Below are 72,089 nucleotides of genomic sequence, written 5' to 3' on the forward strand. Positions count from 1 at the left end.
TTATTTGAATATATGTCCATTCTTTAAAACAAGGAATGTTCTATTAAGAAATAGACATCTGTTGTTTCTGTTATTTTTTTCTTGCTCTAGGTCTAGAGACGGATTTATTAGGAAGCTTCCGAGCCTTTCAGTTGCATGGGTCCCTGAAAGTGCTGGGAGACTCTAGGAGTTACAGAGTGTTGCAGAAGGGGAGCAAAAGCCACGTAACAATCAAGAAGCATTTAAATATAAGCATTGCTGGGAAATTGCCTAAACAGACCTCAGCAGAAAAGAACTGAATCGCTCACATTTCAGTAATTTTTTGCAACTTATTTCCTCATTCTAAACAAAGTTCACTTTCAAAAATTTTTGTATTTTCAAAAATACAAAATTTTGTATTTCAAAATGTATTTTCAAAATTTTGTATTTCAAAATGTATTTTGCATTTCAAAAATACAAAAATTTTTGTGTTATTTTTATTGAGGAAAGACTGAAAATTTTGAAGTATCAGGCTCCACAAAACCTGAATCTGTCCCTGTCTGCTTCCATTGCTTTTCTACTGGTCACCACACCTTAATTTGTCTTTGTGGAAAGGCCGTACTAGTCATTCAGTGGTTATGCACAGATCCAGGCCTAGACAAAAAGAGAGGAAGTGATTTGTTTAGGAATAAGCATATGATCCAATTTGGGCCAATCAGAATTGAGCCCAGACTTTTTCTCTTTTGTTGGCTGCATCAGGTCTTTACTTTTGGCATGTGGGATCTAGTTCCCTGACCAGGGATCCACTCTGGGTCTCTGCATTGAGAGTATGAAGTCTTAGCCACTGGACCGCAAGCAAAGTCCCTTGCTAGATCTTTCTATCATGGTTGTTAAGTTGTGGAAATGAAAGTCTGACACTACATTTTGCTTCTACAAAATGAACTTGCCTGAGAATAAAATTAGTAGATAAAGGCAGAGCTGAGAAATTCAAAAGAAGTCAAGTCCTCATCAGGTCAGTTCAGTCACTCAGTCGTGTCTGACTCTTTGCAAGTCCATGGACTGTAGCACACCAGACTTCCCTGTCCATTAGCAACCCCCAGAGCTTGCTCAAACTCAGGTTCATTGAGTCAGTGATGCCATCCAACCATCTCATCCTCTGTCATCCCCTTCTCCTGCCTTCAGTCTTTCCCAGCATCAGGGTTTTTTCCAATGAATCAGTTCTTTGCATCAGGTGGCCAAAGTATTGGAGCTTTGGCTTCAGTATCAGTCTTTCTAATGAATATTCAGGACTGATTTCCTTTAGGATGGACTGGTTGGATCTCCTTGCAGTCCAAGGGACTCTCAAGAGTCTTCTTCAACACCACAGTTCAAAAGCATCAATTCTTTGGCGCTCAGCTTTCTTTATAGTCCAACTCTCACATCCATATCTGACTACTGGAAAAACCATAGCTTTAACTAGATGGACTTCGTTGGCAAAGTAATGTCTCTGCTTTTTAATATGCTGTCTCGGTTGGTCATAGCTTTTCTTCCAAAGAGCAAGCATCGTTTAGTTTCATGGCTGCAGTCACCATCTGCAGTGATTTTGGAGCCCCCAAAAATAAAGTCTCTCACTGTTTCCATTGTTTTCCCGTCTATTTGCCATGAAGTGATGGGACCAGATGCCATGATTTTAGTTGTCTGAATGTGGAGTTTTAAGCCAGCTTTTTCACTCTCCTCTTTCACTTTCATTAAGAGGCTCTTTAGTTCTTCTTCGCTTTTAGCCATAAGGGTGGTGTCATCTGTGTATCTGAGGTTATTGATATTTCTCCGGCAATCTTGATCCCAGCTTGTGCTTCATCCAGCCCGGCATTTCTGATGATGTACTCTGCATATAAGTTAAATAAGCAAGGTGATAATATACAACCTTGACATACTCCTTTCCCAATTTGGTTTTTCCCCTGAAACCAGCTATATTGAAACTAATATACATAACCTTGGGTTTTTCAGATAGACAAGTTAATTAAGCCCTCTTTTTTGCTTCAGCCAGTTAGAGCTGGGTTTCTGTCATTTGTATCTGAAAGAGTCTTGACTAATACAGGTCCCACTGTACTAGAAAAAAAAAACCACTAGTTCAGAAGATGGTTCATTACTGTATTTGCCTCTTTTCCCTTCCAGCTTTATTAAGATATAATTGACATATATCATTGGGTCACGATTTGATGCAAGTACCTCATGTGAAATGATTCCCACAATATGGTTAGTTACATTCACCACCTCAAATAATTACAATTTTTTTGTACTTGCCTCTTAATAGTTATAATAATAGATAATGCTTATTGATCATTCTTATTAAGGGCTTATGTATCCTTCTGAGGTAGGCACTATTCTTATCAAACCCATTTCACTAAAGAGGAATCCAAGGCACAGAGAAGTTAAGTGATTTGTCCAATTGGCCCACTATCATTAAAACAAATATCTCAGACTTCAAGCTATGTTGACCTAGTCCTTTCATTTTTTCAGCAAATATTTATTAAGGACCTGCTAGGCATGGGGATTTAGGGATGAGTATGACATGGTTCTTTCCTAAAGCCTTCAAAGTATTGGAAGGAGGTTGGATAGGAGACAAGGTCAACAATTCCCATGAATGAAGTGACGTGGAGTCACAGTTGAGGGAGGTGCCAACTCATGGAAGGGAGCAGGGAGGGTTGTTAATGAAGGATGGCAGATGAGGTGCAAGGAAAACAGGTCTTGAGGTGCCAGCAGGAATTACCAGGCAGAGAAGAGGATTCCAAGCAGTTGGAACAGCGTGTTCAAGGCTAGAAATGCAATAAAGGACATGATTTGTTTGGGAAATAGCAATAATTTTGTTGTGGCAGAAGACAGTTTTTGAGAGAGAGTGATGAGAGATGAATCTAAAAATTTAGAGGCCAACTCATGAAGTGTTATGAGGAGGAACGTTGGATTTATCCAGTATTCCTAGGGATCCACTGAAAGATCTCAAGCAGAGAGTGACATGATTACATTTATATTTCAGACAGATCACATTAGACAACAGTGTTACTGCCTTGTCGTCATCAGTCCCTTTTGTGCAGCCCTGCTTTTTGAATTTGAGGTTCTTCAGGTTAATCTAAATTTTAGCTTCCACGACCACTGCTGTTGTCATATTTCTCTTTCCTCAATGAGCAGTGTACCCTGAAGGTTCCTTCACCAATCAGCCAGGGTTACAGCATCCTTTCAGAGAAGCGATTCCCAGCCATCTATGGAGAGGTATATCACTTTCACTTGATGTGTTTTCTTAACACATACATATGTCTTTGTGATACACTGCCCTCTGGCCCTGAGATTCTGATAGACCTAAGATTTGGGAAGCTGCATGGGAGTTGATTGGAGAGACTATCATCTTGAAAAAGTTCATTCTTTTAAAGAGTGGGGGGGTGGGGGCACTTCCCTGATGGTCCAGTGATTTAGAATCCACCTTGCAATGCAGGGGATGTAAGTTCGATCCCTGATCGGAGAACTAAGATCCCACATGCTATGGAGCAACTAAGCCTGTGTGCTGCAAATACTGAACCCTTGTGCTCCAGGAACCACAACTAGACAGGCCATGAACCACAATGAAAGATTCCGCATGATGCTCCACAGCTCCCGTGTGGTGCTGCAACTAAGACCCGATACAGCCAAAAAAAAAAAAGAAGAATGGGGATCTGGCCATGGGAATACGTGTCTAATAAGCTCTCAGTTCTGTGGTTCTAATTAAAACATTACAAAATCTTCATGACTATATTAATAATGATAACCTCGGTAGATGGTTCAATGGCAGCCCCCCAAAACTTACGTCCATGTCCTTGAATCTGGCCCCCTGATTTGGAAAGAGTCTTTGAAGTTGTAATTAAGGATACTGAGATGAGATCAGCCTGAAGAATGTCCTCATAAGAGACAGAAGAGAAGAAGACAGGGACGAAGAAGAAGGAAGAGATTGAAGCAATATAGCACAAGCCAAAGAATGTCTGGAACCCCCAGAAGCTGAAAGAGGAAAGGAAGTCTTCTCCCCCAGAGCCTTCAGAAGAAGTGTGGCCCTGCCAACACCTTGATTTCAGACTTCCGGCCTCCAGAATGATGAGAAAATAAACAAGCTGGTGGTTGTTTTACCACCTGGTTCGTGATCATTTGTTACAGCGTGCTTAGGAAACTTGGACAGCTTCTTTCTAATAAGTTGTACATGAAAGTCACTTTTCAGAGGGAAGACAAATTTCAAAACTTCTACCATTCTATAAGTGGTAGAATGCAAATGAATTTGGGCAAGTTAACAATCTCTCTGAGCCAATTTTCTCCACCTAAAAGCATGGAAATAGTAATCATGTCATCACAGAGTGTTTAGATCAGCAGTCCCCAACCTTTCTGGCATCAGGAACCAGTTTCATGGAAGACAATTTTTCAATGGACCTAGGTGGGGGTAGGGAGATATTTTCAAGCTGATTCAAGTGCATTACATTTACTGTGTGTTTTATTTCTATGACTTATTACATCAGCTCCATTTCAGATCATCAGGCATTAGTTCCCAGAGGTTGGGGACCCCTGGTTTATATTATTAAATGAAATAAATGATACCCAGCAGACAATTAGCCAAAAAAAAAAAAAAAAAAACCACCACCACAGATGCTCAAAGATTTATCCATTTGAGAATAGGACCCAACACATACTACACAGACATCCTGGTGAAACAAGGGCTCTCAGGAGAGCCGAGATGGCTCGCATGCAGAGTCCTGGCCCATGTCAGGGTCACGTTTGCATGTAACCACTTAGACCCATCTGGTGTCAGCTCTTGCTCTCACCAGCTAACCACTGCCCTCTCCCTCAACCTTCTCTACTTCCTGTTTACGTAGATTGCTGCTTCCTGGCCAAGGGAACTGAACAGTTTCAGCCAGACTGCTTTTCCCCTGGACCTATGCCAAGACTACCTTCTCTGCTTTCCTTCGTTTCATTCTGCTTTCTTCTTGTTTTAGAAGCCGTCACATTAATGAGGACAGATGCTTGCGGCTCTGAGCAATCCACAGCAAAGCAGTTGCTCCTCTTCCTGGCTGTTGGACTGAATCAAATGGACATGAGAAAAAAACATAGCAGGAATTACGTAGCCATGAAGAAATTGGTCCAGCCCTGCTTGCCTCAGCCTCTTCAGGCTATTGATACTGAGGCTTTTTTCATTCAGCTGTGCTGGTCACAATGCCTCCACTCCCAGGCCTAGCCCTGACCTGTTTGTGTGAAGCTGTCCTGACCACAGTTGGCAGGACAGCAGTGAGTCGAACTTGACCAGAACACCAGGGTGGGAGGCTGCTGAGAGAATCTAATTTGCGATTCTCAATGTGAAATAAATGTCCAAATTATCTGAGAGGCTCTTTCAAAACAGAAAACAAACAAACATTTAAAACTGGAGGATAGGCATGGGTATTTTAGGGGGAAGAAAAAAAAAAGGCAGGTGAAAATGATTTTCCCCACAACTCCAGGTTATCATTCTTTTTAAAAAATTAGTTAATGTATTTATTTTTGGCTGCCCCGAGTTTTTGTCGTTGCGTGCAGGCTTCTCTAGCTGCAGTGCGCAGGGGCGACTTTCTTGTTGCCATGTAAGCTTCTCACTTCGGTGGCTTCTCCTGCTGCGGAGCATGGGCTCTAGGGGGCTCAGGCTTCAGTCTTTGCGGCACATTGGCTTAGTTGCCCGGTGGCATGTGGAATCTTCCTGAACCAGGAATCGAAACCATAATCCCCTGCATTAGCAGACAGATTCTTATCTACTGGACCATCAAGGAAGTCCCAGGTTTATAATTTTTAACACAGGAGATGAGAACATGGCCTCTCATCTGACTGGATTCAAATGTTAGCTTTGCCACCAATGAGCTGTGTGACATTGCACGTGTTACTTAACTTCCCTGTGCCTCAATTTCCTTTTCTGTAAAATAGTAATAATACCTCCCTTCACTCATAAAAAGGAATAAATGAGTTGACAAGTTAAAAGCACTTAGGCTGTATAAGTGTTTGCTAGTATTAGCATTACTTTTATGTTGCTTTTATTGATCTGCTTGAGAAAGAGGAAGTTGATAGAGTATGAAATGCTTTAATGAGTTATTTGAAGATGATGCAGATAGAGGAGATGGTGGAGTTCAGGGTATGACAGTGGAAGTGGAGGTAGTGGAAGCTGAACAGAAGACTGTCATTGGAAGGAGAAAGTTTGGAGGAGTAGTAAAGCAAGTACTGTCTGGAACTAGAGTGCCTGAGTTGAGATCTTGCTTTCTCTACTCAATAGCAGAACAACCACCAGCAGACCTGTTTCCTCATCTATAAAATGGAGATGGTAATAACAGTGGTCAATCTTGTAGGACTGTCATGGAATTCAATGAGTTAATACAGGATATGCTCATTTCTTAGACTAGTGATTGGCACAGAGCAAGTGTTAACTCTTATCCTTAACGTTTTAAGTGGAGATGAGAAGGTCAAAGAACTGAGGGACCAATTGTTAGCTGGACACTGGCATCATCTGAGATGATGGCAAGGTTTGAGGTAAACAAGAACACCGTGAGCCTGTTCACATGAATGAGTGTTCAATAATCAAGTGAGATGACTAGGAGGCTGGTAATAAATCTGTAAGGAGGAGGAGCATGACCAGAGCCAAATGCACTGGCCTCCAAGTGGCTGAGTCTTTCACAAGTGTGTGGAAACGCTTACAGGGAGCAAAGAGGACCCTAACATCATATCCTGGCCCTGAAATGAGCAAATAAATGAAGGCCAAGAGGTAGAGGGAGCTGTCAGAGAACGGGCTGAGACTATAGGAGAGTTTCCTGCCTAGGGACGGACAGTCCAGATGGAGTGAGAGGAGTCGGGAAGGTGGAGAAAGGAAGTGGGGGGGAATCACGTTTGCTATGCATCACAGTGAAAGTTCTATGGACCTTAAATGGTCTAGACCAGCACTGTTCACTAGAATGTCAAGCAGTCATGGAAATGTTCTGTATCCCCACTGTCTGATACAGTAGGCCTATGTGACTACTGAGCCCTTGAAATGAAGCCTGTGTAATCAGTGTTCTTCAACAATCACTGAAGGATTTGAAGATGCAGAATCCCAGGCCCCACTTTCATACACTGAATTAGAATCTCTGCACTTTGGCCCAAGGCTTTATCCCAGAGATCCCCAGGTATACAGCCAAGTTTAGAGAGTGCTGCAAGATCTAAGGAGGCTGGAAAAAATGGGAATCCTTGTGGGTTAAATAAAGGAATGGCTATCATATAAGGTCTGATTTGAGAAGTTTTAATCCTTTTATTCTGAGTGACTCTGATACTTTTTACTTTGAAACTGGCTTGGTTGATACAAGAAAATTTAAAACTAAAAGAGTATAACAGTAGAGAAAATCATGTTATGTTAAAGGTTAATACATACTAGTGTTCTTATTGACTGGCAGGTTCTTACCACTACCACCACCCTGGGCTGGGAAGTGCCACCCTGAAGGAGGGCATGGCAACCGCTCCAGTGTTCCTGCCTAGAGAATTCCATGGACAGAGGAGCCTGATAGGCTCCTGTCCACAGGGTCGCAAAGAGTCAGAGACAACTGAAGCGACATACGCATGCATGCACTAGGGTTTCTATTAGGGAAGAATTAACTGCTTGAGAATAAATATTTTGATAACTGCTAGAATCCAAAAGTGAGAGTGGAAATCCATTTGTGTAAAAGAGAAGGAGAATTTGAGATTTGGAGGGCCCCCTGGGATGGAAAAAATTAGGGAAGAGAAAGAAGAAGGGAAAGAAGTTATGCAAGATGGTGATAGGCTGAGCTCATATAATGTAACAGCACCTCCCCCCCCAACACACACACACTAAAAGAAGTCAAATATAGTTCCCCAAATTACAGATATTCATTGAGCATGTTATTTAACCTCTCTGTGCCTCAGTTTCATCCTCTGTAAAACAATGGTAATATTACTTACCACTTTGTAAAACTTACAGACTTTTTGGTTGGGGTTAACTGTTGAGCTTACAGCTCAACATTCAGAAAACTAAGATCATGGTCCCATCACTTCATGGGAAATAGATGGGGAAACAGTGGGAACAGTGGCTAACTTTATTTTTGGGGGCTCCAAAATCACTGCAGATGGTGATTGCAGCCATGAAATTAAAAGACGCTTACTCCTTGGAAGGAAAGCTATGACCAACCTGGAGAGCATATTCAAAAGCAGAGACATTACTTTGCCAACAAAGGTCTGTCTAGTCAAGGCTATGGTTTTTCCAGTGGTCACGTATGGATGTGAGAGTTGGACTGTGAAGAAAGCTGAGCGCTGAAAAATTAATGGTTTTGAACTGTGGTGTTGGAGAAGACTCTTGAGAGTCCCTTGGACTGCAAGGAGATCCAACCAGTCCATCCTAAAGGAGATCAGTCCTGGGTGTTCATTGGAAGGACTGATACTGAAGCTGAAACTCCAATATTTTGGCCACCTGATGCGAAGAGTTGACTCATTGGAAAAGACCCGGATGCTGGGAGGGATTGGGGGCAGGAGGAGAAGGGGACGACAGAGGATGAGATGGCTGGATGGCAACACCGACTCGATGCACACGAGTTTGGGTGAACTCTGGGAGTTGGTGATGGACAGGGAGGCCTGGCGTGCTGTGATTCATGGGGTCGCAAAGAGTCAGACACGACTGAGCGACTGAACTGAACTGACTGAACTGGTGAAAGCACTGTTTCCTAGCTCTTGGGAAAACAGGTTGGTAAATTAGAACCAGTATGATTAAATACAGAAACCTGGGGCAGAGTCAGGAGACTACTAGCTTCTGAAAATTCCCCCAAATCTGAGGAAAGTTGTGTGTTATCCCACAGTGTAGAATCAAGTGATTGAGGTGATTTCATTGGGCTCATTAATCAGGGAGGCCTCAGCTTTCATCTGGGTCACAGCAGGAAAGAAAGCAAAACATAAAATGGCCTGTGGCCCCTGCTAGTAGAATCCCCAGAACTTTAGGCTGGTTGCATGAGCCACTGTCCACTCACAGACCTCTCTGCTTACCTAGCGGTTATCTGGGGCTGGTCTGTTTTGTTTTTTTTTAATTAGAGTATAATTGCTTTACAATATTGTGTTAGTTTCTGCTGTACCACAAAGTGAATCAGCTACACGTATACGTAGATCCCCTCTCTCTTGAACCGCCCTCCCTCCCACCCCCCCAACCTATCCTCCAGGTCATCACAGTCTGCAGTCCTGTGTTTTCACCATCTTCTCTTCATCACCAGGATGGTCTGGTCACTTCTGACCTCGGATCTTATCATCCCCCAACAAGGGATGTCACAAGAAAGTATGTAGATAAGTGCTCTCATCCTAGAGTCTAAGAATTTAGGGAAGGGAGTCAGCAGTGTGGCCCCCGGTGGTTAGGTGTCTGATTTGCCCTTGAAGGAGGCCAGATTAGGCAGGCAGGGCCTTAGGCAAAAGTGGGGCCCAGGCAGGAGGAATAGTTTTGGGGAGCAGAGGTGTAGAGTTGCCCAGACAGTTGGAATATAACCAGGACAGAGGTGAAAAGCAAATGTATTCCAGGAATATATGTCAGAGATTGAACCTTAGAAGTCAAATCCACATTAAGTTCAAGGAATAAGGGATGGTCAAACATGGAAGAAGGGGCCCAATTTTAGAAGCAACTAAATACAGGAACATAGCAAAGACAGGGCCAAGGCAGAATGTCTGAAAGGAATGGGATTTCTAGCCATAGTGCTAGGCTACCTGTAGCTAAGTTAACCTCTCCTCAGTGAGGGATAAAGGTTGCCCTGCACATGGAAACATACCTTTTTATGTGCATGTGGTAAGATACACATAAGAGTTACTACTTTAACTATTTTTAGTGTGTTCAGTGGCATTGAGTTCATTCACAATTTAGTGCAATATTACCAGCCTCCATCCTCAGAGCTTTTGCATCATGCTTTATTGACTATACCAAAGGCTTTGACTGTGTGGATCACAATAAACTGTGGAAAATTCTGAAAGAGATGGAAATACCAGGCCACCTGGCCTGCCTCTTGAGAAATCTGTATGCAGGTCAGGAAGCAACAGTTAGAACTGGACATGGAACAACAGACTGATTCCAAATAGGAAAAGGAGTACGTCAAGGCTGTATATTGTCACCCTGCTTATTTAACTTATATGCAGAGTACATCATGAGAAACGCTGGGCTGGAAGAAGCACAAGCTGGAATCAAGATTGCCAGAGAAATATCAATAACCTAAGATATGCAGATGATACCACCCTTATGGCAGAAATTGAAGAAGAACTAAAGAGACTCTTGATGAAAGTGAAAGAGGAGAGTGAAAAAGTTGGCTTAAAGCTCAACATTCAGAAAACGAAGATCATGGCATCTGGTCCCATCACTTCATGGCAAACAGAAGGGGAAACAGTAGAAACAGTGGCTGACTTTATTTTGGGGGGCTCTAAAATCACTGCAGATGGTGACTGCAGCCATGAAATTAAAAGACACTTACTCCTTGGAGGGAAAGTTATGACCAACCTAGACAGCATATTAAAAAGCAGAGACATTACTTTGCCAACACAGGTGCATCTAGTCAAGGCTATGGTTTTTCCAGTGGTCATGTATGGACGTGAGAGTTGGACTATAAAGAAAGCTGAGTGCCAAAATATTGATGCTTTTGAACTGTGGTGTTGGAGAAGACTCTTGAGAGTCCCTTGGACTGCAAGGAGATCCAACCAGTCCATCCTAAAAGAGATCAGTCCTGAGTGTTCATTGGAAGGACTGATGTTGAAGCTGAAACTCCAATACTTTGGCCACCTGATGTGAAGAGCTAACTCATTTGGAAAGACCCTGATGCTGGGAAAGACTGAAGGCGAAAAGAGAAGGGGATGACAGAGGATGAGATGGCTGGATGGCATCACCGACTCAATGGATATGAGTTTGGGTGAACTCCAGGAGTTGGTGATGGACAGGGAGGCCTGGCGTGCTGCGGTCCACGGGATCACAAAGAGTCAGACAGGACTGAGCGACTGAACTGAACTGAAGTGAATCTGAAACTTCGTACGCATTAAACAACAACTCCCCATTTCCTGCTCCCTCCTGCCCCTTGTAGCCACTGTTCTACTTTCTGTTTCTATGAATTTCATGCATCTGTGCTACATGCTAGCTCGGTTCAGTCATGCCTGACTCTGTGCAACCCTATGGACTGTAGCCGCCAGGCTCCTCTGTCCATGGAGTTTTCCAGGCTAGAACACTGGAGTGAGTTGCTATGACCTCCTCCAGGGGATCTTCCCGACCCAGGGATTGAACCTGCATCTCTAATGTCTCTTGCATTGACAGGCGGGCTCTTTAACACTAGCACAACCTAGGGAGTGCCGCTCATCCGGTACTTCAAATAAGTGGAATGATACAATATTTTTCCTTTTATGCCTGGTTTATGATACATATTTTTAAAATATCCCCTCGAAGTTCCTAAGGAACATGTCATACATTCCCCAGGTCATGTCTCAACTAGATCTGCAAGTAAACCAGCCACCTGCCACTTATCCACCACTGGTTCTGATTTTCCCTTTGAGGGAGATGAGTGCAGTCAAGAGGAAGGCATCTACCTTCTCACTTTCCATTGTGTTTGCTGGTGCTGCCAATTTGCCTCCTCTGCCCTCCAACCTTGATCACTATTCCCAGTGTTAGCTCTGTTTAATCGCACCACAGCCCTCTTTAACCCCAAAGTGGAATGAAATTGCTGTTCTAAAGAGTGAAACATTTTTCAACAAACCTTAGGTAGTCTGGCATCTAAACACGTGTGTCTCACTTGTTTCTCACTCTGTGATACCATCTACCTCAGCCTCCCTCACCTGCCTGTGTGTGCCCACAGTGAGACGGATATCCCCTTCTGCTACCCACTACCACTCTGCTCTCGCCTACATCCTGCTCTGCTTTCCCAGCACCTCTGCCCTCCCCCTGGGATTAGGGCCTATTTCATCATTCCCTCTCTATTCAGAGTTATCATCCATCTGTCTAGAGTCTCAATCATTAGTTCCCATGGTCGTTATTATCCTTTATCCTGGAAGGTCTAAGAGTCTTCATGTAGGACTTGCGTGGTGGTCCAGTAGTTAAGAATACATCTGCCAATGCAAGGGACACAGGTTCAATCCTGGTTCAGGAAGATCCCACATGCCACTCAGGGCCACTAAGCCCGTGCCCCTCAACTACTGAGCTTGTGCTCTAAAACCCATGAGCTGCAACTGCTGAACCCAGTGCCACAACTACTGAAGTGCATACACCCTAGAGCCCGTGCTCCACAGAGAAGCCCAAGCACCACGACTAGAGAGTAGCCCCTGATCACCACAACTAGAGAAAGCCCGTGCACAGCCATGATGATCCAGCACAGTCAAAGGTAAATAAATACATAAATATAATAAATAAACTATAAAAATTTGTAAACAGCCCTCATGCAATCAGACCCCTGGTGGCAGCAGTGACCTCCCAGAACTCTCAGGGTGACATGCAGTTGAGCCTCACCATGACCCTTGGAACTCATGAATTTTTTTTTTTTTTTTTTTTTTTTTTTTTTTTTTTTTTAATTTTATTTTATTTTTAAACTTTACATAACTGTATTAGATTTGCCAAATATCAAAATGAATCCGCCACAGGTATACATGTGTTCCCCATCCTGAACCCTCCTCCCTCCTCCCTCCCCATTCCATCCCTCTGGGTCATCCCAGTGCACCAGCCCCAAGCATCCAGTATCGTGCATCGAACCTGGACTGGCAACTCATTTCATACATGATATTTACATGTTTCAATGCCATTCTCCCAAATCTTCCCACCCTCTCCCTCTCCCACAGAGTCCATAAGACTGTTCTATACATCAGTGTCTCTTTTGCTGTCTCGTACACAGGGTTATTGTTACCCTCTTTCTAAATTCCATATATATGCGTTAGTATACTGTATTGGTGTTTTTCTTTCTGGCTTACTTCACTCTGTATAATAGGCTCCAGTTTCATCCACCTCATTAGAACTGATTCAAATGTATTCTTTTTAATGGCTGAATAATACTCCATTGTGTATATGTACCACAGCTTTCTTATCCATTCATCTGCTGATGGACATCTAGGTTGCTTCCATGTCCTGGCTATTATAAACAGTGCTGCGATGAACATTGGGGTACTCGTGTCTCTTTCCCTTCTGGTTTTCTCAGTGTGTATGCCCAGCAGTGGGATTGCTGGATCATAAGGCATGTCTATTTCCAGTTTTTTAAGGAATCTCCACACTGTTCTCCATAGTGGCTGCACTAGTTTGCATTCCCACCAACAGTGTAAGAGGGTTCCCTTTTCTCCACACCCTCTCCAGCATTTATTACTTGTAGACTTTTGGATTGCAGCCATTCTGACTGGTGTGAAATGGTACCTCATAGTGGTTTTGATTTGCATTTCTCTGATAATGAGTGATGTTGAGCATCTTTTCATGTGTTTGTTAGCCATCTTTATGTCTTCTTTGGAGAAATGTCTATTTAGTTCTTTGGCCCATTTTTTGATTGGGTCATTTATTTTTCTGGAGTTGAGCTGTAGGAGTTGCTTGTATATTCTCGAGATTATTTGTTTGTCAGTTGCTTCATTTGCTATTATCTTCTCCCATTCTGAAGGCTGTCTTTTCACCTTGCTAATAGTTTCCTTTGATGTGCAGAAGCTTTTAAGGTTAATTAGGTCCCATTTGTTTATTTTTGCTTTTATTTCCAATATTCTGGGAGGTGGGTCATAGAGGATCCTGCTGTGATGTATGTCAGAGAGTGTTTTGCCTATGTTCTCCTCTAGGAGTTTTATAGTTTCTGGTCTTACGTTTAGATCTTTAATCCATTTTGAGTTTATTTTTGTGTATGGTGTTAGAAAGTGTTCTAGTTTCATTCTTTTACAAGTGGTTGACCAGAGTTCCCAGCACCACTTGTTAAAGAGATTGTCTTTAATCCATTGTATATTCTTGCCTCCTTTGTCGAAGATAAGGTGTCCATATGTGCGTGGATTTATCTCTGGGCTTTCTATTTTGTTCCATTGATCTATATTTCTGTCTTTGTGCCAGTACCATACTGTCTTGATAACTGTGGCTTTGTAGTAGAGCCTGAAGTCAGGTAGGTTGATTCCTCCAGTTCCATTCTTCTTTCTCAAGATCGCTTTGGCTATTCGAGGTTTTTTGTTTTTCCATACAAATTGTGAAATTATTTGTTCTAGCTCTGTGAAGAATGCTGTTGGTAGCTTGATAGGGATTGCATTGAATCTATAGATTGCTTTGGGTAGTATACTCATTTTCACTACATTGATTCTTCCAATCCATGAACATGGTATATTTCTCCATCTGTTAGTGTCCTCTTTGATTTCTTTCACCAGTGTTTTATAGTTTTCTATATATAGGTCTTTAGATTCTTTAGGTAGATATATTCCTAAGTATTTTATTCTTTCCGTTGCAATGGTGAATGGAATTGTTTCCTTAATTTCTCTTTCTGTTTTCTCATTATTAGTGTATAGGAATGCAAGGGATTTCTGGGTGTTGATTTTATATCCTGCAACTTTACTATAGTCATTGATTAGTTCTAGTAATTTTCTGGTGGAGTCTTTAGGGTTTTCTATGTAGAGGATCATGTCATCTGCAAACAGTGAGAGCTTTACTTCTTCTTTTCCAATTTGGATTCCTTTTATTTCTTTTTCTGCTCTGATTGCTGTGGCCAAAACTTCCAAAACTATGTTGAATAGTAATGGTGAAAGTGGGCACCCTTGTCTTGTTCCTGACTTTAGAGGAAATGCTTTCAATTTTTCACCATTGAGGATAATGTTTGCTGTGGGTTTGTCATATATAGCTTTGATTATGTTGAGGTAGGTTCCTTCTATTCCTGCTTTCTGGAGAGTTTTGATCATAAATGGATGTTGAATTTTGTCAAAGGCTTTCTCTGCATCTATTGAGATAATCATATGGTTTTTATTTTTCAATTTGTTAATGTGGTGTATTACATTGATTGATTTGCGGATATTGAAGAATCCTTGCATCCCTGGGATAAAGCCCACTTGGTCATGGTGTATGATCTTTTTAATGTGTTGTTGGATTCTGATTGCTAGAATTTTGTTAAGGATTTTTGCATCTATGTTCATCAGTGATATTGGCCTGTAGTTTTCTTTTTTTGTGGGATCTTTGTCAGGTTTTGGTATTAGGGTGATGGTGGCCTCATAGAATGAGTTTGGAAGTTTACCATCCTCTGCAATTTTCTGGAAGAGTTTGAGCAGGATAGGTGTTAGCTCTTCTCTAAATTTTTGGTAGAATTCAGCTGTGAAGCCGTCTGGACCTGGGCTTTTGTTTGCTGGAAGATTTTTGATTACAGTTTCAATTTCCGTGCTTGTGATGGGTCTGTTAAGATTTTCTATTTCTTCCTGATCGAGTTTTGGAAAGTTGTACTTTTCTAAGAATTTGTCCATTTCTTCCACGTTGTCCATTTTATTGGCATATAATTGTTGATAGTAGTCTCTTATGATCCTTTGTATTTCTGTGTTGTCTGTTGTGATCTCTCCATTTTCATTTCTAATTTTATTGATTTGATTTTTCTCCCTTTGTTTCTTGATGAGTCTGGCTAATGGTTTGTCAATTTTATTTATCCTTTCAAAGAACCAGCTTTTGGTTTTGTTGATTTTTGCTATGGTCTCTTTTGTTTCTTTTGCATTTATTTCTGCTCTAATTTTTAAGATTTCTTTCCTTCTGCTAACCCTGGGGTTCTTCATTTCTTCCTTTTCTAGTTGCTTTAGGTGTAGAGTTAGGTTATTTATTTGACTCTTTTCTTGTTTCTTGAGGTGTGCCTGTATTGCTATGAACTTTCCCCTTAGGACTGCTTTTACCGTGTCCCACAGGTTTTGGGTTGTTGTGTTTTCATTTTCATTCGTTTCTATGCAAATTTTGATTTCTTTTTTGATTTCTTCTGTGATTTGTTGGTTATTCAGCAGCGTGTTGTTCAGCCTCCATATGTTGGATTTTTTAATAGTTTTTCTCCTGTAATTGAGATCTAATCTTACTGCATTGTGGTCAGAAAAGATGCTTGGAATGATTTCTATTTTTTTGAATTTACCAAGGCTAGCTTTATGGCCCAGGATGTGATCTATCCTGGAGAAGGTTCCATGTGCGCTTGAGAAGAAGGTGAAATTCATTGTTTTGGGATGAAATGTCCTATAGATATCAATTAGGTCTAACTGGTCTATTGTATCATTTAAAGTTTGTGTTTCCTTGTTAATTTTCTGTTTAGTTGATCTATCCATAGGTGTGAGTGGGGTATTAAAGTCTCCCACTATTATTGTGTTATTGTTAATTTCTTCTTTCATACTTGTTAGCATTTGTCTTACATACTGCGGTGCTCCCGTGTTGGGTGCATATATATTTATAATTGTTATATCTTCTTCTTGGATTGATCCTTTGATCATTATGTAGTGACCATCTTTGTCTCTTTTCACAGTCTTTGTTTTAAAGTCTATTTTATCTGATATGAGTATTGCTACTCCTGCTTTCTTTTGGTCCCTATTCGCATGGAAAATCTTTTTCCAGCCCTTCACTTTCAGTCTGTATGTGTCCCCTGTTTTGAGGTGGGTCTCTTGTAGACAACATATGCAGGGGTCTTGTTTTTGTATCCATTCAGCCAGTCTTTGTCTTTTGGTTGGGGCATTCAACCCATTTACGTTTAAGGTAATTACTGATAAGTATGACCCCGTTGCCATTTACTTTATTGTTTTGGGTTCGAATTTATACACAATTTTTGTGTTTCCTGTCTAGAGAATATCCTTTAGTATTTGTTGGAGAGCTGGTTTGGTGGTGCAGAATTCTCTCAGCTTTTGCTTGTCTGAAAAGCTTTTGATTTCTCCTTCATACTTGAATGAGATCCTTGCTGGGTACAATAATCTGGGCTGTAGATTATTTTCTTTCATCCTTTTAAGTATGTCTTGCCATTCCCTCCTGGCTTGAAGAGTTTCTATTGAAAGATCAGCTGTTATCCTTATGGGAATTCCCTTGTGTGTTATTTGTTGTTTTTCCCTTGCTGCTTTTAATATTTGTTCTTTGTGTTTGATCTTTGTTAATTTGATTACTATGTGTCTTGGGGTGTTTCGCCTTGGGTTTATCCTATTTGGGACTCTCTGGGTTTCTTGGACTTGGGTGATTATTTCCTTCCCCATTTTAGGGAAGTTTTCAACTATTATCTCCTCAAGTATTTTCTCATGGTCTTTCTTTTTGTCTTCTTCTTCTGGGACCCCTATGATTCGAATGTTGTAGCGTTTAATATTGTCCTGGAGGTCTCTGAGATTGTCCTCATTTCTTTTAATTCGTTTTTCTTTTATCCTCTCTGATTCATTTATTTCTACCATTCTATCTTCTAATTCACTAATCCTATCTTCTGCCTCTGTTATTCTACTATTTGTTGCCTCCAGAGTGTTTTTAATTTCACTTATTGCATTATTCATTATATATTGACTCTTTTTTATTTCTTCTAAGTCCTTGTTAAACCTTTCTTGCATCTTCTCAATCCTTGCCTCCAGGCTATTTATCTGTGATTCCATTTTAATTTCAAGATTTTGGATCAATTTCACTATCATTATTCGGAATTCTTTATCAGGTAGATTCCCTATCTCTTCCTCTTTGGTTTGGTTTGGTGGGCATTTATCCTGTTCCTTTATCTGCTGGCTATTCCTCTGTCTCTTCATCTTGTTTAAATTGCTGAGTTTGGGGTGTCCTTTCTGTATTCTGGCAGTTTGTGGAGTTCTCTTTATTGTGGCGTTTCCTCGCTGTGTGTGGGTTTGTACAGGTGGCTTGTCAAGGTTTCCTGGTTAGGGAAGCTTGTGTCGATGTTCTGGTGGATGGAGCTGTATTTCTTCTCTCTGGAGTGTAATGAAATGTCCAGTAATGAGTTATGAGATGTCTATGGTTTTGGGGTGACCTTGGGCAGCCTGTATCTTGAAGCTCAGGGCTGTGTTCCTTTGTTGCTGGAGAATTTGCTTGTTATGTCTTTCCCTGGAACTTGTTGGCCCTTGTGTGGTGCTTGGTTTCAGTGTCGGTATGGAGGCGTTTGATGAGCTCCTGTCAATTAATGTTCCTTGGAGTCAGGAGTTCCCTGGAGTCAGGGATTGGACTTAAGCCTCCTACTTCCAGTTATCGGTCTTAATTTTACAGTAGTTTCAAAACTTCTCCTTCTATCCAGCACCACTGATAAAACATCTACGTTAAAGATGAAAAGTTTCTCTACTGTGAGGGTCACTCAGAGAGGTTCACAGCGTTACATGGAGAAGAGAAGAGGGAGGAGGGAGTTAGAGGTGACCCAAATGAGATGAGGTGGAATCAATAGTGGAGAGAGTGGGCTAGCCAGTAGTCACTTCCTTATGTGCACTCCACAACTGGACCACTCAGAGATGTTCACGGAGTTATACAGGGAAGAGAAGAAGGAGGCAGGAGACAGAGGTGGCCAGAAGGATAAAAGGGGGAAATGAAAAGGCGGGAGACAGATCCAGCCAGTAATCAGTTCCTTAAGTGTTCTCCACCGTCTGGAACACACAGAAATTCACAGAGTTGGGTAGAGTAGAGAGGGGTTAGGGAGGAGATACAGGTGACCTGGTGGAGAAAATGGAGAGTCCAAAGGGAGAGAGAGCAGTCAAGCCAGTAATCTCGTACACTAGTGAAAAATGGGTCCTGAAGATTGGGTTCTTAAAGGTACAAAATTGGTAACAAATACATAAAAACAAAAATTAGAAATTAGAGTAGAGTTTGGAATTTCAAAAATGTGATGTTAATGAAAAGGAGAAGGAAAAGAATGAGAGAAAAAACGAACAAAGAAAAACAAACAAGGTCGTGAAAGTAATAAAGAAACTACAGGTACAAAATTGATAACTAATACCAAACAGCAAAAATTAAAAATCCAGAGTAGAGTTTGGAATTTCAAAAATACAACGTTAAGAAAAAAAAAAAAAAAAAAAAAAGAAGAAGAAGAAAAATAAAGAGAGAAAACAAACAAACCAACAAAAACAATGTCGCAAAAATTATAAAGAAAATACAGGTACAAAATTGATATCAAATACCAAAAAGCATAAATTAAAAATCTTGAGTAGAGTTTGGAATTGCAGATATACGATGTTATATAAAAGAAGAAGAGAAAGAAACAGAGGAAAAAAAAAAAAAAAAAAGTCACAGCAATTATGAAAAAAACTATAGGTACAAAATTGATAACATATATCAAAAGGCTAAAATTAAAAATCTAGAGTAGAGTTTGGAATTTCAAAAATGCAATGTTAAAGAAAAGAAGAAAAAGAAAAAAGAAAAAAAAAAAAACCACGGTCAAAAAATTATAAAATATATATATGAAGTTTGCTGAAGAAGAAAAAAAAAAAAAAAAATAGGGTCTTTTTTTTTTTTTGCAAAGTAATAGTTATAAAAGTGAAAATTAAAGGACAATAGAGGACTTAAAAAAAATTTTTTTTTTTTTTTTTTAATTAAAAAAAAAAAGAAAGAAAGAAAGATTGATCGTAAAAATAGTAAAAATATATCTAGGTCTTTCTCTGGTTTTGTTGTGAGTATTGTGGGTTCAGTTCATTTTTGGCAGTTCCTTAGTCCGACTTATATTTCTCAAGATCTATAGGCCCCTTCCTATGTAATCCGTAGTAACCACAGGGTTTTAATCTATGGCCTGTAGCTTCCAAGGCGTTTCCCTCTGTTAGAGCTTCTTCTGTTTGCTGGTCTCTTCAGTGTCTGGTTCCCGCCCTGACACAAAGGGGACGGTGGAGGACCCTATTTTTTTTTTTTTTTTTTTAATTTAGGCTCACTTGTTCAGCCGCGCTGTGTGGAGGGAGGGAGGGATGCTGCAAACAGATAACACTGGCGTGCGCTCGAAGTGCCTCGGCCACACTGGGTCTGCCCCCGCTCACGGCGCGTGTAACCTCCCTGCCCACACTGCTTGGGCTCTAGGTTGTTCTGCCGGGAACAATCAGAGGCCGGCCCTGGACTGAGCTCCCAGGTCCAAGCCGCTCAGGTTCAGGCACTCGGGTAGTCCTCAGAGGCGCAGACTCGGTTGGGCCTGCGTTTTGTGTTCTTCCCAGGTCGAGCAGCTCAGGCGATGAGGTGCTTGGCGGGCGCCAATGCTGCGACTTATCGCCTCCCCGCCACTCGGTTATCTGGGTGTAAAACCGGCGCACCTTCTCAGGCAGATGTTGACCGTCCAGACCCCCAAGAAGTTTTAGTTAGCAAAGAAGCCTGCTTACAGTTTTATAGATAGTGTCTCTCTGGGGCTGCGATTGCCCCCTTCCGGCTCTGGTTGCCTGTCACCGGAGGGGGAGGTCTGCAGCCGGCTATCTCTGTTCAGTCCTTTGTTCTGTGCGCGGGCCTGGCGGTGTCTTAGGTTAGGGCTGGCTTTTCGCGTGGTAGATATCCCACAGTCTGGTTTGCTAGCCCAAATTATTTCGCTCAGATAGCGCTCAGGACATTCGGCCCGATTCTTACTCTAAGGGACACAGCCCGTGCCGCACTTCCCTGCCCAGCCCCCGCTTGCTAATGCCGTGTGCAGGCGTCTGCGCTGCTTCTCCGCTGGGGGAGTTCCCGTAGGGCTCACAATCCGCGATTTTTAATTGTTTATTTTTTTTTTTTTTTCCCCTCCCTTTTATGTTGCCCTCTGTGCTTCCAAAGCTCGGCACAGATTCGGCAGTGAGAGGGTTTCCTGGTGTTTGGAAACTTCTCTCTTTTTAAGACTCCCTTCCCGGGACGGAACTCCGTCCCTCCCTCTTTTGTCTCTTTTTTTGTCTTTTATATTTTTTCCTACCTCCTTTCGAAGAGTTGGGCTGCTTTTCTGGGTGCCTGATGTCCTCTGCCGGCATTCGGAAGTTGTTTTGTGGAATTTACTCGATGTTTAAATGCTCTTTTGATGAATTTGTGGGGGAGAAAGTGTTCTCCCCGTCCTACTCCTCCGCCATCTTGGCTCCTCCTCCGGAACTCATGAATTTTTGAAAGAGATAAAGGAGGGGCAAGTTGAAGAGTATGGTTCAATGACCAGACCCTGTCAGAGGGCTTTGCTGAAAGGCTATTGCCAACTATAGAGGGTCAAAAACTATCCTCAGGGTCTGAAAGTGAACACTGAACAGGAGGAAAGTATATTTTGCTTTGATAAAATCAGATCCTGACTGCTTCGTCTACTAGGTGGGTGACTTTCGAAAATGATTTAATCTGGATAACCCACAGTTTTCTTATTTGAAAAATTGAAAAATATAGTACATAGCATATAGGGTCTATCCTATATAGATTCATATTGGCTATAAGAAACAGAAATATAAACAGTTTCAACAATATTCTTTTGTTTTTCTTTCACACCAAAGTGTGTGTAGTTTCTGAAGTAGAAACTCCAGAGCTGTTCCACAGTGTCCTCAGGGACCCAGGGCCACTTCACTGCTCTCCATACCTTCTGTGTGGCCTCATGGTCCTCGATTGTGACTAGACTGGCAACCATTGCATCTGTCTTCCATGAAGCAGGCTGGACAAAGGGATGAAGAAAGGGTAAAGGGCATGCACCTTCTGTCTTTTGAAGAAAATTGCCAGAAGCTGCCATACAATATTTCTGCTTACATCTCATTGACAAGAATGTAGTCACACAATCACATCTAAGCTGGAAGGGAGGCTGGGAAATTCCAGGCAGCCTTGTGCACAGCTAAAAATCAGGAATCCTATGGCCATGAATGAGGAACAAGGTGGGTTTGGTAGGGGGGCAGCATTCTGAGGCTCTGTTACATGAGTTACTTATTGTAAAGATTAATGTATTCCATCAATAAATGTTGGCTATTTTTAATAGACTTCCTTGAGAGATTACTAAGGAGTAACTCAGGGAAGCAGAAATAAGAGTGTCCCCAAATGAAGGGGCTTCCCAGGTAGCTCAGATGGTAAAGTATCTGCCTGCAATGCAGGAGACCCGTGTTCGATCTCTGGGTCGGGAAGATCCCCACATAAAGAGAAGATGTACCTGTCATTTTACCCTTTGTTAAGATAATGACTCACCCAGACATTGTAGCCTATGAGGTGCTAACTTAAAATTTTCAAAGTTGTTATCTCCTTCATTTCACAGGGCTCTGCTCACTTTGAAAGTATCTTATTGACTCACTCTGAGCCAACCAGTGTCATGTCTAGGCAGACTCTCAGAAGTCTGCCTAGATGTATCAATATCAAAAGATCCGTGTAAAGACCCGGATCCAATTCCTGGTAGGGAAGATCCCCTGGCGAAGGAAATGCAACCCACTCCAGTAGTCTTGCCTGGTGAATCCCATGGACAGAGGCGCCTGCAGGCTATATGGCCTTGGGGTCACAAGAGTTGGACACGACTTAGCGACTAAACCACCACCACCACATTCCTCCCACAGCCTCTGACCACATTCAGTGGATGATCAAGGCCCTGGAAGAATTGACCGATTAGCTGGGCATAACTAGGACAGAATTCTGGAACTGTAGGGATGTGGAGGTCAGATTCCAGTCTCATAGCCTTTAAGAGTCTATGTTAGCAGAACTACTTCCCATCTTTTCCTGTTGAAATATTACATTGAATCCCAATATATAAAACTGGTAACAGTAGAGCTGGTCTGATTAAAGGTGGGGAGAGCCCAAAACCCAGTCCACCCTTCTTGCCTCTTACCAAACACCTTCAGTCCTTACATGTGGACTCCCTAGGTATCTCCAAGAAGCTCCAGGGCTCGTTCCACTAGCCTCAGTTTGAATGTCCTTATTCTGATCCATTCTCTTGCTTTAAGAGCTGGTCATGTGAAAGGGAAAGGAAAAAGTTTTAGAGTCAGACAGTCCAGGTGTCACACGTTGAGTTATTACTAGTTGTGTGACTATCGGGCCTCAATTTTCACATTTGTAAAATGGAGTTGATGAAAGCTGCTTTCCTGCGTTCTAATAAGATTTACAGTGAGTTCATGAATATAAAGTTCCTAGCACAATGCAGCTTCTCAATAAATGCTAGATCCGTTTCTTCTTTTCCCTCGCCTTAAGGTAGGATGATAGCTAGCACATCTTTAACATAGTTTAATATCTCTTCCCCACCACACTGAGCACTGTGCATGTAGATGAGTGTGCCTTTATGCATGTGTCTAGAAACATACAGGTCACCACTGGAGAGTTTTCAGTACTGGCAGCTAACGATTATTGTAGTCTGTGAAAACTGTCCTCAGGCATTAATTAAGTTAATGAAAGTGCTATCAGATAAGACTGGGATAGCATAGAATGAACCAATCGGCTTCTTACGTTTGTATTTTTTTTTCCCCACAACGTGTGGCATGTGGAATCTTAATTCCCCTGCAAGGGGCTGAACCTGTGGCCCCTTCAGTGGAAGCAGGGTCTGAACCACTGGATCACCCGTGGAGTCTTAACTACTGGGCTACCACTGGAAATCCCTGTTTGAAAATATTAATCAAAAAAATGGAATCTATTAATGTTAGCCTGGCTATCACAATAAAGAATATGAATGTTTTTGAAGAAATAAAGAATAATTTCTCCTACCCACCTATTTGCGCAGAGCACCCAGAGCACCCTCATGCTCAGTATAAGGCACTTTGGATCACTTTATATAAAAGTGAAGGGGAGGGACCAGTCAGGCTAGAGACCAGCACCTTACTATGGGGTTCATGAATCCCAGCACAAAGAGGATGGCTCAGGCCTGGCATCCGAGGGAGCTTACTCATTCTAGAATCAGAGAGCAGGGCACAGTGAGTAATGTTGAAAGCAGAATGATGGCCCCCAAAGACATCCACATGCTATCTCTGGAACCTATGGATATGTAATCTGACATGGCAAGTGGGAATTCTGGAATTAAGGCAAGGTTGCAAATGGAATTAAGGTTGCTAATTGGCTGACCTTAAAATAAGGAGATTATCCTGTATTACTCAGGTGGGCCCAATGCAATCATAGAGTCTTGAGTGTGGAAGAGGAAGAATCAGAAGAACATGTGTTGATGGAAGCAGAGGTTGGAACATAGCAGTGTGAAGACTCAACCTGCCATTGCTGGCTTTAAAGATGGAAGGAGGCCATAAACCAAGAACTGCAGGTGGTCTTTAGAAGCTGGAAAAGGTAAGGAAAGATTGCCCCCTCTAAGGCCTCTAGAAAGGAAGAAAACCCTGCTGACACCTTGATTTTAGCCCAGTGAGATCCATTTTGGTTTTCTAAACTGCAAAACTCTAAGGTAATGAATTTGTGTTGTTTAAGCACCAAGGTTGTAATAATTTGACACAGAAGCAGTTGGAAACTAATACAATGGGTGATGGGCAAATGCTGGGAGATTATACAAGGCAGTGGTAGGCAGGAGGCATCCATAAGCCCAGCTGTGGGAAACAAATGTCACAGAAGCTGGAGAGGTGAAGCCCAGCGTGTCGAGGCTTACAATAGCTTAATAGCCATCGCTCTGGGCCATTGGTTCATTTCTCGGGTAAGTTGGAGATGGCTACTCCTTACCCCTTCAAGCCTGCTGAAGTAGGGCAAGAGGAAATACGGGCACACTTTTCCAAAGTGAGCCTTCGGTGCCTTTTTTAATCAGTCACCAAATGATCTCAGGAATGAATGATCTCCAGAGGCCCCACTCTGGTCCCTGCTGGGCAATCCTGCGGGTGTCCTGACACTTCCACAGTCGGGATTGCTTCTCAGACCCAGGCTCACATGTCCCTGTGAGCACCTGTCTTGCTCTTACAGATTCTTCAAAATTCTGTATATTTTGCTTTCATTCTCAGAGCTGAGAAGAAAAGGAAATATCTCACCAGGTGTAAGAAAATACCACAAGATGATAGTATTATGAATAATAGCAATAGATAACATTTGAGTTTCCTAAGAACGCTTCACAAAAACACCACAGACCTCACTTCTTTGAATGATTGTGAGAATCATAATCCGATAGAGTGCATACCATTAATATCTGCATCTTACACATAAAAGAACTAAAATCCAGAGAGATTAAGGAGCCTGCCCCAAACCACAGACCTAGAACATGGTAACTCAGTTCAGTCTTATTCCAAAGCCCATGCCTTTAGGTACTTTATCACAGTCCCCCAAGGCCTTGAGTACCACACTGCTCCAGAACCCACTGCAGAGTGGGAAGCCCCAGCTTCCTGTGGTCCTCCCAATACCAGGGCAGAGATTTTGACTGAAAACCACTTCCAATAATAAAATAATAAACCTGGTTCAGATATCTAATGTTCTTTCAACTCTCCCATTCCACACCGGTGCACTGAGTGACTTTCCCTTCCTAGGCTCCCGGTCAAATATATCCATGTCTTCCCGGGCTAACTTCATTTTCCCTATTTCCTCACAAACCACATCTGCTATGACTTGTGTGTGAGAGAAAGGAAAAAGGAGCTGGGGAGAGGAAGATGAATTGGGCAGGTAGAGGGCTAAGAGTCCTGAGCCCTGTGTGAGAATGGGCAACACTGGTGCCCACAGACTAGAAGCTGAAGGCTGGAGTCCTTTCAGATCAGTTCAGTTCAGTCACTCAGTCATGTGCAACTCTTTGCAACCCCATGAATCACAGCACGCCAGGCCTCCCTGTCCATCACCAACTCCCGGAGTCCACTCAGACTCACGTCCATCGAGTCAGTGATGCCATCCAGCCATCTCATCCTCTGTCGTCCCCTTCTCCTCCTGCCCCCAATCCCTCCCAGCATCAGAGTCTTTTCCAATGAGTCAACTCTTTGCATGAGGTGGCCAAAGTCCTGGAGTTTCAGCTTTAGCATCATTCCTTCCAAAGAACACCCAGGACTGATCTCCTTTAGAATGGACTGGTTGGATCTCCTTGCAGTCCAAGGGACTCTCAACAGTCTTCTCCAACACTAGTTCAGAGTTAAGACGAGCTCCCAGGCAGCATACCCCATGCCTCCTCTTCCCTGTACGCCTTTACCCCATTCCTGCTTGGGTTTCCCAAATCCATCTTACCAGAGGTAAAGAGGTAATCCATAGGAGAGAACATGAAGAGAAATGAAGAAAAGAGGCAGAGAGATTCAGTCAAATGCTTCTCTATTCGGTTTCATGTACAGTTTCTTGACTGCTTACATCCAAAAGCTCCTCCTCAGCTGAAAACCTCCACCCCTGCAATACTGGCCCCTGCTTTGTGCCAGTAAGGATTCCATTCTGTCACTGGCCCATGTCAGAGCTTTCTCCCTAGGGAAAATAGATGGCAATCTAAGAGGCCAGGCATTCACTGAACAAAATCATGAGGAACATTTAGCCAAAAGTGTTCTAGGCACAGGTGATAGAAAGATGAACAAGAAGGCCATTCCCATCAAAATGAATCTTTCAGGAACAGTCTTAACTATGTAAAGGAATCCAGAAAGCCTTTCCAAAGCAGAGTCAGCCAGACACTCAGAGCTACCTTAAGGGTCTAGGTTTTGAAACAGACTGAAACTCAGTATAAACTCTAAAATTCCTTAAATTACAGTGTTGTTGGCTATGGGGTCAATGTTAATGAGTCAATAATACATGTTTAATAAGGTGCCTTTAAGCAGAAGCATGGGCTTCCCAAGGGCTTTCCATGTGCTAGTAGTAAAGAATCCACCTGCCAATGCAGGAGACACAGAAGACACAGGTGTGATCCCTGGGTTGTGAAGATCCCCTGGAGGAGGCCAAGGTAGCTCAGAGCTACCTTAAGGGTCTAGGTTTTGAAACAGACTGAAACTCAGTATAAACTCTAAAATTCCTTAAGCCTGGCAGCTTGGACCCTCCAAGTGTATGCCTTTTTTTTTTTTTTTTTTTTGAGTATAATTGCTTTAAATGGTGTGGTAGTTTATGTATACATAAATCCCCTCCCTCTTGAGCCTCCCTCCTATCCCCCTCATTCCACCCCTCTAGGTCATCACAGAACGGCAAGCTGAGCTCCCTGTGCTATACAGCAGCTTCCTACCAGCTATTCTACAGATGGTAGTGTGTATGTGTGTGTGTATATATATATATATATATATGTCAGTCTTACTCTGTCAACTCATCCCACCCTTCCCATCAAACCCCCATGTTCACAAATGTGTTCTCTATGTCTGCATCTCTATTCCTGCCCTGAAAACAGGTTGATCGATAACCATTTTCCAGACTCCATATATATGCATTAATATATGATATTTGTTTTTCTCTTTTGGACTTAACTCTGTATGATAGACTCTAGGTTCATTCACATCACTACAAGTGTATGCTTGATCTTATAAGAACACAGGTCATCATACAAGGAAGATAAAAGTTTCATCTTAGATGCCTACTCTGATGGACTGGTAGTGATTGCCTGGAGTCCTGTGTTAAAGATCAGGAAACTCCATTTGGGCTCCAGCAGGAAAACGGGTTGTGATAGAGCAGCCATGTCAGCCACATATATTTAAGGAGTGGTGATGGTAAATGTGCTGTGATTACAATCCCAGCCTAAGCTGGATGGTCTTATGTTTTTCACAGTTGTTTCATACCTCTTCATTTCCCACCTACGCAACAAGCTGTAGGGAAAGCAATGTCATCGAGTAGAAGGAGCACCAGAAGCTGAGCAGAAGAGCTTTTCTTTCTCTTCTGAAAGGGTGGGATGAAATGAGCACAGGTGTCTAGAATCAGAGAGGAAAGACTTTGCAGCTGGGCTCTCCACGCTCCTGTAAGTTGTCTGATCCTACACATATCACAGTTGATTCTTGTTTTTCATGGTAGTTATGTTCTATAAATCTCTGCAAACACTGAATTAGTAAATATGAAACTATTACTCATAAGGGAAATATAGGGTTAGGTTCTTGCAAGTCTCCAGTGAAACATTTTCACAACCAATCTATATATAACTATATAACTTTATTTTATGTACGCTTCTGCTTGTGTGTATGAGAGCTCAGTTGCTCAGTCGTGTCTGAGTCTTTGCAACCCCACAGACTGCAGCCCACCAAGCTCCTCTGTCGATGGAATTTTCCAGGCAAGAAAACTGGAGTGAGCTGCCATGGCCTCCTCCAGGGGATCTTCACAACCCAGGGATCACACCTGTGTCTTCTGTGTCTCCTGCATTGGCAGGTGGATTCTTTACTACTAGCACATGGAAAGCCCTTGGAAAGCCCTTGGGAAGCCCATGCTTCTGCTTAAAGGCACCTTATTAAACATGTATTATTGACTCATTAACATTGACCCCATAGCCAACAACACTGTAACTTGTGCCTGAACAAAGCTCATCTAAAACGTTTCCTCTGTAAAGCATATCACAGCTGCTTGTACTTACGAACACTAGGTAGCACTTTAACAATATGATTAGAGGCCATTTTAAACAGTAAAATCACAAATAAACAGCACAAAAAAGTGAAAAATATGGTGCTAACTAAATTACAAAAGGGAAACTTATTTACAGCATACGAGCTGACACAAGAAAGGAGAGTGTCGCCTTGCTTGCCTCAGCTGGGAATGTGCAAGTTGGAGAAATCAGTTTTTTCACTGCCCTGCACTGTCTGGGAATGACTAAAGTGCTGAGAGGATTGATTTGGGCTTACAAATAAATTTTAGTGAGTAAGAAAATTTGCAAATATGGAACCCACAAATAATGAAGACAGACTGTACTTATCCTCTGTGAACCTCAGTGATTGTACCTCCTTCACACTGCAGATTAAATAAGAGAAGGTACATAAAGTGCTTCACATGATTCCAATTAGCTCTTCTTTATTCAAAATAGTCGCATTCACCTTTTGTACCTTGTCTGCCATGCTCAATCTGCAGAGAATAGTAGATACTATGTGATTTCCTGACAATATGCCATCTTTATCCCTGGAGCATAAATAAAAAATTACTCGGTGTCCATCAACAAATGAATGATAAGAAGATGTGGAATATGTATATACAATGTAATATGTCAGTCATTAAAAAGAATGAAAAGTTGCCATTTGCAATAATGTAGATGGACCTAGCGGAGAAGGCAATGGTACCCCACTCCAGTACTCTTGCCTGGAAAATCCCATGGATAGAGGAGCCTGGAAGGCTGCAGTCCATGGGGTCGCTGAGGGTCAGACACGACTGAGCAACTTCACTTTCACTTTTCACTTTCATGAATTGGGGAAGGAAATGGCAACCCACTCCAGTGTTCTTGCCTGGAGAATCCCAGGGACGGGGGAGCCTAGTGGGCTGCCGTCTATGGGGTCGCACAGAGTCGGCCACGACTGAAGCGACTTAGCAGCAGCAGCAGCAGCAGCAGATGGACCTAGAGGGTACTATGCTTAGTGATACGTCAGACACATACTCTTTGTTGTCACTTATATGTAGAATCTAAAAAAAAATTAAAGAATGAATATAACAAAACAGAAACAAACTCACAGATATAGAAAATAAACTAGTGGTTACAAATGGGGAGGGGGGAGGGGGTTAAGACAACGGTATGTGGTTAAGAGACACAAACTACTGTGTATAAAATAGATAAATAAGGATATATTGTAGAGCACAAGGAATTACAGCCATTATTTTATAATAACTTTAAATGGAGTATAATGTATAAAAATACTGAATCACTAAGCTGTACACCTGTAACTAATGTAATATTGTAAATCAACTATACTTCAACTTAAAAAAAAAGAAAAAAGAAAAGAGGGTATTTTGAACACCTAAAGGATGTATTCTGGGGACACTAACATGCTGGGGTCAGCCTAGCCAGGACACCTGTGGATGGGACTGAAACAGGAAAATTACATATAGTCCCAGCTCGAACACAGTGGCACCATCTGCCATCATCTGCTCCTCTCTGATCGTCTGCTATACTTCTCAGCTTCTCTCAGCAGACAGGTTTCCTCTGCTTTTTCTGGCTTCCTTACACCTTCATAGTTTTGGCTCATGTGTGGTTCTGGCTCCCATGAGTCGGTTCCCGCCTGACTCCACGTGGCTGGTGCACACACCTGTAGTCTTTGCCTGTCTAGCACCGTCCTCCCACTTCTGGTAACAGAGTAGCTGACTGTACCTGAGGTTCCAGGATTCGCATGTGACCCAGGCCTGGTCATTGACTCTGTCTCTCCTGAAAATTTGGTGCTTCCTTGGTTATCGTCTATTACATCTGTCAGTAGTCTATGTATCTTTTGGCTGCCTCCTGGTTTTTGTTTGCTCAGAGCATTTGTTTATTCATGGTTTCTGCTTACTCATGAAGTCTGGATACTGCCTTCTCTCCATGTCTGCTCTCACTGAGGATGATGATAATGATGATTTTTGTCTCTCTAATTCTGATTCCTGGAAGAAAAAAATCACTGGCACAGTTAATTTCCATTTTTGGGGGCAAAACTTTCATGCCAGGACACCCTAAAGGCTAATGCCCAGCTTACTGCTCAGCTGCTCCCAGGTAAGGCGCCTGTAATTGTCCAACAAGCTGGACAGGACTGTAGAGGTAAGAAGGGTGTATATGGTATTAAAAGTGGTCATCTAAGTTTAAAAATTTATATCAAGCTGGTTATCCAGATACCTATCCTTTTCTGTCACCCCAAATCCAATCTATGAAGAAATTCTATTAGCTGTACTTTCAAAATATGTTTAGAATCTGAACCCTTCTCACCTTTCCCACTTCAATCACTTTGCTCCAAACTACACTGCCTCTCACTTGCATTGCTTCAGTAGTTACTTGCTTCTATACATAACCCATTCCCAACATAGTAGCCAGAGTGATTCTTCTTTTTTTTTTGGCTATGCTGGGCCTGAGTTGCAGCATGTGGGAGCTTTAGTTGTGGCACACAAACTCTTAGTTGCAGCATGAAGGATTGAGTTCCCTGATCAGGGATTGAACCTGGGCCCCCTGCATTGGGAACATGGAGTCTTAGCCACTGGACCACCAGGGAAGTTGCCCAGGGTGAATCTTTTAAACCTAAATCAGTTCATGTCATTCCTTTGCCTCATATACGGCAATGGCTCCCCATCTCACCAGAGCAAGAGCTAAAGACCTAGCCCTCATTATACGCTGACCTCATTGCTACCACTTTCCGCTTTGCTCATTCTGCTTCAGCCACACTTGCTTTTCCTCTTGCTTTTTTTTCTTTTTCCTTCTTGCTTTTCCTCTAATATTCCAGATATGCTCCCACCATAGGGCCTTTGCTCTAACTGCCCCATCTGTCTGAGGCACACTTCCTACATTTACTGACTTGACTAACCCCTTTCGGTCTTTACTCAAATCTCACTTTCTCCACAAGGCCTGTAAGACCAATCTATTCAATACTCTAACTATAGTATTAAATGCATTATAGTAAGTTCTGCAGTAGTAAATACTATGCGTGTTTGAGTGTGTGCTCAGTCACTTCAGTCGTGTTTGACTCTTTGCAACCCCATGGACCATAGCCCACCAGGCTCCTCTGTCCATGGGGATTCTCCAGGCAAGAATACTGCAGTGGGTTGCCATGCTCTCCTCCAGGGGATCTTCCTGATCCAGGGATGGAATATGGGTCTCCTGCATCTCCTGCATGGCAGGCAGATTCTTTACCACTGAGCCACTGGGGAAGCCTGTAGTAAATACTATATATGAAAGTGAAAGTTGTTCAGTCATGTCCGACTCTTTGCGACCCCATGGACTATACAGTATATGTGTATATACCATATATAGTTCCCCATGTATCCATTCCCTCTTACTCGTCTGTACTTTTTGTTCCTGCCCTTATCACTTTCTTAATGTGGGAGAACTGGGTTCGATCCCTGTGTTGGGAAGATACCCTGAAGAGGGGTAGGCTACTCACTCCAGTATTCTAGTCTGGAGAATCCCATGGACTCTATAGTCCATGGGGTCACAAAGAGTCGGGCACGACTGAGCGACTTTCACTTCACATATTAATTACACTCATTATTTATTACCTGTCTCCTCCTGCTAAAATGTAAGCTCCACAAAGACAGAACTCTTTGTCTATTTTGTTCCCTTATGTATACTAAGAATTTAGAACAGTGCCTGGCCCAAGCACTCCAAAAGTATTTGCTGAATTGAATTGAATTCCTGGGGAGGGAGCTATAAACATGGTAGGCACACTAAGGCTTTTCTATGCAATATAAAATATCTCCTTCAGTGAAATTTATATGTATATGTGTACATATCAGTAAAGAGAAAATGTCTGTGTTCAATAATCTAAGCTCCCATTCAAGAATCTAGAAAAAGTGCAAAATAAACCCGAAGCAAAAAAGAAGGGAATAACAAAGAGAAGAAATCAATGAATTTGAAAGAAATACTATGAACAGCTCTATGCACGTAACTTTGACAACTTAGATGAAATGAACCAGTTCCTTGAAAAACACAAACTAACACAACTCACCCCATATGAAGTAGGTCATTTGAATAGCACTATTCAAGAAAATAATACTATTAATGAAATTCACTACTTGCCTATCAGAATGGGTAAAATAAAAAGTAAGGATGCACAGAAACCAGACCACTCATACATCATGGGTGGGACTACAAAATGGAAAGGCCACTTTGGAAAACAGTTTTGAGAACTAAATATGCAACCACCTTACAATCAAGCAACTGCCCGCCTGGGTGTAAATGCCAGAGAAATTTTATATTCCCACAAAAATCTGTACATTAATGTTTATAGCAGCTTTATTTGAGTAGCCAAAAGCTGGAAACCCTGATGTACTTCAAGGGGTGAATGTTTAAACAAATTGGGTGTATCCATTCATGGAATATTCAATGATAACAAAAGAATGCATTATTGATACATGTAAAATCTGGATCAATCTCCAGAGAATTATGCTAAGTAAGAAAAGCAAAAAATACATAGTGTATGATTCCATTTGCAGAACATTCTTGAAATGATAGAATTATAGAGATGGAGAACAAACTGATGGCTGCCAGAGGTAATAGCCTGGGCTGGAGTGAGGAGAGTGACAGAAAGGTGAATATGGTTATAACAGGGCAACATAGAGATCCGCCTGGTGATGAAAATGTTCCATATCAATACAAATCTCCTAGTTGTGACACTGAACTATACTTTTGCATGATGTTAACAGTAGGAGAAAATGGGTGTTATTAGTCAGGGTTCTCTTGAAAAACAGAGCCAGTAAGATATATAGATATAGATTATAGATACAGATATAGAAATAGACACAGACATAGAAACAGACATAGACACAGACAAAGATATATAGATATATAAGAAGAGATTTATTGTAGGAACTGGTTCACACGGTTGTGGAAACTGAAAGTCCCATGATCTGCTGTCAGCAAGATAGAGAACCAGGAAACCCAGTGGTATAATTCAGTCCAAGTACTAAGGCCTGAGAACCAGGAAGGTCAATAGTGCAAGTACAAGTTCAAGGGCCTGAGAATCAGGACACCAATAGTGTAAGCCTCAATGTTAGTCGAAAGTCCCAAGAACCAGGAGCACCAAGGTCCGAGGGCAGGAGAAGACGGATGTCCCAGCTCAAGTAAACTAATTTATCCTTCCTCACCCTTCTTTCACCTTCTTTTTCTATTCAGGCTCTCAATGGATTGGATGATGCCCACCTGCATTGGTAAGGATGATCTTTTTTACTTAGTCAAATGATTCAAGTGCTAATTGCTTCTGGAAATATACTCCTAGACACACCTAGAAATAATACCTTACCAACTATCGGGCATCCCTTAGCCCCATCAAGTTGATATATAAAATTAACTACACACTGGGTAAAAGGGATCTTTCTGTATTATTTCTTACAGCTGCATGTGAATTTGTAATTATCTGAAATAAAAGGTGAAATTTAAAAATATATTTTAAGATACCATGGACTGCATTTAATAATAGCTATTTGCGGGGTAGGGGAGAAAGAGAAATACTTTATTAAATTTAATCACTTATTGTAAAATGGTATCTCATTTTAGAAATGTCATAATGTGGAAAAAGATACATCTTAGAAACTAGGAAATATATTAAGTGTGCATGTTTATTTGTATAATTAATTATACACTTCAGACATAGGAAACCACTAGGAAGTAAAATACCAAAATAACAGCAACCAACTGTAAATGGTAAGATTTTAGGCATTCTCTCTCTTTTTTAAAGCTTATCTGCATTGTCTCATTTTTCTACAATGAACATGTATTACTTGTATAATTTTCAAAGCACAGCATATTTTTTTCACAGCATATTTTTAGGACATGACTTAGCTCAGCCCTTAATCCATTGCTCAAAAACTTACAACCAATCCCCAAATAACTAGTTTTTCAGTCTATTCACATCATAAAAATCAGTATCTCCTAAAGCTGCCCAGACAACTGTAATTATTGGAAATGGGTGCTGTTGAAAGCAAAGGTCTGTACTGCCTGTGCCTTCAGAGGGCTTAGGGACATGGATTTGGTTCCAGTACAGATCAATTAACCTGGCTTATTCATAGAGGAGAACGTAAAGGTACACCACCCACATGATTCACAAGGGCCAGACACTACTCAAACATCATCCACAAGAGACACAAACATGTGAAAGCAAACAGGCGATGCAAATCCCTCTCTGCTAAGCAGCCCTTCTCACACTGGGCAATTCCTCATTTCCTCAAATGGTCAGCAGAAAACATAAGCAGATTTAAAAATAGTTGTCACAATCAACATCCAGAAACTAAGGTGTAAAACAGCAGTCACATTTGCAACCAAACACCAAATCCCCATTATTTACCTACAATACTCACACACACACACACCAAGAGCTGTAAAGAAAACTACACAACCCTAATAACACATTGAAAGAAAACCAGGCTAGATGGAGAGCTATTTCTGCTCATAATTGGAAAGACTAAACAAATGATATGGTCATACTTCCTATTCACAAATTTGATGCAATGCTAATTAATGAGGCATCTTCTGTGGTGGCTTAGTGGTAAAGAATCCACCTGCCAATTCAGGAGACGTGGGTTCAATCGCTGGGTTGGGAAGATCCCCTGGAGAAGGAAATGGCAACCCACTCCAGTATTCTTGCCTGGGAAATCCCATGGACAGAGAAACCTGGCAGGCTACAGTCCATGGGGTCACAAAGAGTTGGACACAATTGAGTGACTGAGCATGCAAATCACAAGTTGTTTCTCGCATGAGCAAGTATCCACCTCTGGTCCAAAAAACCATGTCCAGGGCATGGCTGTTATCAGCAGATGGTCTGTCACCCCAGACTTTCTGTTGCAGCTGAGACTAGAACAACTCAGAAGCTGGTGGGCAGTTTAGGGGTCGAGAGGATTGACAGTTGAGGAAGGACTACAAAGAGATTTGAGCAGAGTCAACCCAAACACACAAAAAGCAAGAGCTGAAATCAGAAGTCCAGAAAGAAATCAGTGACAGGTAGTCAGCCATGGGAACCAAAGGCACTGAAAGCCAAAGACAGTTGCAGTCACAGCGAGTAGATTCCAGAAACAGAACTGAGACAGACTGGGACAAAAGTGGGCGTTTCAGAAATGTCAAGGAGTAGCTATGCAGAGATGTGCTTACAAAGAGGGCCGAACACTGTTGTTATAGTCACATTAAAGGGCTTCCCAAGTGGTGCTAGTGGTAAAGGACCTGCCTGCCAATGCAGGAGATATAAAAGACTCGCGTTCGATTTCTGGGTCGGGAAGATCCTCTGGAGGAGGGCATGGCAACCCTCTCCAGTATTCTTGCCTGGAGAATCCCATGGACAGAGAAGCTGGGCAGGCTATGGTCTAAGAGTCGGACATGACTGAAGCAACTTAGCACACACAAAGGACTGAGAGCAGTCGTTTATCTGAGTTTGCCCCTAATCTGCTCCTTTTTATTTTCTTAATAATTATCTTTTATTTTATGGTTAATATTTTTCTTAATTTTATCTGCAGAGCTTCTCTTTTTTTTTTAAGCATTGAAGTGATGTGTCCTTTGTAATATAACATATATTAGAATTTATATATGGGCAAGATATATATGCCCTTTATATATATATAAAGGGCAAGAAAAATATAAAGCTCATCTGTAATTCAATCATCCAAGGCTAACCATCCAGACCTTTTTTTAATGCCTCTGTATTCATATGCACATATCTATGTTCATATGCACATTTTAAAATTTTAATTGGAGGATAATTGCTGTATAATGTTGTATTAATTTCTGCTGTACAACAATATGAATCGGGTCTATGTATACATATATCTCTTCCCTCTAAAGCCTCCCTCCCACCTACCCACCATATGCACATATTTTAAAGCCAAAATCACTTCAGTTCTTAAAGGGATGTAAGAGGGAAGAATCTGATAATACTATATTTTTTTAAAAAGTAGACCTATTGATAAAATTGGAAATTTCAGAAATTAATTTGAACCTACCTACACAGCAAGTTAAAACATGAAAAATATGGTGAAATAAGTGACAAATAAATGAATCTCTGTTAAACAATACAGGAGAAACTAGATAACATTTAAAAGACTCTAATTACACTCGATCTCAGCCAAAAGGCCAAAAAACAATGATCATAATTTCTATTATATGCCACAATAGATTTGGAGATATTAAATAACTTAACAGAAATCTATTGTCATTTGAAGATAAAAAGTTTACAGATTATGATAACATACCTTTCCTAACAGAAACAATATATCAATTTTAAAATATCAAAACATTTAAAGAAATTATTAATGGGTTTTGTGCTATAAACACAAAGCAAACTATTTAATTAAAAAGTGAATTCAAGATAAAGAGCAATGGAATGAGAAACTGCTGAAAATAAAGTCAAATAAAGTTTGCTGTCTATAATACATAAGGGACTGATAAAAATATGAAAGACCAGTCTCCTTTTTTAGAGAGATAAATAGCCAGAAGATATAAATAACAAAAAACACAAAAGGTAAAACACTTGGGAAAACTCTTTGCCTCACTAAATAATTAAGGAAACTGAATTTAAAACAATGATGAGGTAAAAATTCTTTCTACTACCAAAAGTAAGAAAAAACCAGTGTTAAGAGTTTAAGAATTGGTAAGCAAACACTTGAACATTGCTGCAGTATTGAAAATTAGGAAAATCTTTCTTAAAAGTAACCTTGGTAATAGAGCTTTTAATCCCATTATGGGAGTAAAAAAGGAAGATTTTTAAAGATATTTTTTATACTTGTAGTACTTATTATTGTGAAAAACCAGATATAAGTCATATGCTCCAAACAGAGACATTAACTCATTATAACATTGATAAATTAATATGGTAGAATATCGAATTACTAATAAAAATAATAAATCTATGAACAAACTGTATTAATGGAGATAAATATATATTTAAATAGAATGAAAATAACTTCTTTTTTTTTAATTTTATTTTATTTTTAAACTTTACAATATTGTATTAGTTTTGCCAAATATTGAAATGAATCCGCCACAGGTATACATGGGTTCCCCATCCTGAACCCTCCTCCCGAAAATAACTTCTTGATATGAATATGTAAACACTATGTCTATACAACAATGAAGGTTTTTAAAGTAATCAGAATTTTATAAATGGTGGATATTTTAGAATAAAGGCATTCTTTGTACTTTTTGTTGATCCATTTCAAATTTTTTTTGCTTGGATCAACTCAAAGTTTGGTTAGATATACATGAAATCACAATATATACACTTTTCAATGAATTTTCCCAGATAAGCAACTACAACATCTGGCAGATGATATATCACAATTTTCTGCCCTCCTCCAACCTATCCCCATTCTAGAACTCCTTGGAAAAGCTGAGATTTAGAATGGAAACGCCTACCAGTTAGTCAGTTATTTCTAGCTCTCTCCTCCGGGACTCAGATACTCATTCTCCTACCTGCTGTGAGAGTTCATTGACAGCTCTCAGGTGAATGTCTCTCCAAGTATTGCTCTCCCTCAACTGAAGAAAGCTACCTTGCCCAAGGTCATGCTCCTTTCTTTGGGTGCAGCCACGAATAATTACTGGCCAGTGATGGAGGGGTGGATATTTATTTGGCCACACTCACTTGCCTCACGGATCGGCACCCTATGGGCTCTTATGGAAGCCTTTGATGCAACTGTATCTCTCTTATTTCTCCCTCTGTTCAACCCATTACTAAGAGAGACCAACACCGAGTCCTCGATATGGCACCATTCTTCCAGGAGACCAACCAACAACTTGATGGCAAGTTGACTATACTGGAAGGGGCTGTGATTAATTTTGACTGGAATTAATATATATTTAGGGTATAGGTATGCCTTTCCCATCCTCAGGGCCTCAGTCAGCACCACTATTTGAAGGCATAGGGATGGAGTGCTTGATCCACCAACACAGAATCCTGTAACATTTTGATTGAACCCAGGAACCCATTTCAAACAGAGAAGGTGCAACATGACCCATGACCTTGGAATCCATTCTTTCTGTTTCATACCACACTATACAGAAGTTGTCAACTTGACAATGACAAAATGGCCTTTTAAAGATGCAGCTGCAGTACCACTTTGGAGGTGATACCTTCCAACGATGGAGTGATATCTTCCAAGATGCAGCATATACCATACATCAACAACTATTTTATTAATATCTGACTGTATTCTCAATACATATAATACATGGCTCTGAAATCCATGGGAAGGAAATAGGAGAGGTTCTGGCTTCTGCTTATCACTCACAGTGACTAATTGTGGCATTTACACTTCCTGTCCCAGCAACACTGGAGTCTGTGTTTGGAGGCCCTGGTGATTGACTGAGTAATTTTTTGCACAATTTTTATGGTAAATGGAGTAGCCACAGCCTGAGAAGGACATGGTAACCAGGGGCCCACCACATAAGACGCTTATTTGACAGTGCTGAAGATGAGGGAAATGAAAATGGTTTGTATAGCAGGGAAACAATGAGTATAAACTGCAACCTTCAGATGAGATCGCATGCATTCAGGGTGCTATGGCTGTAGACAAATTGCAACCTTCAGACCAGAAGCAGCACCAGGGGCTCTAGTTTATCCACTAACCTTCCTCTTGTAGATCTCCCCACGAACATAGACCAAGAAGAATCCTGGAGGAGCTGTTCCCAAAGCTTATCATAGTGAAAGTGAGTGGACACAGTGCAAACGGTTGGCTGTAATGGATGCTGTGGTATGTTACTCAGATCCTTCTTCCTGAATTGAGGCAATCATTCCCTCAGCTTCTGGTAATATTGGCAGCCGATGGCTCTCAGTTGGGTCTTTCTTCAGATACTGTCCTCAGTTGAAGAGAGTCACGTTGTCCAAGCTCATAGGCAGCCTACAACTAATGACTAGTCCATGCCCAAGTATGAATGCCAGTCCTCTTTGAGCCAAGGCAGGACAGAATTCCCCAAAGGATTGGCGGGCCGACCTTTGTGGTGACCACTCTGCCATCCTTCTATGCAGCCCTACTTCCTGCACTCCTTTGCTGGTATTGAATCCCTGGGAACTCTCCAGAAAGCTTCCTGCATTTGAATATCTACCTCAGAGTCAGTTTCTAGGGGACTCAGTGTGCAACAGTTCATTGTTTTTTTGTTTTGTTTTGTTTTAACAGAAAAGATTATCTATCCACAAGTCTTTGCGTGACCATCATATTGACATTAAGAATCCCTGGGTGATCTGTATCTGGAAAGTCCATTTTCCTCACCAGCAACACTGACACTATTTCCTCTCCTTTTGAGACTGTTTTCCTGGGGCTCCTTTGTATGTGCAGAATGCTAGAAGCAATCAGGAAAACTTACAGTTCCGCTTCTATCTAAAGGTCATTTCCTTTCTTCTGCTCTCTGGTTGAGTCAGTCTCTGAGCTTCTCTATCCCATCCTTCCAGGAAGCCACTGGTTCCACTATCTGGCACTTTCTCACTCCACTCACAGTCAAATAAGTTCTAGATGCTGACAGAGTTGTGGGAATCTCCACAGGGTCACCAGGAGGAGGGGAACTTAAGTTCTTCTAGCTGGCAGTCACCATCTTGATTTTCTGTTTCTTTCCTTTGCTCCCATAGCTTTTCTCTCTTGATCAGAGTTAAATCACTTACTTACTCCACTGTATCTTTTTTTTTTTAAGGAATGATGTTTTATTTATTCCTTTAGCCTCCCCGAGTAACATGTGGGATCTTAGTCCCTTGATCAGGGATCAAACCTTGCCCCCTGCATTGCAAGCACGGTCTAAACTACTGGACTGACAGGGAAGTCCCTTACTCCACTATATCTTCAAATCCCTCTGTCTGCTATGATTCAACACCTTTTTGTTGTAAATCTCTGCATCACACTTTAAAATTTTATTATTATTATTATTGTAGTATTACACCTTAAGGGCTTCCCCAGTGGCTCAGCAGGTAAAGAATCCACCTGCAATGCAGGAGACTCAACAGACATGGGTTCCATCCCTCAGTCAGGAAGATCCCCTGGAGTAGGAAATGGCAACCCATTCCAGTATTCTTGCCTGGGAAATCCCATGGACAGAAGAGCTTGGGGTTGCAAAGTTGGACACGACTGAGCCACACATATATATACATATTACACTTTAAAAGTTCTGAAAGACAAAGCTACAAATGAAAATGAAGCTTTTTACTTCTTCGTTCTTTCTTTCCTTCCTTCTTCCTTTCAGGATATTTCAGCTTGTGTACCAACTCTGAGTCATCTCTTAAGGGAAGCTAGGCTATATATATATATATATATATATATATATAACTTGAACTTACTTAATATTATTAATGTGACTGTAATCTAAAAAAAGATGCACAACATGAAAGTTGTGAATTATGTTTTATTTGGGGCAAAATGAGGACTGCTGCCTGGAAAATAGCACTTCAGATAGCTCTGAGTGCATGTGTGTGCATGCTAAATCACTTCAGTCATGTCCAATTCTTTGTGACCCCTGGACTATAGCCACCAGGTTCCTCTGTCCATGGGATTCTCCAGGTAAGATACTGGAGTGGGTTGCTATACCCTCCTCCAAGGGATCTTCCCAACCCAGGGATCAAACCCACATCTCCTAAGTCTCCTGCATTGGCTGGTGGGTTCTTTACCACTAGCACCACCTGGGAAGCCTGATGGCTCTGAGAGACTACTCCAAAGAGGTAGTAGAGGAAGGCCAATATGTAAGATTTTGGTGAAGAGGGGAGTTCAGTGCAATCAAGCACTTACTTTATCAGAGGTTTTCTGCTAGTCACAAAGAGCTGATGTCATCATGAAGGGATTTAGAGCTTTTCTAGATAGGGGGAGATGCAAAGACTGGGATCATGAACACAGTTCCTGAAACTATCTATCTAAAGACCTGTTCCATGAGTTTCCCTGGAACACAGAGTGCCTCAGTCTCCACCCTGAACTCCCTTGAGGGCATATCTAAGGTCAACAGCTGCAGTAGCACAGGGCTCAATCTCCACAGAGGCAGATGGCAAATGCCCTTGGCAAGTGCCAGTTTGTAGATGACACGACATTAGGGACACAACCATTTCTTCTTGAGATGGCCCTAGGAGCCAAACTTGGCAGCAAATTACATGTCTACCTATAGTACATCCCACTGGGGCAACAACCCAGAGCTCTTGCCCTGAGATGGAAAGTATATTAACAGCCTTCTCCTTGTGTAGGAAGGTTTCTAAGTTTTGTAAAGGCCCACTATATTTACTTTAGTAAAGTGAAATGTCCCTAACCAGTAGACTTCTATCAACCAATCAGTCCTCAAAGGACGACTGGACAGGGAAGCTGGAAATCATAACTCAGCCCCCTTCCCAGCGACTCCTTTAAGACATCAGGGTGCACTTCTAAATTAAGAGTCACATAAAATTGAAACTTCTCCATCCTCACATTGCTGTTGACCTTAGTCCTAAAGCCTGGACACACTTCTTAACTTTTCTACAACCTCCAGACCTCTGACCTTGAAATCATTCTTCATATATAGCCTTGACTCTCCCTCAGGACATAGCTTGGGATCAGCAGAGGGAACTACTGCTCCTCTTCATCACACTATTTCAAAACACTGTCTTTTTAAGTGGAGAAACACATAGAAAGTAGACAAAGATTGTGACTTTGGATATGATTATTCCTCTGGTTGCAGAGACTCTTTTGCTTTTGTTCATCTTTTGTATTCTACCATGGGCACCATTTCTCTGACTTTGCCTTCAAACTTTTGTTTTGGTCCTGAGTCAAAATTCAGGCTCCCTCATATGGGACAAATCAAATAAAGCTGAAAAAAGGAAGATAAATTGCACCACAGAACCCTGGAAACTTCTGAAATTGAAGGCACCAAGTGACTCTGAAGATGGGAATGTGGCATGTGAATGGAAAGAAAAGATTATTTGAATGTCTTTATAACCATTCGTTATATCCCTGAGTGAGTGAGTGAGTGAAGTCGCTCAGTCGTGTCCAACTCTTTGTGACCCCATGGACTGTAGCCCGCCAGGCTCCTCTGTCCTTGAGATCTTCCAGGCAAGGATACTGGAGTGGGTTGCCATTTCCTTCTCCAGGGGATCTATATGACTCAGGGATCAAACCCACACCTGCTGTGTCTTCTGCATTGCAGGCGGATTCTTCACCACTGGGCCACCAGGAAAGCCCTTACAAAGGTTACCTGGAAGAAGTCAGGCAGTTTCTCTTGAGAGGCTGGGTCAAAGATTCTTTGCCTGGTGCATGAGACCTCGCTGAAGACAGGGGGATTAGATGGAGGTCTCTGTAAGGAATGATGAGCTCCCTGCAGCCCCACCCTCCAGCCTTTTTCCCCTAATACTTTCTAGAAGCCACGTTCATAAACTCCCATGTAAAAAGATTTCTTTGACTGGCTGACTAACCAGCCTAAGAGAAAATATCTATAAATAAGGACATTTGAAGGTACCTTCCACTGCCCCACCCCCCAACGTGACACTACGGCAAAGCTCAACAGTCCAATACACTCTGCACATGCACAGAAGGGGCATTTAAGTGCCTCACTCTTAAATATGAATAGGCAGCCATTTATGAAAAATCGCAAATGTAAATACAAACAAAAAGAGTTCAGAGGGAGATGATAATGGTGGAAATAAAAGAAAATGTCAAGCACTAAAATGAGTGCCCTTAGAGAAGTATGGGAAAATGAAATAAGAACAGTATGCCATTTAAAAACAAAGCAAAACAAAAACAGGGACAGGAAGGAAGGGGCAATCAGGGAACTAGAAAGAGCTCTAGAAAGTAAAAATATGATGGGACTTCCCTGGCAACCCAGTGATTAAGGCCCCATGCTCCCATTCCAGGGGGTGCAGGTTCCATCCTTGGTTAGGAAACTAAGACCCCCTATGCTGTGTGGCATGCCACACACCCCTCCAATAAAAAAAGAAAAGAAAAAAATATGATAGCAGATTTATAAATTCAACTGAAGAGTTAGAAGACAAAGAAAATCTCCAAGGCGGGGGAAGAGGAAAGATAAGAAGAAAATCAGATCAGTTTAAGTGATTCAACAACTGAATCAAATGTTCTAGGGTGAACAGAAAAAAATGGAGGGGAGGAAATTCCTAAAATAAAAATATACATGATAATTTCTCAAAACTGAAGGAAACATATTTTCAGATCAAAAGGGCCCACGGTGTTAAAGTTCATTTTGTACAGTGGACAAGAAAAGACCCTAATCTAAGGTGGATCGTCATGGAATTACAGAATGTTAGGAAGAAAAGGAAGATCTCAAAACCTTCCAGAGAGGAGAAAAATAATCTTCCAGTCCCACAGGAGGTACCTAGTGTCAAACTCTCAATAGCAATATGGATAGCTAGAAGACAAAGAAGCAATGTATTTGAAATTCTGAGGGAAAATTATTTCCAACCTAGAATTCTATACCCAGACTATCCATTTAAATGTGCTGCTAAAATAAAAGCATTTCAAACATGTGGGTCCTAAAAAACAATTTACCTTTCATGAACTTTTTCTCAGGAATCTATTGCAGGATGTGTTCCACCAAACAAAGTGAGCAAAACCAAGAGGAAAATATGAGTTCCAGGAAACAAGAGACCCAGTGAAAGAGAGATGTAGAGAGAATTCTCAAAATGATGAAAAAGGGAAGTCACAGAATGACAACTGGGCAGCCAGCCTGGAGAGCAACAAGCCCAGACTGAAGCTGGACGATGAAAAGCTCCAGGATGACATCCAGAAGAGATGTCTGTGAGAAAACAAGCAAAATGGATAGAGTGAGAGATTTATAATTCTGTCAGAGGGCTTAGGCAGAAATTAGTGACTGCTCTGTGGAAACAGAAGTTAAAAAAAGACAATTATTAACCTAAGGGAAAACAAAATGACTATATAAGACACAACAGCAAGCAGTTCACCTGTGAGCAATATTTCCATAGGCATAATAATGTAAACACTGAAAATGGGTTTAATAAAAATTGTGATATTATTACAATGGAAGGATAGTTATAGGTGAAGGGTGTGTGTTACAGAGAGTACTGTAAGAAAACAAAATTCTACTCTCCATAATAAGTAATCAGGAAATAGTGCTTAAACTGAAAAGCCAAGTGAAAAAAACACACAAGCGCCAGATGAAAGAGCTAAAAGATGTGACCTTAGTTGGTCCACAGAGTGGGAATCAGAAGAGGGGAGGAGTGGGCAAAGGGACTGTCGTTTTGTTTTGTTGCTTTTGGTAAAAGCCTTGTGTTTGACTTTTTATGCTCTCTGATTTTTTTAAAAGACTAAAGCAAAAAGAAATAAGTCAGGGAGGAAATGAGGGAGAAGAGAAAATAAGGGTAGAAAAATAAGATGAAGTCAGAAGTACAACAACATTAGATCCAGTGCACATCACTGCTAAAGATAGGCTGAAAATTGGGTTCTGAGCTTTTTAGCAGCCAGCGCAAAGTGGGAAATGTAATCACTTATACAGTTTCACAATGTCCAGGAGATAAAAACAAACCACTTAGTCAGGAGAAATATATCTGTTCCTGGTACTGAGATCTGAGAGGCGGTTTTCCCATCTGTCCTCCTAAAGAGGACACCATGTGACGTAGTGAACCACATCCTCATAACTTGCCTACAGTAGATACAATAGGTTTATAGAGCTATTTCTTATCATATCTTTCAACATGGTTTCATGGTAAAATGCCAATGCAAAGTTCAGTAAAATCAACTCTGTGAGGAGATAAAGATTGGTTCACTTCAGAGAGACAATAAAGCACAGTGGCTAGTGTGTGGGCCTGGGTTCCAAATCCATCTCTTAAAAAAGTTACTCAACTACTCTGTCAGTTTTCTCATCTATAAAATGGGGCATAAATCATCTCCTAGGAGTTTGTGAGGTTTAAATAAGTGTATCCTTGTGAAGCACTTCAAGCAATGCCTGGCGTATATAAGCACAGAGAGAAAAAATTTAATGGATCTTACATGTTAACACTATAGTAAAAAAAAAAAAGGCAGTGTGGTATCGGTGAAGAGACAGATAGAGCTTTTGGAGTAGTACAGGGAAATAGACTCACATAAGCAAGGCCAAGTGATCTTCAACAAAGCTGCAAAACAACTCGATGGAGGAAAGATAGCCTTTTCAACAAATGGTACTAGAGCCATTGGACATTCACAGGCAAAGAAATGAACTTCAACTGAAGTTCACCTTATCCAAAAATAACTCAAAATGAATCATAGATTTAAATGTAAAATGTCAAACTACAATACTATTAGATGAAAACAAAGCAGAAAGTTTTTGGAACCTAGGACTAGGTGAAGAGCTCTTCGACATGACACTGAAAGCATAAGCCATAAGAGAAAATTTGATAAATTGGACTCATCAAACTTTAAAATGTTTTGCTCTGCAACACATCCTCCTAAGAGAATAAAAAGACAAGACACAGAATGGGAAAATGTGTTTGCAAGCCCAAAAGTATTACAAAAGTATTGCAAACCAAATATCTTCAAAGGACCATAAAGTGAAGTCTCTCAGTCATGTCCGACTCTGCGACCACACGGACTGTAGCCTGCCAGGCTCCTCCATCCTTAGGATTTTCCAGGCAAGAATGCTAGAGTGTGTTGCCATTTCCTTCTCCAAAGGACCATAAAGAACTCTCAAAAATCAATAGTAAGAAAAAACAATCCAATTAGAAAAAGGGCAAAAGAGAAGAGCTATTTCTATAAAGGTGATATATAGGTAGTAAATAAAAATGTGTTCAATATTATTATCCACTGCTGCTGCTGCTAAGTCGCTTCAGTCGTGTCCGACTCTGTGCGATCCCATAGACGGCAGCTCACCAGACTCCCCCGTCCCTGGGATTCTCCAGGCAAGAACACTGGAGTGGGTTGCCATTTCCTTCTCCAATGCATGAGAGTGAAAAGTGAAAGTGAAGTCGCTCAGTCGTGTCTGACTCTTAGCGATCCCATGGACTGCAGCCTACTAGGCTCCTCCATCCATGGGATTTTCCAGGCAAGAGTACTGGAGTGGGGTGCCATCGCCTTCTCCAATTAGCCACTAGGGAAATGCAAAACTAAAATCACGATGAAACATCTTCATATATCTATAAAAATGGCTAAAATGAAAATAGTGACAAAACCAAATGCTGACAGAACTGGTTCTATTATATATCGCTGGTAGTAAAGTTAAATGGTTTAGCTAATCTGCAAAATAGTTTGGCAATTTCTTGAAAAACTAAACATATACTTACCACATGATCCAGCAATCACTCCCCTGGGCATTTATACAGAGAAGTGAGAATTTAAGTCCACACAAAAACATACACAGAAATGTTTCCCATATGTTTATTTGTAATAGGCTAAAATTGGAAACAACCCAAATATCCTTCAGTGGGTGACTAATTAAGATAAATACCTCCAAATCATGGAATATTCCTCAGCAATAAGAAGAAACAAACTGTCGATACACACAACAACCTGGATGGATCTTGAAAGAATTATACTGAGTAAAAAGAAGCCAATCTCAAAAGGTTGCATACTGTATGATTCCATCTACATAGCATGCTAAAGATGATAAAATTATAGAGATGGAGGATAGATTAGTGGTTCTAGGAATTTGGATTGGGGGAGGGGAGGAGCATAGGAATGACAATAAAGGGGGTAGATGAGGGATCTTTGTGATGATAAAATAGTTCTATATCTTCATTGGTGATTGTGGTTACATTGATCTACTTTCTGAAATGTGGGGGGAAATATAGGGAGGACAAAATAACACTTACACTTTAGCAAATCACTCTGCCAAAACTACATTGAAAGAGAAAAGCCACTTAATTAATTTGCAATGAACAATGAATGTCACAACAACAGGTCACATCCATGTGGCTAGTCCTTTCTCCCCTCTTTAAAACAGACATTCAAGATTCTAATTAGACTGTTGTTTGGTGAACCTGGAAGCAGAACCAGAGGTATTAGAATAATTCAATGTTTAAAAGGGACATCCTGTCTTAGCCTGATGTAGCAATCCTACAACAGGGATACTCAGGTCATGCTAAGGGAGCTGGAAACACTGGAAATTCATTGGCTATAATTCCCTGGATGCATGTTCACTTTGAGAATGTTCTTGCCAGTAGAACTGCAATAATCAGAGGCATTTGGCTGGGACCTTCTCTCCCAGCAGAGCACTTGCATGAACACTGCCCCCATTTGTCCTAGAGACTGTCCTTTCTCTATGCTTCCACAACCTCTTGCATAAAATAACAAGTCAGTCCTCCTGGTGAATGACACATGTCTCCCCTGGATGATTTTGCATAGATTTGTTCCAATCAATTGTACGTATGTGTGTGCTTAGTTGCTCAGTCGTGTTCGACTCTTTGTGACCCCATGAATTGTAGTCCACCAGGCTCCTCTGTCCATGGGGATTCTCCAGGCAAGAATATTGGAGTGGGTTGACATGTCTTTCTCCAGGGATCTTGCCAATCCAGGGATGGAACCCAGGTGTCTCACATTGCAGGCAGATTTTTTACTGTCTAAGCCACCAAGGAAGCCCAAGAATATTAGAGTGGGTAGCCTATCCCTTCTCCAGGGGATCTTCCCAACCCAGGAATCGAACCGGGTCTTCTGCATGGCAGGTAGATTCTTTACCAGCTGAGCTATCAGGGAAGACCAATCAATTGCATAGGGGCTTTAAATTGAATTCTCAAAAAGTGTTGGTTGCTCAGTCGTGTCTGACTCTTTGTGACCCCATGGACTGTAGCCCGCTAGGCTCCTCTGTCCATGGGATTCTCCAGGCAAGAATACTGGAGTGGGTTGCCGTTCCCTTCTCCACGGGATCTTCCTGACCCAGGGATCTAACCTGGGTCTCCTGCACTGCAGGCAGATTCTTTGCTGTCTGAGCCACCCTCAGATGGTAATTTGAATTCTCAAAGAGTCATAAAATTTCTTTGTTCTTGGATTAACCTTCCTGTACCCATCACAGGAAGGTTCATCAGTGCCTGATGAACTATGGAATGAGGTTTGTGACATTGTACAGGAGACAGGGATCAAGACCATCCCCATAGAAAAGAAATGCAAAAAAGCAAAATGGCTGTCTGGGGAGGCCTTACAAATAGCTGTGAAAAGAAGAGAAGCGAAAAGCAAAGGAGAAAAAGAGAGATATAAGCATCTGAATGCAGAGTTCCAAAGAATAGCAAGAAGAGATAAGAAAGCCTTCTTCAGCGATCAATGCAAAGAAATAGAGGAAAACAACAGAATGGGAAAGACTAGAGATCTCTGCAAGAAAATTAGAGATACCAAGGGAACATTTCATGCAAAGATGGGCTCGATAAAGGACAGAAATGGTATGGACCTAATAGAAGCAGAAGATATTAAGAAGAGATGGCAAGAATACACAGAAGAACTGTACAAAAAAGATCTTCATGACCCAGATAATCACGATGGTGTGATCACTGACCTAGAGCCAGACATCCTGGAATGTGAAGTCAAGTGGGCATTAGAAAGCATCACTACAAACAAAGCTAGTGGAGGTGATGGAATTCCAGTTGAGCTGTTTCAAATCCTGAAGAATGATGCTGTGAAAGTGCTGCACTCAATATGCCAGCAAATTTGGAAAACTCAGCAGTGGCCACAGGACTGGAAAACGTCAGTCTTCATTCCAATCCCAAAGAAAGGCAATGCCAAAGAATGCTCAAACTACCGCACAATTGCACTCATCTCACACACTAGTAAAGTAATGCTCAAAATTCTCCAAGCCAGGCTTCAGCAATATGTGAACTGTGAACTTCCTGATGTTCAAGCTGGTTTTAGAAAAGGCAGAGGAACCAGAGATCAAATTGCCAACATCCACTGGATCATGGAAAAAACAAGAGAGTTCCAGAAAAACATCTATTTCTGCTTTATTGACTATGCCAAAGCCTTTGTGTGGATCACAATAAACTGTGGAAAATTCTGAAAGAGATGGGAATACCAGACCACCTGACCTGCCTCTTGAGAAATCTGTGTGCAGGTCAGGAAGCAACAGTTAGAACTGGACATGGAACAACAGACTGGTTCCAAATAGGAAAAGGAGTACGTCAAGACTGTATGTTGTCACCCTGCTTATTTAACTTATATGCAGAGTACATCATGAGAAACGCTGGACTGGAAGAAGCACAAGCTGGAATCAAGATTGCCAGGAGAAATATCAATAACCTCAGATATGCAGATGACACCACCCTTATGGCAGAAAGTGAAGAGGAACTAAAAAGCCTCTTGATGAAAGTGAAAGTGGAGAGTGAAAAAGTTGGCTTAAAGCTCAACATTCAGAAAATGAAGATCATGGCATCCGGTCCCATCACTTCATGGAAAATCAATGGGGAAACAGTGGAAACAGTGTCAGACTTTATTTTTTGGGGCTCCAAAATCACTGCAGATGATGACTGCAGCCATGAAATTAAAAGACGCTTACTCCTTGGAAGGAAAGTTATGACCAACCTAGATAGCATATTCAAAAGCAGAGACATTACTTTGCCAACAAAGGTCTGTCTAGTCCAGGCTATGGTTTTTCCTGTGGTCAGTATGGATGTGAGAGTTGGACTGTGAAGAAGGCTGAGTGCCGAAGAATTGATGCTTTAGAACTGCGGTGTTGGAGAGGACTCTTGAGAGTCCCTTGGACTGCAAGGAGATCCAACCAGTCCATTCTGAAGGAGATCAGCCCTGGGATTTCTCTGGAAGGAATGATGCTAAAGCTGAAACTCCGGTACTTTGGCCGCCTCATGTGAAGAGTTGACTCATTGGAAAAGACTCTGATGCTGGGAGGGATTGGGGGCAGGAGGAGAAGGGGACGACAGAGGATGAGATGGCTGGATGGCATCACTGACTCGATGGACATGAGTCTGGGTGAACTCTGGGAGTTGGTGATGGACAGGGAGGCCTGGCGTGCTGTGATTCATGGAGTCACAAAGAGTCAGACATGACTGAGCGACTGAACTGAACTGAACCCATCACATCCCGATAGTGATATATATAAAACTAATAAGACCTTCAATGTGAAATTCTAAATATCAGAAGCATCTAAGAACTTCCCTGGAAGTTTAGTGGTTAAGACTCTGCGCTTCCAATACAGGGGACACTGATTCAATACCTGGTCAGGGAATTAAGAACTCACAGGCTTTGGGTGTGGCAAAAAAAGTTAACATTGTATTTGATGAAAAAGAATTTAAAAAAGAGAAATATCAGAGGCATCTAAACAAAGGTATTATCTTAATGTAAAAATAATTATACATTTAAAATTACAAAATCATTGCAACTATTGAAGAATAGTTATTTGTTTCTCACAGCATGCTTGTTGATGGGTGAGATTTGCTGGATGCAAATGATCCAATAATAATGTCACCGAAATCAGATTTTTAAGGTTGAATGTACATTGTTCTGTATAGAGTGATCTCACTCTAAAAGTTCCTTGAGTATTTATGTTTTGGTGGGTAATAATATCTTTCTGGATTATTGTATGTGTGCTGTGTTGAGATATGTAATCCTCAACATATTGTAATGTAGTTTGGGTTTCCCAGGTGGCAGTAGGGGTAGAGAACCCACCTGCCAATGCAGGAGACATAAGAGACTCAAGTTTGATCCCTAGGTTGGGAAGATCCCCTGGAAGGAGAAATGTTAACTCACTCTAATATGCTCGTCTGGAGAATCCCATGGACAGAGGAGCTTGGTGGGCTACAGGCTATGGGGTTGAAAAAAGTCAGACATAACTGAAGCGACAGCGTGCACACAGTAAAAGACAGGCAAGTCCATGGCATTTCCTCCCACTCTGCAGAGAAATAATGGACATCCTAGTGAAAGTGCTGTACTCTGAATTTGCAAAATGTTTAAAAGCAATCTTTCAGACTAATACAACACTGTAATGCAAATATACACCAATAAAAAAAATTTTTTTAAGCAATCTTTTTGGTAATTCCTCACTTATATATCTATATTTACATCAAGAATTATTACAGTGTTTCTATTTTAAAAGAGAACAAGAAAATATGATAATAATAATTAGATTTCAAGGTCATTTTTTTTCTATAAAAAGTTTAACAAATTATATCACCCATAGCAGCAAGAGTAAAATTCAGACTGACTTGCTCCCTCAAATTTTGTTTGGTTACCTTGTATTCTCTAGTATCCTCTGCTTGTCTTATTTGTCTTTTCAATCTTTTTTTTCTTCTCTAGTTTTGTTTAAATGGTACAAGCAGGTTATTCATCATTACTAATAAGTTCTCCCCAGTCTTAATTCATTATGTTCAGGAAAGTCAGAGAAAACACTAGCCTCATGAATGATTTTGTAATATCTTTATCTATCAAGATAAATGGATATGCTTTAGTATCTTAGGACTTCTGGAGTAATTCCAGTATAATTTTAGGGTTCCAAAGCAGTGTATGAGAAAATGAAATTAACAAAAAATTCACCTCAACTGGTTTAGGAATAAAACTTAGCATAATGTTTCTATCAAGTTGTGCTGTTTTATTTTTATTTTATTCCTTGACTATGTAGCACATGAATGTTTATGAAATACATGAATATATTTACTTTGAGTTTTGCTTTCCTCCAGCTTATGCATAACAACCCTTTTTTATTTATGTAAACTTGAAATAATAATAATAAGCTAGCTGTGTTCAGCTCTGTCCTTTGAGATGAAGAGATGCAGTCACAGCCCCAGAGGGTGGTCATATGGTCTCCACTGCCTCTCAGCATAATAAAAAGTGAAGACTGTGCTCAGAATCTGTTCAGATGACCATTTCACCCAAGACACATTTTTGTTAAAGACAGAACACCAGGCATTAGAGGACTGTGAGGCTTAGAATTAACATGTTTAGTTTTGCAAAGACAAAACAAAAAAAAAGATCCAGTCCCATGTATTAATGTCACCTACTGACTCCATCCTCCTGCATGAGGACAGAATCTGTTCTTGTCTTCATGGCCAGACCTTCAGCCTTACACAACTCCATCACACTCATTTGGCAGGAAGGATCAAAGGACACGGATTATTGCCTACTCTTGCCTACATGTTGTATGAAGTAGCAAGAACACCTCTTTGGGTTTGGTTTTCACTGCTGGAAATGATCAGATCAGATTACTGCACATAATGGGGCTCATTCTAAGAAGCTCCAGTGAGATTTAGAAGCCTTTCAGTCCACTTATCCCAATGCTTACAGTTCCTGTTTCACTGTGGATGAAATAAATACTGAACAACGGAAGTTGATCCCCATTTGGAGGATTTTATTCAGTTAAACAAAAGTTGTGCAGATCCCAGGCAATGAATTTCATATTAAAATTCACAGCAACCCATAGGCACATTTCATTGAAAGCCATAGACATTATATCTTTTCCACTACTAATTCCGTGATGAGTCTAACTGAAAAACAGCAACCACAAACATCAACATTGGGGTTTTTTTATAATCAGTATTTTTCTTTTAGCAACATAGTAGATCTAGGACTGATAGGGACCTATCACAGAGTAATACCAAAACATTTTTGGTATACTAAAATTTAACATTGTATAGCAAATATCTTCTTTTTTTTAGCAAGTATATTCTAAATAAAACATTATATTTGATCTCTTAATCAATATAGGCTGTGTGAGGGGAAGTAGTTCAACATAAGTTATTACAATCTTTAACTTAGTATTTTTATACTTCATTTGATATTTGAGTATTTTTAACATATTTGTGGCTTATAATAGGCATTTGTTTATGTTTTTGGTTACTCATGTTATATATGCCTATCCATAAGATAATGTGTGTATCTATGTGATATGTATACCCAGTGGTGCAGGGGTAAGTCAGCCCTTCAAATAAGACCTGGTTTATTGCCTTTGCCAATTTTCTTGCTGAAAATACTCCCACCATGGCCAATTTCAAGCTACCAATATGATGATATTGAATGTGGAGTTGGGAAGAGATGTGAACATTTGCTTCCAGCATACCACTGTATCTATATGTGTGTGTGCCTGTGTGTGTACACATGTAAATATACACATATATATCATGTAAATATACACACTTGTGTGGATAAGTATGTATACACCACACAAACACATATACATCTACACACAAAACTAACAGGGCTATGGAGTAGTAAGGAAGACTGAATCCAGTGCAATCCCACTTTTACTGCTCACTGGTTATTGGAACTTGGACAAATCACTTACCTTTCTGTGTCTGTTTTCTCTTTTTCATAAAGAACACAATAATAGGGAACCACTGACCAAAATTACCTGCCTTAGCCAGGCATGATAATAACCACTAGTATGAGGGGATCCTGATAAGGAACACAGTGCTGCTGCCAGAAACTAACCAGGAGAATTACAGAGAGTCCAAAAGGAGGGAGAAGAGACCAGCCCATGATCTGTCCGGCCAACCTCTTAGAAACCTTGCCCTGAAAACCATCTTGACTGAGGAAGGACCTTGAATTGGACCATATATGGCCATGGGCAAGATGACTGACCAGAGACAGCCCAGAAAGCTAACCGCATTACTGTAAAACCTGAGACTGAGCCACCCAGCGGTGCAGTTCTCCTGGGTTCCCTTACCCTGCTGGTCTCTGCCTACCTGGATGTCCCTTCCAATAAAGTCTTTTGCTTTGTCAGCAGATGTGTCTCCTCAGATAGTTCATTTCCAAATGTTAGACAAGAGCCCACCCACTCTGAGGCCCTGGAAGGAGTCCCCCTCATGATGGTGGTGGTGGTTTAGTCACCAAGTCATGTCTGACTCTCGAGACACCGTGGACTATAGCCCACCAGCCTCCTCTGTCCATGGGATTCCCCAGGCAGGAATACTGGAGTGAGTTGCCATTTCCTTCTCCAGGGGATCTTCCAGACCCAGGGATCAAACCCTGCGTCTCCTGCATTGCATGTAGATTCTTTACCACTGAGCCAACTGGGGAGAAGCCCATATTAGTGTCTTAAGCTGCATTAATTAATGTCTTTAGAGTGTATCTGGTTAAATCACAACCTGAAAGTAGGCATGTTATAAAGGTTAAGTAAATTAACATATGTCAAGTGCTATTAACAGTAACACTTAAGTGCTCTATATCAGCTATAATTATGGTTGTTGCTATTTATATCTATAAATAACCATGTATACATATAGTGATGTTGCTGCTGCTGAGTCACTTCAGTCGTGTCCGACTCTGTGTGACCCCATAGACGTCAGCCCACCAGGCTCTCCTGCCCCTGGGATTCTCCAGGCAAGAACACTGGAGTGGGTTGCCATTTCCTTCTCCAATGAATGAAAGTGAAAAGTGAAAGTGAAGTCGCTCAGTCGTGTCCGACTCCTAGCGACCCCATGGACTGCAGCCTACCAGGCTCCTCCAACCATGGGATTTTCCGGGCAAGAGTACTGGAGTGGGGTGCCATTGCCTTCTCCATATAGTGATGTATAGTGATGTTAGGATTCACCAAAAGCAGCCGATGCTCCACCTCCCCTTCCTTACTCCCCAACCTCTGCCCCATCTCCCTGCTCCTGCCAGTTGTAGGTTCAGGCTAGCCTTCCTTGTAGGGACTAAGTTCTGTCTCAATTAGAATCAGCATATCTTTAGACCCGAGGCAGGAGCTATTCTGTTACCAAGTCTCAAGTTGTCTGTCCTACCTACTTGTCCCTCTCTATCAGCCCCGGGAGAGCTCCGCTTAACAGACAATTACCCTGAGTATTTGGCTACCTACCTTTACTCCCCCGAGTCTTTGAGCTCATCGGGTTGCTTCTCTTCTATGGTTTCTGACCGGCGGCTTGCCCTGATTCTTGTTCTGGATGAGAATCTGAGTCTATGGATCTTGACTGCTGGGTTCAAACCACATGACTTTGCTATGGAAAGTCATGCAATCCTGACCAGTGATCTTGTTCTGGACCTTCCCCAGTCCCTATCCATTTTTACTGCACTTACGATTCACTTGATCTGGTGGCCATTCAACCTGGGTTTTCCAGATGGTGTCAGTTTTAGATATTCTGTTCCTCTGACTCTAGTGTTTTGGTATACAAAGTATATTGCCCAGAGAATTATTGATGCCAGAAAAAAAAAAAAACTATAAAACACCACAGTCAAAACATGTCCTTTTAAAAAATTCAGAAGATATGATTAGGGTTTGTCTAACTTTTTAATAAGTTCCAGTACTCAAGTGACCAGCAGTCTTAATGCCCAATCCCAAACCATGGTCTAGGTTCTATGACTATTATCAGGCAGTACTATATTGCATGGTGGAGGTGGTCTAGAAGGAAGACGCAGTTAAATAGAGGGCCCAAAAACCTCCTTGTCCCCGGTTTCAAATAATAGCAGGCATGTCACATTCCTATTTTAAAAAATTATTTACTTGATCTGTGTGTAATCATCTGATATTTATTATTGTTTGACTAGAATGAGGACAAACAACTTGTTTGTTTTTGTTTTCCTGATTCTACCTCTTAGCAACCACATGTTTACCAGCAGCTATCTCTTAAGATGGCATGCCCTGGTAAGCACCCCTCTAAATTAAAGAGTGGCTAAATTTCTTTAAAATCTAAAATTAGTGATTTTAGCTTAGTTACCTCACTCTACTTCCAGCAAATTCAATCTCTGCTGGCAGCTTTTCTGCCTCGCTAGGTTTTTAAAACCAAATTCTTAAAAATATTCCCTCTGAGAAAACGTCAAACTCCACTAAACAACAATTAGTTTTCTAAATCAATGTCTTCTATTGAAATATAATAATTACAATATCATTTGGTAGCAGTAGTGTATATCGGAGAAGGCAGTGGCACCCCACTCCAGTACTTTTGCCTGGAAAATCCCATGGATGGAGGAGCCTGGTAGGCTGCAGTCCATGGGGTCGCTGAGGGTCCTGCAAGACTGAACGACTTCACTTTCACTTTTCACCTTCATGCACTGGAGAAGGAAATGGAACCCACTCCAGTGTTCTTACCTGGAGAATCCCAGGGACGGGGGAGCCTGGTGGGCTGCTGTCTATGGGGTCGCACAGAGTCGGACACGACTGAAGTGACTTAGCAGCAGCAGCAGCAGTAGCAGTAGCAGTGTATATGAGTTGTATGGACAGTGGTGGTGGTTGTGTGAGTGGGGCAGGAATGAAATGGGTAGGGAAGGGTTATAGTTAAAATCCTTTTTACTCTTCAGAAACTTCCATGCAAGCAACAATTGGGTCCCTCTCTTTTTAGAATTGACTCACTCTAGCAATTTAAGTCGGAGAAGGCAATGGCACCCCACTCCAGTACTCTTGCCTGGAAAATCCCAAGGACGGAGGAGCCTGGTAGGCTGCAGTCCATGGGGTCGCTAGGAGTCGGACACAACTGAACGACTTCACTTTCACTTTTCACTTTCATGCATTGGAGAAAGAAATGGAAACCCACTCCAGTGTTCTTGCCTGGAGAATCCCAGGGATGGGGGAGCCTGGTGGGCTGCCGTCTCTGGGGTCACACAGAGTCGGACATGACTGCAGCGACTTAGCAGCAGCAGCAGCAGCAATTTAAGTAAAACTCATTCTTTTCTACTTAATCCTCTTCATTAAGGGGGTGGGGGATTGTAGCATTAGACAGAGAACTGGGAAACAGATTTTAAACCAGTTTTCTCACTAATTCTTTTGATGGATCCCCAGGAGGTCCATTCCATCCATAGACAGAATTCAGGGTGTCTGTGAATTTTAAAGGGAAAAAAATTACATCATTATTTTCATTGATGTCTAATTGAAATTTACCATTTCCTTCAAGAGTTCTCCCAATTCTGCCTACCATTCATATCCTCCCATTTGTAGGCTTAAATTTGCCACATAGTCCTTTGATTATTAATGTAGACAAGAAACCACAGACTATTAGCAGTACTTAAGGATTTTTGCCAAGAGAAGTCAGACATTTCTTACTGCTTTCACATTTGTTGCAGATATCTGAACCTACCATATCTATTCATCACTACGTCAAAATTATGGTACTGAATAGATTTGCTGTTCCTCAGTGATCAGTGCAAAGGAATAGAGGAAAACAATAGAACTGGAAAGACTAGAGATCTCTGCAAGAAAATTAGAGATACCAAGGGAACATTTCATGCAAAGATGGGCACAGTAAAAGACAGAAATGGTATGGATCTAACAGAAGCAGAAGATATTAAGAAGAAGTGACAAGAATACACAGAAGAATTATACAAAAAAGATCTTCATGACCCGGATAACCACAGTGGTGTGATCACTCACCTAGAGCCAGACATCCTGGAATGTGAAGTCAAGTGGACCTTAGGAAGCATCACTACAAACAAAGCTAGTGGAGGTGATGGAATTTCAGTTGAGCTATTTCAAATCCTAAAGGATGATGCTGTGAAAGTGCTGCACTCAGTATGCCAGCACATTTGGAAAACTCAGCAGTGGCCACAGGACTGGAAAAGGTCAGTTTTCATTCAATCCCAAAGAAGGGCAATGCCAAAGAATGTTCAAACTACCGCACAATTGCATTCATCTCACATGCTAGTAAAGTAATGCTCGAAATTCTCCAAGCCAGACTTCAACAATATGTGAACCGTGAACTTCCAGATGTTCAAGCTGGTTTTAGAAAAGGCAGAGGAACCAGAGATCAAATTGCCAACATCCACTGGATCATGGAAAAAACAAGAGAGTTCCAGAAAAACATCTACTTCTGCTTTATTGACTATGCCAAAGCCTTTGACTGTGTGGATCACAACAAACTGGAAAATTCTGAAAGAGATGGGAATACCAGACCACCTGACCTATCTCTTGAGAAATCTGTATGCAGGTCAAGAAGCAACAGTTAGAACTAGACATGGAACAACAGACTGGTTCCAAATCGGGAAAGGAGTGTGTCAAGGCTGTATACTGTCACCCTGCTTATTTAACTTATATACAGAGTACATCACATGAAATGCCAGGCTAGATGAAGCACAAGCTGGAATCAAGATTGCCGGAGAAATAGCAATAACCTGAGATATGCAGATGACACCACCCTTGTGGCAGAGAGTAAAGAAGAACTAAAGAGCCTTTGATGAAAGTGCAAGAGGAGAGTGGAAAAGTTGATTTAAAGTTCAACATCAGAAAACTAAGATCTGGCATCCAGTCCCATCACTTCATGGCAAATAAATGGGGAAAGAATGGAAACAGTGACAGACTTTATTTTTGGGGGCTCCAAAATCACTGCAGATGGTGACTGCAGCCATGAAATTAAAAGACGCTTGCTCCTCGGAAGAAAAGTTATGACCAACCTAGACAGCATATTAACAAGCGGAGACATTACTTCATCAACAAAAGTCTGTCTAGTCAAGGCTATGGTTTTTCCAGTAGTCATGTATGGATGTGAGAGTTGGACTATAAAGAAAGCTAAGTGCAGAAGAATTGATGCTTTTGAACTATGGTGTTGGAGAAGACTCTTGAGAGTCCCTTGGACTGCAAGGAGATCCAACCAGTCCATCCTAAAGGAAATCAGTCCTGAATATTCATTGGAAGGACTGATGCTAAAGCTGAAACTCCAATACTTTGGCCACCTGATGGGAAGAACTGACACATTTGAAAAGACCCTGATGCTGGGAAAGATTGAAGGCAGGAGGAGAAGGGGACGACAGAGGATGAGATGGTTGGATGGCATCACTGATTCAATGGATATGAGTTTGAGTAAGCTCCAGGAGTTGGTGATGGACCAGGAAGCCTGGTGTGCTGCAGTCCATGGGGTCGCAAAGAGTTGGACATGACTGAGGGACTGAACTCACTGACTGAACAGACTTGCTGTTAAACATCTTGTAATTTAGCAGTGTTAACAAAGAAGCACATATATTGCTACCATATCAGCTATTTATTTTTAATATTCTGATAACTGTATTTTGATAGAATTGGCTTCCTTTGGATTCTTACATATTTTATTTATTTTTAAAAATACTTTGCTTTCTCTATCATCTCTCTCTCCTTTTATATAGGCAGGGGGCTGTACTGGTCTTCATTGCTGTGCACAGGCTTTTCTCTAGTTCTGGCTAGCGGGGATTTCTCTTGCTGTGCAGCACAGGCTCTAGGCAAATGGGCTTCAGCTTAGTTGTGGTACATGGGCTTGGTGGCTCCCTGGCATGTAGAATCTTCGCATACTAAGGATTGAACCCGTGTCCCTTACTGGCAGGTTCTTATCCACTGTACCACCAGGGAAATCACTGTATTTTATTTTTTTAGACATCTTTGTTGAGATAAAAATCATATAACATAAAATTCACCCATTTAAAGTGCATGCACAATTCAAAGGCTTTAATATAATCACAGACTTATGCAGTCATCACTATAATCTAAGTTTAGAATAGTTTCACCACAAGAAGAAACTCATACTCAGTAGCAGTCACCCCCTACTCTTTTCCTCTCTGTCCCCCAGCCCTCACAACCACTAATATACTTTCTGTCTTTATAAATTTCTCTATTCTGGACCTTTCATATAAATGGAATCATGCAATATGAGTCCTTTGCCACTCTTTTCTTTTACTTAGCATGTTTCTAAGGTTCACCTAAGTTGTATCATGTATCAGGACTCCAATTCCTTTTTATTGCCATCTAATATTTCACTGCATGGCTATACCATATTGTGTTTATTCATATTGATGGACATTTAGGTTGTTTCTACTTTTCAATCAGCATGAATAATAGCTGAAATGCTATGAGCATTCACAAATGTTTGTGTAGATTATATGCTGTGTTTTCATTTTTAATGGGTTTATACCTGTGTTCTCAGTCACTAAGTTGTGTTCAATTCCTTGAGACCCCATAGACTGTAGCCCATCAGGCTCCTCTGTCTGTGGGATTTTCCAGGCAAGAATACCAGAGTATGTTGCCATTTCCTCTTCCAGGGGATCTTCCTGAACCCATGCCTGCACTGACAGGCAGATTTTTTTACCACTTGAGCCACCTGGGAGGCCCAGGTTTATACCTAGGAGTGAAATTGCTTGGTCACATGTTCAGCCTTTTGAAGAATTGCCAAAATGTTTTCCAACATGGTTGCACCATTCTAGCTCATCACTAGCAGTGTGTGAGGGTTCCAATTTCACAATATCCTCTCCAACTCATTATTGCATGCTTTTTGATTACAGCTATCCTAAGGGGTGTGAAGTGGTTTTGTTTTGAATTTCCCTAATAGTTAATGATGCTGAGCACTTTTTCACATGGTTAACAGGCCATGGGTCATAGTATGTCTTCTTTGGATAAATGCCCATTCATATCTTTTACCCATTCTTTAATTGGATTGTTTGTCTTTAATTATTGAGCTGCCAGAGTTCTTTATATATTCTGGCTATAAGTCCCTTATTAGATCTAATTTTTCTTAAGAAAAAAAAAAATAAAAATGAGAGAATAAATGAATAGACAGACTTAGAAAAATCTAGACCTTCGTTTCATTATTTGATAGTCCCTGTACATGAACCAATAAATCCTCCTTATTGTTTAAAAAATGAAACAAGTTAGGTTCTAAAATTAGATTACAGTGATGGTTGTAGAGTTCTGTAAATATGCCAAACCTGTGCATATCTTAAATAGACAAATTTTTGGGCTTCCCTGGTAGCTCAGATGGTAAAGAATCCGCCTGCCATGCAGGAGACCCACATTCTGTCCTTGGGTCAGGAAGATCCTCTGCGGGGGGAAATGGCAACCCACTCCAGTATTCTTGCCTGGGAAATCCCATGGACAGAGTAGCCTGAGAGGCTACAATCCATGGGGTTGTAAAGAGTCAGCAGACACACTGAGCAACTAACAAATACAAAAACAAAATGGCATGGGAATTAAATTTCAATAAAACTGCTAGTCCCTTGGGCTGCAAGGAGATCCAACCAGTCCATCCTAAAGGAGATCAGTCCTGGGTGTTCACTGGGAGGACTGATGCTGAGGCTGAAACTCCAATACTTTGGCCACCTCATGGGAAGAGTTGACTCATTGGAAAAGACCCTGATTGCTGGGAGGGATTGGGGGCAGGAGGAGAAGGGGACGACAGAGGATGAGATGGCTGGATGGCATCACCAACTCTATGCACATGAGTTTGGGTGAACTCCAGGAGTTGGTGATGGACAGGGAGGCCTGGCGTGCTGTGATTCATGGGGTCGCAAAGAGTCGGACACGACTGAGCGACTGAACTGAACTGAACTGAACTGAAAAAGACTAAAGAAACCGTTGCCTAATCAACATTCATAAGGTTTAATTTTATGTTTTCTTCTTAGAATTGCATTGTTTTAGCTCTTATGTTTATGTTTTTGGTCCATTTTGAATTAATTTTTCTACATGATTTAAGAAAGGGGGTCCAACTTCATATGCATTATTTGACATGCTTAAAAAGATTCTGAAAGGGAATCACAGGCTTCACCAGACTGACAAGGTGGTCCATAGCACAGAAAAAGGGAGGAATCTTTGCTCTAAAATTGAACTATACCCTTGTTTCTCTGGGTCTCAGTTTCTTCCCCTGTAAAATTCATGGATGGGGTTGAATTGGGAAGTCCCTTTCTGTTCTGTGGTACTCTTAACTATGTACACCTTATGGGTGGAGATCAATGATTCTTTTCTCAAGAAAATACTTGTATATGACACCAGCTGCTTCTAAGTTTATTTGAAAGGAAGCCATTGTCTGGCAATTCAGGGAGGGCTCAGTCAGAGCTCTGGAAAGTGTTTTAAGGGGTAGAGGTGACACAATAGGGGAAGGAAGTGTTTTCTATTGAAAAGCAGTCAATTGCCTTCAACAAGTTGCCAAAAAACTGGGAAAAGGCTTTTTTTTTTTTTGCTCTGGTTTCAATTGAATGCCAACTTTCGGAAGGTAAAGGGGTTAGATTAAAGGGTCACAAACACGACCTAATGAGGGAGGGAGTTTTTTTCTAGGAAGTTAGCAGGAGAGATGCCGTACATGCAAATAAGGTGCCATAACTGAAGTCATCAAAGGAAAATCAGGAAAATACATTCAAATCTTTGCTTTCACAATTGAAAAGGGACTTCTACAGTTTTACAATCATTCTTCCATATTCCTTACCTTAAAAAAAATGTTTTAAACATGGTATGAAGGGTCTTAAGTATATATTGGTTGGGGCTCTTTCAAAATTAGTTAATTAATTGATTATGAGATAAATTATTGGAATTTTTAAAAGCTTTAACATCAGTTTTTTAAGCTCTTTGATCATTGTCTATATGCATTGCAGTTTTTCCTGGAATCTATGTCCACACAATGGAACTACAGATCATAATAATTACAAAAAGTAAGAAAACGTTTTTAAAAATCCATTAAATATGCAATTTTAAAAAGATTATAGGACATTTGCAGAATAACTAGCATAGTCTCCTGAGATTTGTATGTTACCTACCCCAATGCATGCTGCTGCTGCTGCTAAGTCACTTCAGTCATGTCCGACTCTGTGCGACCCCATAGATGGCAGCCCACCAGGCTCCCCCGTCCCTGGGATTCTCCAGGCAAGAACACTGGAGTGGGTTGCCATTTCCTTCTCCAATGCATGACAGTGAAAAGTGAAAGTGAAATCGCTCAGTCGTGTCCGACTCTTTGAGACCCCAGGGACTTCAGCCTACCAGGCTCCTCCATCCATGGGATTTTCCAGGCAAGAGTACTGGAGTGGGGTGCCATCGCCTTCTCCGACCCCAATGCATAGAGCACACTAAATTCTCTATGTTTCCACTAATTTGCAAATCTTTTGTTGACATCCATTTAAATGAATAGTAACATTTATCAAGGATGGGGAAAATATCCTTAGGAGCTTGAATGTCAGGACTTATACTTTTCCTCTCCCCAGCACCTTTTCCTCAGGCTCTTCCCGCTTCCAAGAAGGACCAACAATGTGGGGAAGAAGAGTGTGGCCAGAGAGGAAGTAGGGTCAGAGCTCAAGAGCCCTGCCAATTAGTCAAAGGTCAGCACAGAAGGGACTGTCTGTGAGAGGACAAGGAAGCTGGCGTCTCTCAAGCCAGATGAACTGGTCGGCAGCCAGTCTCGGTCTCTTCGGCCAGAGTGGAGTCCCCACGGTTTTGTGTGGCACAATAAGGAAAAAATGCTCTGTAGAATAGGGTCTAGCCTCACCTTTTTAGGTGAATAGAGAGTTTCAGCTGGGGGTCAAGAGACAGAGGACAGAGAAGACCCTACTGATATTCGCTGCCTCAGAAACGTACAGACTTATTTGTAAAGACTGAAACTAGTAAAGACTGCTTATTAGCATAGAACAAAAATTATGAAATCTGGTCAAAGGGTTGTATGCAAAGATGCCATTTTTTTGTACATGTACTCTCATGGTGATGGGGGAAAATAGTGAAAAACACAGCATTCTAATTAGGGGAAAAAACTATTGTTTTTCATAAATTCATAACATTTCTCATGCCAACCATTTTCTTTTGGCACTAGAACACAGGAATGACGCTCCCAAGTTTTTGCCCCTCTCCTCAAAATGAAAAGGGAAGTAAAATTCTTTTCTCAGGAACAAAATGCACGTTTCAAAAAAAGAGCATTAAACTAACATCCGATGACTTATTCTAAACTATGTCCCCCTTTACTTGGACTTTTCTTCAGATTTACTGTGGGCTTCCCTAGTGGCTTAGACGGTAAAGCATCTGTCTGCAATGCAGGAGACCCGGGTTCGATTCAGATTTACTAAGAGAAAAAGTTGATCTCTAAACTCCATGTGTTAGTTTCTTTTTTTTTCTCACATATACTTTCTCATGCAAGTAGCATTTTACTGTTCTGTGAAAATCCAGTTGCAATCTGTCAGTTATCAGTATCAGTCATTAGACATTTATGTTCTGAAGTGATGGACCTTTTTGTTCTTTCTGCATTTAGATGACCTCAGCCTATTTTCTGAGTAATGATATCCTATCCCCACTGGGGACAAATCTCTCCTAAATGCCTGTCTAGCTCACTACATTTTTCACAGAAAGAAGAGTCCTGAGGACTCGGTCCAATGGGGAGGAATTGCCCAAACTGGCCTGAGACAACATAGCTGGATGGCGAGTCCTTATTTTCATCATCTTAGTTGCAAAGAGACAAGGTCATGGCCTGGAAACACAATCTTGTGCATTTGAGAGCCAGGCAAATGCAGAGAAGCAAGTGGGATAGTTGAAACCAGGGGAATGAAGGTCTGAACAGAGCTGGGGAGATGAAGAGGGTCAAAGGGAAAGGTTTCAGTTCTAAAGTCACAAATGCAAAACCAGTGCCAGAGAGGTCTTTCATGTCAACTCTTGAGAGAGGTTCTGTTGCTCAGAGGAGCCACCCAGCACTCCAGGCTAAACACTGCAAAGCACCAGATAGATCAGATCTATTTTTATTCTCTCTTTTATATACTTTATTTTCATCTCAGTACTCTTATTTTTTTTAATCCTTTCATTCTTCCTTCTGTGAGTTTCTGTTTTTAATCTCTATCCTCTACAGCTCTAAGCTCTTTTTCAAACTTTTGCTGTTCTTTTTTACTTTTTTTCCTTTTTTCACGTAGTCTCATCTGGAAACTGGGTCTTTATGTTGGCCTGGATTTCTCAGGTCTCTAATCAACTCTGTGGAAAGTGGAATAGCTTGGCAACAGGCATAATAATAATAATTAAAAATAACAGTGAGCACAGAACTAAGAAATGAGATTCAAAAATAAGGAGACTCATATTGGCTTTCGGAAATAAGAAAATACCTATTCTTGCCAACAGAGAAGCACCCTGATTAACAAATCAGTTAATAACATCTCTCTATGTGGAGGAAAGCAAAACCATAGGGAAAGTCTGTCTTCAGGTGTAACGTTTGCTTTGTGCATTACCTCCTGGTGAAATTCCCACGTATAAACAAACCTCTGAAAACCCAAGAGGAGAACAATTGCTGCCACTAGTAAGACTTCCAAGGATACTTTTAAAACACAGAGTAGGTTTGTTTTTCTGGCACAACTGCTTCAGAGAAGTTCTCTTAAATCCATTCATGGTCATGGTATATCTCCCATTTATGCACTCTTGTTTGCTGAACTTAAGTCTTGTGAACAAGTTATTTAAAAAAAAATACTTTTCAAAATTACCCACACCCTGAACAGCAGGACTGCTGTGTGTCTACTCATGCTCTGGAAAGGCACAAGTCAGGTATTGGGTGTAGGCACAGGACAAACCGCATGGTCTGCTTTGGCAGCCCTGACCTCACCTGCAGGCTGCCCACACACACTCCCTTCCAAACGGTGCTCCTCTGATGCCAATTGGCTGACTGAGCTACTGTGGGCAGGAGCCTATGGGAGGGGAGGGAGGAGGGGATGTGCATAAAAATTTTATAAAGTAAACTTCAAGCTTAAAACTTGATTTACCCTTTCAGTCCAAATCACAGTGGAGGTCCCAACTCTTCTTAAACGTCTTGGACACTGAAGAGTTAATAGGGTATGGAAGCTGGTGCAGCTGGGGGCTGTCATCCAAGGCCAGCAGCAGGAAGGGCTTGGTTCTGGCCAGGCTACAGACAGGCCATCTGGATGCAGGGAAGGCCTAGAATGCCAGGGGCAGCTTTTCTTTTTGGTGTTCGGCTTCATTAAGTTCAGCCTGGGGAGAGTCTGTCTGGTTTAAGACCTAAACCGAGAGTCTTCTTTGAACAAGGATTTGATATTTTGAATTTTATATAAAACCAACACTCACTACATATACTCTTGGTAAAGTAGGTCATGAAACACAACGTCTCTGGTTAAATAACTTTTTAAAAAGGATGTAGACGAGATTCAGTCGACTTACAAATAGAAACTACGTGTAGTCTTTAAATAATTTCACTAAGAACAGATAAATCGGGGCAGGTTATCTAAAAAAAATTATTTTTTTTGTATAATATCACTCTGTGAGTCTCATGAAAAATTCTTTCACTGTTTGTTCTGTAGTTCACTTGAAAAAAGCAATCTCACCACATTGAAATAAAAAATTATTTTATTTTTGTTTTATATTTAACTATACAACATTTGGCATAATGGTAGTGTGGTCCAGTTGTAATTCCTTTCACAGGAAATTTTTCCTTACTAAAATTGAGAAAAACAAACCTCTGCAGGGAAATTATAACAACTTCCTACTCTATATCACTCATGAACATACACTCTGTTTGGAAACCACCCTCTTTAAGAGATATGATCTATCCTTCTGGAGCTATGGCAGACTGTGTTGGCTTTGTATGTGATATTCTTAACAATTAAAGGAAAAGGTGAATGTAAATTCACTCGGACAAAACAAAGCAGGAAAGAGAAAATTATCCTTAAGAAAATTCTTACCTTAAGGGAAAGAAAATGCACGTATCTTTCTGGGTGGGGAAAGATGAGGGGGAGGGCAAGGGATGGGTGGAGATTTTTTCTCTCCAAGGCATTAATTGCCACCTAGCAGCAGAGAAGGGAATTGCACACATAACTTTGGACTTCAATTCTAGAAAACATCGGTTTTAAAGGGCACGTTACTTTTATTGGGGCTTCTCTGGTGGCTCAGATGGTAAGGAATCTGCCTGCAATGAGGGAGGTCTGGGCCCGATCCCTGGGTCAGGAAGATCCCCTGGAGAGGGAATGGCTACCCACTCCAGTATTCTTGCTGAAGAATTCCATGGACAGAGGAGCCAGGGGGTTGCAAAGAGTCAGACTCAGTGACTAACACTTTCACTTACTTTTATTATGACCAGTATCTAAGAAATTATTAGCCTACTTACTGGTAGACTATGGATTGATTTTTTTTCTCTCTTGTAGGGAGGAAAGAAAAAGAGATACAACTAGTGAAAAATTTTGTCTTATTTATAAGAATACACTTTTCATCCTAAAATGTCTCTATTCTTTTGTTTCTCAATGGTTACCCTTGCCACCTCAGCAATAGGCCAAAGGAAAAGAAATTCTGAAGCCATTCTGACACTAAAAAAACTGGCCATTAAAGGAAGAAATGCCTGTTTTTAATATAGAAAGTGGCTTTCCAAACAATCTCAGGGTGATTTCTATGAAAATAAGATCAGAATGCATTTTATTTTGCTAAGGCAATAAGAGGTTATTTATTTTGAGAATTAAAAGACATTTTTAATGAAAGATGAAATAATTTCCAGATCAAATGATTATTCAAATGTGTTAAAGAAGAGCGTCCTTATTTCAAACTTTACTAACCATGTTTTTATTTTTAGAACAGTCAGTCATACTGAATGCCAAAGCTTACAAGGAGAGCCTCTATAATTGTGTTTCATAGATCTAAATAAAAATACCTAAAAAATTTCAAATCAGATTAAAGCAAAATTAAACAGTTCAAAGGACTTAAAAAACAAGGTGAAAAAACTCAGCTTTACTCATGGCTAAAAGTACATCTTACTTAAGATATTAGATATGAGGGGAGGGAGTGGCTTACTATATACTTTCAATGTATCACTTTTTATGCAGATAAATAGCAGGCATTGCCACTATATTGATTATATGATCATATTATCACTAAGGTAGTCAGCAACATTTTAGAAGACAATGCTGGTTTAAAAAGTAATAATAATCATTACTAATATTTTCTGAGTATTTACCATGTGCCAGGCAGTGTGCTAAGCACTTTAGATGAGAAATTCACTTGGATGAGAAATTCACTTGGTCATCACAATAATCATAAAAGATACTGCCCAATATTATCTCAATTTTGTAGCTTTAAGCAACAACAACAAAACAAAGGTTCAGAGAGGTAAAATAAGTCACTGAAGGTCTCAGAGCTTATAAGTAGCTAGGCTTAAATACAAACCCGTTTGCCTTAAAAATTGGAATGCTCCAGGGTTCAGTTTTTGGAATTCTTTTCTATCCACTCTCACTTTAATGTCACAGCTCTGAATACTTCTCTACGATGATCACTCACAATTTTGTATCTCCAGCCTGGACCTCTCCACTAAACTCCAACTCATGTGCCAACTAACAATTCCATGTCTCCATTAGAATGTCTAGTAGACATCCCAGACTTGAAATATGCAAAACTATTGTCACCATCTTTTCCCTAAAACCTACTCCTCCTATCTATTCTTTGCTGAATTTTTAAAAAGTATTTATTTACTTATTTATTTATTTGGCTGTGCCAGGTCTTAGTTGCGGCCTATGGGATCTTTAGTTGTAGCACGCTAACTCTTTAGCTGTGACATGTGGGATCTAGTTCCCCGATCAGGGATGGAACCAGGGCCCCCAGCATTTCGAGGGCAGAGTATTAGTCACTGGACCACCAGGGAAGTCCCTTCTTTGTTGCATTTCATTGCAACTTCTTGATTCCATTTACTCAGGCCCAATACGTAAGCCATTTTGAAACTTCTCTTTCTTTTACATGTCACAGCCAGTCCATTAGCAAAGCACTGTTGGCTCTGTCTTCAGAATATACCCTGAATCCAGCTGCTTCCTACAATCTCACCATTACAACTTTGGTTTAAGCCACTGTCATCGCTTGCTTAGATTACTGTAGTAGCCTTGTTCTTGTTAACCTGCTTGGCCCCCTGTAGTCTGTTTTCAACACTAAGGTTGGGATAATTCTTTCAAAATGTCAATCCTGAAATATCTGTGTTCAAAATCTTCTAGTAGCTTTCTATCTCACTCAGAGATAAAGTCCTCACCGTAGCCTACAGGCCCTATGTCAATAGCCCCTAGCCCATTTCCTCTTTGATTTCACCTCGTAACACTCTAACTCAGGGATGTTTGTCTGTTTTGTTTACTGAGGTATTCTCAGCACCATAGTAACAATGCTTGGCATATAGTAAGGTAAACGACAAATATCTGTTGAATGAAAAAGAAATATCTGACTCTAAGACTTGTCCTTTCCTTAATTCCTTTCTATGAGTACATTGGTGGCTTTGCAAGTTGAAGGTGACTGTCTGGATCATTCCGAGTAGCTCTTGTACCAGAGCAGCACTTGTGGACCAAGAGAAAAAATATTTTGGTCTCTTGGGGTTCCAATGACTTTTAGCTCCTTTAAGCATGATTTAAGGATTTGGCTGAGGGTATATCCTGATTTTTAACCAGCAGGTACAAAATTGATCAGTAAGGGTATTTTGCAGAAAGAATAGGCCAGAAAAGCACATTACTTCTCTATTTAAAAACCATTAATGGTCACTTCAGGATTTTTTAGAATTAAACAAAAGTAAATTTGAATATGAGCCAAGTTGAAACTTTCCTATGGACATGTAACATTCATCGTTACTCAACTGTCCAGATGACATTCTGTAACAATTGCTTCATTTCCGGAAAAAAAATTTTCTAAATAACTCAAGTATGCCAATGGCTTTTGTACAGGCCTCTCTTTTGGTCACACACACTGAGGAGGAAAATTGTATTATACACTTTAGACAGAATTCTAAAGTGTTATTCTTCTAAATTATATCTTTTAATTTCAATTTGCTATATTCCAAGTTTTAGCTATTATCAGAAAAGAGCTTTAACTTCTGAGCATCTATTTTTTTTAAAAATTAAAAAGTTGTAGTAGATACAGAGAAGGCTACCTTCAGAGTGAGACATCTAAAAGTCTATCAAATGTTGGTTAAATAAATTATGATGCATTCATATGATGGAATACCTTATGGTTATACAGACATTTAAAAGCATGTGACATGAAGAAATGTTTGTGGTGTCATGTGCAAATTAAAAATAAGCATATATAATTGTATACAAATTTCTGTGGCAGTTAATTTTGTTGAGGTACTAATTCTATGTTTTCTCCTATCTCCTTACTTCTTTTCTTTTTTTTGGCAGCACAGTGTGGCATGTGGAACTTCCCCCACCAAGGATCGAACCCCTACTTCTTGACCACATCCAGGCAGCTATCCAGACCCCAGATTCCTGTAAGGCAAACAGCAAAAGCTGCATGGAGACAACAAAGGCTCACTCTGTCTTTTGAAATGAGAAATTGGTGGGGTGTGTGTGGAATAAATGCCTTTGAGGGTGATATGTAAGACAGATTCCTCAAGATTTAGGAGATGGAAGCCTATAAGTTGAGTGAACAGCTAAGACTCCTATCTTACTCTGTGACAAAACCTCAGAGAGGAAGACTGCACCCAGGTGCAGTGGATGGCAAATTCACTTACTTGTTTCCAGACTCTTGAGTTCTAAAGGTGGTAAAAAGAATATTGGAGTCAACAGACCTGAAGGGAAGATGGCACTAAAAGGAATCTCAGCAGTAAATCAATGTGGATGAATGACCAAATAATTTGAAGTAATTCCAGGTATTTCCACAATGATTAAGACCCTTGTACAATCCTGGATGGAGAGGAAATGCTCAATAATAATGGAGGTTGACTTTCCCACCAGCATGGTAGGACAAGAATTCAGTTAGACTCAGGTTGACCTAAAAAAAAAAAAAAAAAAAAAAAGCAGTATTTCTTTCTATGGAATGAGTCATACTCCACAACATGCATATGCACACAGAGACATTGTATGCATATTATAAATATTGGAAAATGTATCGTCAGGACAATTTCCCTCCCTTCTTTTAGACATTTATATAGGGCAAAAAATGACTAAATTTCTAATAGTAATTTTCTCTACCTCGTGGATTAAATGGGGTTATTTCTCATACTGTTTGCATTTGAAAAAATAAATGTTTATTTCCTCTTATTATTGGAAAAGTGTAAAACCAACTGTAAGCTGAGTTTTTCCCCTGTACTTTTGAGTAGGGAGCAAACAGGAAAGGGTATATGTCACAATTTTAGGTTCTATTTTCCAGCTATTTCAGAGCCACCAGTATTAATGTGCCTAGAAGTATAGCAAAAACGAAATATCAAGAAAAAACAACAGATTTTTTTCTCACATTAAAAAAAGTGTTGTATACCTCCTGCACCCTGTAAAAACCAAAAATATTAGTCTATCTGTCAGGTTCCAGCAAGCAACAGATGACACACTTGAAAAGGGCAACTGAAGAGAATATAATCAGAACGTGAGCAAGAAAACAGCAAGAGATGACGCAGTACCACTGCCAACCTGTGGCCAATGTGGAAGGAGAAAGGGTAACAAATACACTGGTCTCTCTCCTACTGCCTTCTGATCTTTTGCTAGTGCTCTCCATCAGCTTCCCTCATAGCTCGGTTGGTCAAGAATCTGCCTGCAATGTAAGAGACCCGGTTCGATCCCTGGGTTGGGAAGATCCCCTGGAGAAAAGAAAGACTACTCACTCCAGTACTCTGGGCTGGAGAATTCCATGGACTGTATAGACCATGGGGTCGCAAAGAGTCAGACACGACTGAGCAATTTTCACTTACTTCACTCACTCAGTCCATCAGCTGAGCTCAACCAGAAGCCAGAAGGGAATAAAACTTGGGGAAGTAACCCATAAAGGGTAGGGGCAGCAGAGAATATCTAGCATGGTGACATTAAAGTGCAAGCAATTCTGTCATTTTGCTATTAATATTTGCAAATGCAAAGATTTCTGCTAGAAGAGTACTAGAAACAGAGTTTGGTACTTCAATCTTTGAACTTATGCAATATATGCAATAGATATATGCATAGATAAGGAATATATGCAATAGATTTGAAATTATTATTACTGCTTTCCTGGTGGCTCAAACGGTAAAGAATCCACCTGCAGTGTGGGAGACCTGGGTTTGAACCCTGGGTCAGAAAGATCCCCTGGAGAAGGGAATGGCTACCCACTCAAGTATTCTTGCCTGGAGAATTCCATGGACAGAGGAGCATGGTGGGCTAAGTCCATGAGGTCACAAGGAGTCAGATATGACTGAGCCACTAACACACTACTGCTAAAATACTCTTATTCATCCACGAATTCTAAACTTTATTGAAATATAACACAGTTCCTGTCCTCTGCAGGCTTGATTTAATAGATGGAGACAAACTGTAAGTAAATAAATACTATTGTTAATGTGTGTAGCAGGATGTTAAAATGGGATTCTTTCTGTTTCAGTTTTGGCTGAGGCTCTAAAGAAAGTAAACTATCCCCACATTCCACAGTAAAGTGGAAGACCATGAAAATTAGAAATTTTAAAAAGGAGGAGGCTGTTTTTGCCATTTTAAATTGTCTATTGACTTCCTTACTGCATGTCTAGGGAAAGAGGCTTTAGTGGAAATCAGATATGACCCCTAAGCTGAGTGTCAT

At 40.9% G+C, this 72,089-nt stretch overlaps 1 long non-coding RNA gene across 1 annotated transcript; it reads right to left on the minus strand.

Annotated features, from left to right (window-relative positions):
* Positions 1-21,197: 21,197 nt before the first annotated feature.
* LOC129628916 (uncharacterized) lies at positions 21,198-54,877 on the minus strand. The gene is made up of 3 exons (XR_008702985.1): positions 54,792-54,877; positions 22,578-22,694; positions 21,198-21,431 (listed from the first exon to the last, which is right to left on the minus strand). It is a non-coding gene; the product is annotated as an uncharacterized LOC129628916 (long non-coding RNA).
* Between the last annotated feature and the right edge of the window lie 17,212 nt (positions 54,878-72,089).

This window comes from Bubalus kerabau, chromosome 15, assembly GCF_029407905.1.
Source record: "Bubalus kerabau isolate K-KA32 ecotype Philippines breed swamp buffalo chromosome 15, PCC_UOA_SB_1v2, whole genome shotgun sequence".
Taxonomy (NCBI): domain Eukaryota; kingdom Metazoa; phylum Chordata; class Mammalia; order Artiodactyla; family Bovidae; genus Bubalus; species Bubalus kerabau.